Below are 72,089 nucleotides of genomic sequence, written 5' to 3'. Positions count from 1 at the left end.
ATTAGGGCCAAAATGATCCGTTTTGGACCACTTGTGAGAGCCCTGAACGGATCTCACAAACGGAAAGCCAAAAGCCAGTGTGAAAGTAGCCTTTCTTTGGCAGTGGAGTTACCAGGGTCACTGATAACGTAGCTTTCTGGTTTTGTGGCCTAGACAATGTGAATTACCTGTTCTTATTAGTGGTTGGACTGGGCTACTGAGATGGAGCAGAGAAACACAGAGATTAACCTGGAGGTGATCTTGGGCCTTTGGGTTGGAGTCATAAGCCAGGATGTTCACAAAGCCTGAGGAGCAGATGTGGCAGGCGCAGCACTATAAGTGCGTGCAAATGTGCCATCACTCAGTGGGCTCCCACCCCCAGTGAGTTCAGGCACCTCAGGGTCACCACTCCTGGGGCACTTCTGCACCTCGGGCTTTCAAACATCTCAGCCCCTGGCTTAGATCCAACAGAGGCCTTGGTCACCTAGCGATAGAACCTTGAAACCCAAGCCATACATCCTAGGCTTGCTATGCAGTTCTCTGCACTACATCCTAGCATGGCTCTGAATCTAAAAACAGATAAGGTATCAACACAATTTTATTAGAGTAAAAGGTTGTACATACAAAGTAGAATAAATACAAATATAAAATATATAAAATTATAAATACAATATTAAATACATTATAAAATAATTGTATTCCATATTGACAGACACCATAGGGAATTAGCTTTTTTTGACCCTAGTTTTTTTTTATCTCTCAGAAAATAAATGTATAATTCACTTAAAGCAACCTTTATACAATTTAAAACGTCAATGTTGTCATGTTTAAATAATAAAATATTTCTAGATTTCCATATGGCATTTTTAAAACAATTGATAATCATCCATCAAATTTCTTGTTGCTTGCAGGTTGGATATGTAAAAAGCCCATATAAAACATATTCGTAATTAAAATCTTTAAGACCACATATCCACTTAAAAAGAAGTCCAGCCTTCTTCCAAATCTCCTGAGCATAGTGACAGTTCCAAAACAGGTGTAGTACCGTTTCGTCGTCTCCACACCTATTTCTCGGACATCTGGCTCTCGCCACCAGCCCTCGCCTGTGTTGAAACTCTCGCGTCGGGAGGCACTGGTGGGCGATTGCCCAGGACAGATCCTTATGAATGTTTGCCAGAAATTTGCCGTACACGTTTCACCATACCTTTTTGGATCTGTCCTGAGAGAAGTTTGAAACTGTCACTACCTCTTCGTTTCTTCGACACCATACTGACACCTTCCTCTGGTCCCCCAATATGTCAGGCTCTATCTCATGGAGGCGCAAGAGCCTGACTGTTTTCTCCAGGACCGCATAGTGCTTAGGGGGACACAAGAGTACTGGAGTATTTAGAGAAAGCCGGAACCATCTCTTGAAAACCATACCTGCTGCGTATTTTAAAAAATAACTAAAAATGCCATTGGACTTATACATTCTAAAACAGAAACAGAAATACTTAATATAAAAGAAATTAAAAAGATTTGGAACATCCTTACCACCTTTGTCCTTTTTCCTATACATAAAATCACGCTTTAATTTTTCCATAGAGGAGCCCTATAAAAATTTAAAACAAATACGAGTTTATTTTTTTATATACAATGTTGTAGGAGGAAAAACCATTGCGATATAAACATGATAGGAATTAAAACCATTTTGATTATTAACATTTTCCCTTCCATGGTAAGGTCTCTTAGGTTCCACATTAAAATCTTCCTTTCTATTTTATCAATTGCGATGTCCCAACTAGAATATCCATTGTTTGCCTGATTAAAAATAACGCCAAGAATTTTAATCTGATCTTGTTGTATTTTAACGCCTGGTGTTATCGAAGAATCCCAGCTTCCAATATTAAAACAGTCACATTTACTTAAATTTAACTTAAAACCTGATGCCTCACAAAAGAAATTAGTAATCATTAAGCTCCTTCTAAGTGCAGGGGAGTCTTTACATAAAATCGTTACGTCATCCATATAACTTAAAACTTTTAAATGATTACCCCCTCCCCCTGGAATAGGAACCCCTTTCACTATTTTATCACACCTCAACATAGCCAGAAGGGGTTCCATAGCACAAATAAACAGGAGGGGGGACAAAGGACATCCTTGTTTTACGCCAGACGTTTACAGAAATGTGACTAAAACTGGACTTATATAAAAGTTTGATTACATTTTGTATAAAAGCAGGCATACCTAATTTCTCTAAAACTATAAAAAGATACTTATGGGACACCCTATCAAACGCCTTTTCAAAATCTAATGATAAAATACCTCAAGTTTGATTCCTTTCTTTAAAATACCATAAAATATCTCTTAAAACATTTAAAGACTCAGCTATTGATCTTTCAGGTACCCCACAAACCTGGTTTGGGTGTATAATTTAACTTATAAAAGGTTTAAGGCGTAATGCTAAAATTTTAGCTAAAATTTTATAGTCAACATTTAAAAGGGTAATGGGCCTCCAGTTTTTTAATTGATTTTTATCACCTTTTTTATATAACAAAGAAACAATCCCCTTCCTCCAGGACCGGGGGAGTTCCTCTACTGTAAAAGTTTATTTGTATAATAAAAACATATCGTCCTTTAAAATTTCCCAGAAAGCTAGATAAAATTCTATGGGAAGACCGTCTTCTCCCGGAGACTTCCCATTAGAAAAACTTTTAAAAGCATATAAAAGTTCTTCCATAGTAAAATCACGGGATAAAACCTCCTGGTCTAAAAAATCTAGCTTAAAATCAAGAAAATTAACAGCATCATTTAAAAAGGACATATCAATAGTTTTTTCATTAAAAAGGTGCTGATAAAAATTAAAAGCTGAATTTAACATCCCATGTACTGTGCTTTCCCCTTCTAAATTTAAAATTAAATCACGTCTTTTATTAGCTTTTTTAAAAAAGAAACGGGAACATTTTTCATTCTCTTTTAAGTTTTTTACTTGTGAATTAAAGATTATTTGTTTCCCTTTATCTTCAATACATTTATTTATTTCAACTTTCAGACTTGTCATATCAGATTCAACATCCATGCCCACCTCCTTCAATTTCAACAAAACATTCAATCTTTTATTAAGAACATCGTACCATATTTTTTTACCTTTTGCTCTCTTCTTACCTGCTTGGATAAAAAATAACTTAATTTTAGGTTTTATGCCCTCCCACCAGTGCAGCACAGATTCACTGGGGCTCCTTTTCTCCTGCCAGCACTGGTAGGTACGCACAAACTCAGCACTTATTTCGGGATCCTCTAATAATGCAACATTTAGCTTCCATTGACCTCTGTTTACCATCTGTTCTCCTTTTATTTCTGTATGAACTAATAATAATTTATGATCTGAGAAAATATTCCCAAATAACTCACATTTCACAGGGGTAAAATTGTTGGAAGCTAAAATAAAATCTATTCTGGAGCCCACTCTCCCGTTGGACCACGTGATACCTGGGTCCGCTGGTAAGAGTGAACTCCAGCAATCCTTTAAATTAAAATCATCAATAAAATTCTTCAGCAGGTAAGAAGTGCGGTCCTTCCTATTTGCATCACCCCCTTGCCTGGTTTCATTTTCACGTATACAATTGAAGTCGCCTCCCACCAGCAAGGGGGTGGAACCTGTACAAAATAATGGCAAAAGGTTAAAAAGATCTGCCCTTTCCTGTTTATCAGGGGGGGCATAGACATTTAAAATACGACATAAAAGACCCTTAAAACGTAAGTGCAATAAAATGGCTCTGCCAGGTAAAATTTCTGTTACAGATTGAATTTCAGCAAATGGACCCCGAAATAAAACTCCAATACCAACAGACTTATTGCTATTACCACCTGACCACACTGAAGGGCCTAATTTCCAGTCTTTTTTCAAATTTCCATACTCCATCCGATTTGGAATCCCACATTTTTTTTTTTTTTTTTTTTTAAGTTGACTATCCCTTTGCAGGGACGCCATATTTATTAAAAGAATAACAAAACAAGTTTTACAATATTACAAAAAAGAGAAGTATAAATAGTTACAAGAACATGGTAAAAGGAATAAAATCATATATTGGAATTCCATTCACTTAAAAACCATATCCTCTCTGCGGCGGTATTAACTTTTTTATCAATTAAAAAATAAATATACATCTCACTAAAACATAAACCCAGAACATCATCCACAGTTAAAATATCATGCTTAAAAACTAAAATATTTCTGGCTTTCCATAGAGTTTCCTTCACGCAGTTCACCGTCTTCCATGCCACAGCCTTTTCAGAGGCTGTTGGGCATTCCAGGGATCCGTATAAAACCATGTTATATGTAATGTCTCTTAGGCCTGCCATCTTCTTGATCAGCGGAAGCACCCTACTCCAACACTCTCTTGCAAAGCCGCAGGTCCATAGCAGATGTTCAATTGTCTCGTCGTCTTGGCACCTTTCTCTTGGGCAGATGGCAGACCTTACGTATCCCCTGCGGCACTGGAATGCCCGGCATGGAAGGCACTGGTGAACGCAACTCCAGGCAAAGTCCTTCTGGGAATTAAAAAGATAAGAGGCATTAATATTTCTCCATATTGATATACACGTTTCTTCTCTAAAATTTCTTATATCGCACGTCATCTCCTTGCCTCTTAATTCTTTTATTAACTTTTTACTGTTTTTTAATTCTTCAACACTCTTTTCTTTCAAATTAAAATTCAGCACTATTTTTTCTAAGATCTTATAACTTTCTGGTAAATTAAAAGCGTAAGGCACAGATAAAATTGTTTTAAACCACTTAAATCTATGCATAAAATAACCAGTATTAAAACGTAAGAAATAAGACCAATAGTGTTCTTTAAAAAGAGCATTAAAACAGTAACTAAAATACTTTATTGATAAAAACCTGTTAAAATCCGGAAAATCTTTACCACCTTTCTCTTTGATTTTTACTACGTACTCTCTTTTTAGCTTTTCCATTTTGGAGTTCCAGAAGAAGTTAAAACAGTTTTTAGTAATTCTTTTGAGTACATCTGATGGAGGGGGAAACGCCACACTTAGATACAATAAAAGGGGTAAAATAATCATTTTTATAATTAAAATTTTCCCCTCCATCGTAAGTTTCCTCATGCTCCACATGCTTATTTTCTGTTTTACCTTGTTTTCCACCATGCCCCAGCTATTAAAACCGTTATTGGACTCACTGAAGGAGACACCTAAAATGGTAATAGAATTAGACACAGGAACGTCAATATCTCTTAAAACCCCTATCTGGAGACCGCACCTTTTTCCCCCGCCCTTTTCCTCTTTTAACTACCTCTGACCAAGGACCGTCATCAGGGCCAATTATGGAACTAGGAGACCCAGGCTGCCGAGGTTGCCCGGACTCCCCTGAACGTCCAACTTTTTGGGGAGTCACAGTTTTCCTTAGCCTCGCTTCAACCTCGGCTTTCCTCTTATTGGTTCGCCTCTCCAACTCATTTATTGGACCACCCGAGCACTCCTGCTGCACCAATTCCGTTTCGGCCCCTTTACCACTCACACCAGGGGCCTCGGGCTCCTGCCTTACCTCCTCATCCATCGCCTGTTCCTCTCCTTGAGGGCGGGTCTGGTCAGCTGGTTCTTGTGGGGGCACCTTAGGTTGCTCTGTCTTCCTGTGGGGACAAAAACAGTATAAATGACCAACCCTTTGGCAGAAGGTGCACTTTTTCTCATGTGGGCATTCTTTGTTGGAGTGTTGGGTGCTTCCGCAGTTTCTGCACTGTGCCTCACAATTCTCGTTGGTATGGCCATATACCCCACAGGTTCTGCAGAATTTTGGCATCCCCATATAGAAGAGGTCGCCATTAATTTGTCCCAATTTAAAACGGGCAGGTGGTAACTTTATTCCGGAAAAACAGGTGGCGTCTTTGATAAAAGTTACTAAAAATTTCCATTTGGATGTCCAGATGCCACACTCGTTCAGCACTGGCCCCCTATATTGGACCTCTTTGAAATATAGAGATAAAAATGTCTCCAGTTCTCTTTGGTCCACATAAGGGGAGTACATTTTAATCACTACGAGCCTTTTTTCGTCGAAGGCGTGCTCCACAATCCGTATACCCTGAAGCCTGGGATCATCCTTCATTTCCTCAGCTCTTTTTAAGGCATCATGGAAAATTCCGTCCCCCATGAAGGTAACATCGTAAATACCTCTCTTCGGGTAATCCTGGATTGCAAGAATCTCACGTATTTGCACTCGCAACGCATCCTGCAACACGGAGTTCACAATGAAGCGCAACATCTCCGACTTTTTGTCCTGGCGGACACCTCCGGTGACTAGGATCCTCACCGAGTTCTTTAGCCTGGCGTATTCCGGCACGAAGCCGGGATCGTCGTCCATAGTTGCCTCGCAGCAGCAATGCTCTGTTCCGAGGCTGCACCTTCTGGGAAGTATAAAACCACCAGAAGGCCGGGGATCGCAACTCGTTACCCTGGGACTAAGTCCTCTCCCCAATAGCAGCAAGTGGGTGAAGCCCGGGAATAAATTCCCGGACGATCCCACAAGGCCGAGGAGAGGAGTACCCGAGTGCCTTCAACTAGTACCAAGTGCAGAATCAAAAACACATACACTTGATCTTAGCCAAAAGCCGAGAAGCTTTGTAAAAAACATATATCAAAATCCATTGTTTCCAAGTAAGAGAACAAAGCAGTCCTTCGTATAAAAGTCTTTAGAGACCTCACATTCATTGAGGCAATTTTTACTGGAAGAGAAGACATTACAATTAATCAGTCTCTAGCTCGGAAGACTCTGCTTCCTCTATTTTCTGGGAGCTAGAAGCCCCAGAATCTGGACAAACAGAAAACATATGCTCTGAACAGGGGTCAGAAATATGTTGAGACTCTATTGTGTCTCTAAACTCCCCCTCATCTGAATTACGAATTCTCAACTTTCGATGAGATCCAGAACTTTCGTCGTCTCTTGATCTTTTTGTAGAGGAAGAAATATCCATCGCATCTCCTTCTAGTCTTTCTTTCTCCTTGCCGACGCCTTTCTTGTCTTTCTTTGATCTTCCCTTTTCTTGTGACTTCTCTTTAGCTGGAACATTTTTACTTATCGCCCCCGGAGTCCCCTCCACCACCGCGGTAGAAGGGCTAGGCTCCTGGCTTAAGACTGAACGCTGACGATCCGCGCCCGACGTCCTCCTCATCAAGCCCATTTTAGATGGAGTAACAGGCTCAGAGGAATGGTAGGCAACACTTTCAGTTCTCTGGCTCGTCTTAGCCCCCCTCTGTAATCGTGGCGTCCCCGGGAGGGGATCGGAGCTTCTCAAGCTTTCAGCTTGCAAAACGGTAGATTGAGAACACTCCGCCCTGGATCTTAAGGAGAGTCTCCTACCTGCTTGTTTCATGCTCAGTTCCGTTTGTTTGCTGGGATCTTCAAAAAGATCCACCTCAGCATCCCTCGCATCTCTCAACATCTGCTCAGTCAGACCCTCTGTTAACGTCACAGAGGACCGACGGTCCATTCCTTGACCTGACGCATGAAAACCTGGAACCAAGGCCCTGGCTTCTCAAGCACCTCTTTGCCAGTCCCTACAGGTATCTTCAGCAGACCGCCCGATGAAGCCCTAGAAAACCTTGGCTTGGCTTTATTGGTTAACTCGCGTCTGGGGACCCGGGCATTACCAGCAGCGACCATTCCAGCTAAAGGCAGCTGCCCTGGCCCTGGTTGATAAATCCTCTTTGCAGGCTCTCTTATAGGCACCACAGGCACAGGCGCCTTAAGGTGACAATCTTTGTACTTATGACCGGCCTCACCGCAGAGGTCGCAAATGTCACAATTCGAGGATGTGTGCCGCTCACTTCCGCACCTGTTGCAGCATCTCACTTGCGACTCACAATTCTCTTTTGTGTGGCCAAACTTTTGGCAGCTTCGACAGAATCGTGGCATTTGGGAGTAAACAAGGTAGCCCCTGTTTCTCCCTATTGCAAAATTTGAAGGTGGGTGACACAGGCCCCCGATGCCTGCTTCATCATAGTGGAACTTGACAAAATATTTTCTTTTGCCATTCCAAAAGCCTTCTTTGTTCTTCACTTCATGGGAGAAGTGAACTTCTTTACAGTATCGCTTCAAAAATAAGGTAACCTCAATTTCAGGTACAAACGGACTGTACATACAAGCGATAAGGTGTATTGACTCCTCCCCGTAGAGGAGTGCAAAATAGAGACCGTCAAGACGGTCATCGTCCTTGTCCGCAACTTGTAATTCTGCGTAGATGTTGTCGCAGCATGACTTCTTACAAAAGGTGATCGTATAGAAGCCCTTATACTCCTGGTCCCGTAGACACAGGATATCCTCCCTACGGATCTGGAAGTAACCGGACAGGATTTCGGCCACGATGTATTTCAGCGTTTTCCTTGCCCGGAACTTCTCCGCCACCTCGATCCGTATCGACTGCTTCAACTGGGTTTCCCCATCAGCAAATCCATAGGAGAACGGCAGCTTCCTCACCAAAGGCCTAATCCCCGCCGCAAACACAAAAACAAAGGACTCACCCAACGAGACAAGCTCCTGCTCAAGGCCGCAGAAGGGGACCCAAGATGTATCCGACGCCCAGTCTTCGCACCACGCACCAAAATAACAAAAAAAACGCTGCCAGCAAGGCGGTCAAACCTACTGAACAGCGCGATCACTTCCCGTTGCCTGGGGACTAAGCTGTCTTCGCTATAGCAGCAAGGGGGTAGAACACCGGTTATGAACCAGTGCCCTCCCCCAAGGCCGAGAATCCAGGTACCCCAGGCACCACCTGGCCAAGACCCAATGTATCTCTACACTTGATCTTAGCCAAAAGGCCGAGAAACGTACAGATTAAAGTCTTGAAATACGTACAGATTAAAGTCTTGAAATTCCAGCAGCTCCTGCTAGGGGATTTTCCCCACACAAGCTGTGTGTGAGGCTGGCTATGATTGGTCAAAACTATTAGGCTGTGTGAGGCTAGCTAGGATTGGTCAAGACTTCTGCTTAGCAACAACAGTTTAACTCTATGCTTTCTGTTGTGTCTTCTGTGTCATTGAGCTTACCTTACATTATATAACGACTCTTAAAGGCAAATTATCTTTTTCTGCTTCTGTGGACACAAAATATAACTATTATATGACATCCCAACATGAAGTCACTGTAAATAACTCTGCTTTTGTCTTTAACACACAAACATAGGAACTGTATTAAGGTTATTGGCAGGTCTAGCTGTATAAAATATAAGCTATGTTAGCAACCTAGGACAGGTCTTAGCTGGCCAGCTACACTCCCACCAAAATTACCTATAATTCTATGTTCTCAGTAGTAGGACTTAAACATGAATTTGAAGAATTTTCCATCATGTTCTCAACTCTCGAGTGTCTTTCATCCCTCTCAAGTAGAACAACTAACTTTTGTATAGGACGTTCCAACTTGAGTGGAGTAGTGAGACGTTTTCCTTTTTTGTCAAGTTTTGAGTCTACTATTTGTCTCTCCCACCTTGGCTTAAAATTTTCAGGTATGGCTTTATCCCATCCTAACTTCTGTCTCCATAATTCTTGCAGTATTTATCTTGCTTTGAGGATCACTGGGGCCAAGAATCCTAATAGATTATATATAGAAGCCGCTGCGGAAAGAATGGTACGTCTAGTTGCAACTTTCTCTTCAATAGATACTTCAAAGATGAACTTGTTATTCTCTACATTCCTTCCCAATCCAAGTTTGTTCTGAACTGGAAGATGATCATAATAGAAATCTACATTCTTCATTATTGATGCACGTTCAGAGTCACTGATGGATTCCAGTACCTCTCTGTTGTTTGAGATGAATTTATGTAGGCGCGCAGGTTTCCTCTTGCGCATAACTCTTGGCTTTCTTTCACTAGTTTGATTGCAGATTGTGTGGACTCTAGACTTATGAGACCATCATCTACATAAAAGTTTTTCTTCAGAAAATTTGCTGCTGATGGGCAACCCTTTTCATTCTGATTGGCCAGGTACTTCATACCATAATTGGCGTAACCTGGAGATGATGCTGCTCCAAACAAGTGTACTTTCATTCTGTATTCTGCTGGCTCTGAATCTGTATCTTCGTCCTCCCACCGTAGAAACCTCAGGAAGTCTTTATCTTCATTCTTGACATGAAACTGGTTGAACATCTTTTCGGGATATTTTCTGAATCTACAGAGTACTGCAAGCCGTACCCAAGAGATCCTAGTGACAAAACAAACGTGGAAATTGAACACACAGTAACAAAAAATAAGTGAATGTGTGCCATTACGGCCCAGACATTTGACCGGAATTATAAAAATTCCTCTTCTTTTTTAGACCGAAGCCGAGCAAAGAGAGGTGTGTGCGACTGTTCGCTCAAAATATGAAAAAGTGAAGTGCGTGCAAATGTGCCATCACTAAGTAGGCTCCCACCCCCAGTGAGTTCAGGCACCCCAGGGTCACCACTCCTGGGGCACTTCTGCACCTCGGGCTTTCAAACATCTCAGCCCCTGGCTTAGATCCAACAGAGGCCTTGGTCACCTAGCGATAGAAACTTGACACCCAAGCCATACATCCTAGGCTTGCTATGCAGTTCTCTGCTCTACATCCTAGCATGGCTCTGAATCTAAAAACAGATACTACGCTCGATCTTAACCAAAAGGCCGAGAAGCGTACGGATTAAAGTCTTGAAATACAGAATACACAGGGAACACCCACTGAGTCCTGAACCTGCAGCTCCACAGTGGACACCCACTATACTATAGAGCTGCTGTAAAATAGAGAATAAAAACCCACTAAACTCTGAACCTGTTGCCCCATAGAAAACATCTATCATTCTCCAAACATACAAGAAGAAATCAGCCTACCTATGAAAAGATGATCAACAATAAGTCACAATATTGTCAATATGTGTATTTTTTTCTATTCTTCCACAAGCTTCTGAGGCTTTTCAGCAGTTGCTAAAAAGCTTTTAAACAAATAGCAAAAGAGCTAAACAACTAAAGAGACAGAGTTTAGCTCCTCCGACCTCTTCTCCCCCAATCACCATTTATATCATGGAGACGACACACAACACAGACTTTTTATTTGATGAGAGAAGCTTCTTGGAGGAAATTCTTCATAAAGTTCTTGGTATTTCTAAGCAATGTTCCTCAGTGTTCTTCAAAGGAATGTTCTTACTGGGTTAAGGAACATCCTTAAAAGTTGATCAGGACCTAGAAGTATCAAGCCAAGACGAGGATTGTCTTATTATACAGTATTCCCTGATCACACAACAATGTCTGACACAACGCAGTCCTTCATGCTAATCCACAGAAATCATGGTCTTTCAAGTAGATTTGGGTTGATGAAGCTATGCAGATTTCTGTAATTAGCTGTACAAATGTGTGGAGCTATGTAGATTTCTCCAGCTTCCTTAGCAAAGATCAAAATTAGACCCTTGTGTAAGTCTTCCGTGGCAGTGGTGGTGTCCTAGATCATTTCCTGGTTGGGAAGCAGAGAGTCAAGCTGCAGACCCACATTGGCATTGAGTAGGCTTTGAAGTGATCAGAGATTGGTCGCTCTGACTCCCAGGGATCGGCCCTGCACTCAACAGCAGCAGCAATGAGTGATATTTGTTTGTGTGAGGAACATTCCCTCCAAAGGTGTACCAGCAAAGCCAAATAGAAATTTGCATAGCTCCACCCATGACCATTCTCAGCAATATGATCATTCTCTGTGATATGAACTGCCTGAACAATCCATGGCCTCTACAATCAATTCTTCTATTTGGAAAATTAGAAGGCATTTCCTTTGGCTACTTTCACTCTCATGTTTGGTGCGGATCCGTTTGTATTATCTTTAACATAGCCGAAACGGATCCCTCTTGAACACCATTGAAAGTCAATGGAGGACGGATCCGTTTTCTATTGTGTCATAGAAAACCGTTCCGTCCCCATTGACTTACATTGTGTGCTGCAACGGGTCCGTTTGGCTCAGTTTCGTCAGACGGACACCAAAACGCTGCAAGCAGCTTTTTTTTCGTCCGAATCCGAGGCGGAACTGATGCATTCTGAGCGGACCCTTTTCCATTCAGAATGCATTAGGGCCAAACTGATCCATTTTGGACCACTTGTGAGAGCCCTGAACGGATCTCACAAACGGAAAGCCAAAAGCCAGTGTGAAAGTAGCCTTTCTTTGGCAGTGGAGTTACCATGGTCACTGATAACGTAGCTTCCTGGTTTTGTGGCCTAGACAATGTGAATTACCTGTTCTTATTAGTGGTTGGACTGGGCTACTGAGATGGAGCAGAGAAACACAGAGATTAACCTGGAGGTGATCTTGGGCCTTTGGGTTGGAGTCATAAGCCAGGATGTTTACAAAGCCTGAGGTGCAGATGTGGCAGGCGCAGCACTAGGAAGTGCCTTTTGCACTGTGGCATTAGAAGAATTTTGATATCTCTGACTTTTTAGTCTAACCAGACTGTCTATTACTCTGTAATTCCTCTAGCGCCGTTCTATGGAAACAGTAGGTTTAAAGTGCACACCAAATGCTTGAAATAACTTCTTTATTAACTTCAACTTTTCTTCATATAACACTGCCGCCTCCGCAGCAGATAGTCCATGTACGGTACATAACACGTGTTGAAAAGATATCACAAAATGGTGGTATGCATAAGATGGTGGTTCAACTGTTCAATCTTGTTATTCATCATAAACTGGTGGATATATTTCTCTCTTGAGTATCTGTACTCTCACTTTAAGTTATTTAAGCACCTTATGATCTCTCTGAGAGGTATATCTGAGGTCTAACTAATATTTCACTTGCTCTACTTGGTTTGCAGTTTGCTCTATACACTTGCTTATGATCTTGTATGAGCAGTTCGCATTTGTATGCAATTTGGATTGCAATATGGAATTTGAGGTTTGGTGGAACTGTAAGTAAACATACATATAACCAGTTCAGTATACAGTTCTAATCACTATATTAACAGTAGGACCATTATATAACCGTTTTAAATACCTATTTTGGCCTCTTGCTTCAATAAAACACAGCTCTTAGTAGAGTGTGTGTCTGTTCAGCTCCTCTCTCTGGTGAATAATGATTCCAGCAGCTCCTGCTAAAGGATTTTCCCCACACAAGCTGTGTGTGAGGCTGGCTATGATTGGTCAAAACTTCTAGGCTGTGTGAGGCTAGCTAGGATTGGTCAAGACTCCTGCTTAACAACAACAGTTTAACTCTATGCTTTCTGTTGTGTCTTCTGTGTCATTGAGCTTACCTTACATTATATAACGACTCTTAAAGGCAAATTATCTTTTTCTGCTTCTGTGGACACAAAATATAACTATTATATGACATCCCAACCAGAAGTCACTGTAAATAACTCTGCTTTTGTCTTTAACACACAAAAATAGGAACTGTATTAAGGTTATTGGCAGGTCTAGCTGTATAAAATATAAGCTATGTTAGCAACCTAGGACAGGTCTTAGCTGGCCAGCTACACTCCCACAAAAATTACCTATAATTCTATGTTCTCAGTAGTAGGACTTAAACATGAATTTGAGGAATTTTCCATGTTCTCAACTCTCGAGTGTCTTTCATCACTCTCAAGTAGAACAACTAACTTCTGTATAGGACGTTCCAACTTGAGTGGAGTAGTGAGATGTTTTCCATTTTTGTCAAGTTTTGAGTCTCCTATTTGTCTCTCCCACCTTGGCGTCAAATTTTCAGGTATGGCTTTATCCCATCCTAACTTCTGTCTCCATAATTCTTGCAGTATTTATCTTGCTTTGAGGATCACTGGGGCCAAGAATCCTAATGGATTATATATAGAAGCAGCTGCGGAAAGAATGGTACGTCTAGTTGCAACTTTCTCTTCAATAGATACTTCAAAGATGAACTTGTTATTCTCTACATTCCTTCCCAATCCAAGTTTGTTCTGAACTGGAAGATGATCATAATTGAAATCTACATTCTTCATTATTGATGCACGTTCAGAGTCACTGATGGATTCCAGTACCTCTCTGTTGTTTGAGATTAGGGATGAGCGAACTCGAACTGTATAGTTCGGGTTCGTACCGAATTTTGGGGTGTCCGTGACACGGACCCGAACCCGGACATTTTCGTAAAAGTCCGGGTTCGAGTTCGGTGTTCGTCGCTTTCTTGGCGCTTTTGAGACGCTTTCTTGGCGCTTTTTGAAAGGCTGCAAAGCAGCCAATCAACAAGCGTCATACTACTTGCCCCAAGAGGCCGTCACAGCCATGCCTACAATTGGCATGGCTGTGATTGGCCAGAGCACCATGTGGACTAGCCTCTATTTAAGCTGGAGTCACATAGCGCCGCCCGTCACTCTGCTCTGATTAGCGTAGGGAGAGGTTGCGGCTGCGACAGTAGGGCGAGATTAGGCAGATTAACGAATAATCGATCTGCAGCTGTGCATCATTGAGCTGCTGAAATTCAATTGCTCACTGTTTTTAGGCTGCCCAGACCGTTTGTCAGTTACTTTTTTCTGGGGTGATCGGCGGCCATTTTGTGTCTTGTGGTGCGCCAGCACAAGCTGCGACCAAGTTCATTTAACCCTCAATGGTGTGGTTGTTTTTTGGCTAAAGCCTACATCAGGGTGAAGCTGTCACACCAAGTGCATTTAACCAGCAATAGTCTGTTTATTTTTTGGCCATATACTACATCAGGGGCAAGCTGCGCCCGTCACCAAGTGCATTTAACCAGCAATAGTGTGGTTATTTTTTGGCCATATCCCAGTCTAATTCTGTTAGTAAATCCATACCGGTCACCCAGCGCCTAAATACTAGGCCTCAAATTTATATCCCGCTAAATCTGTCGTTACCGCTGTACTGTTGTGGCTGGGCAATTTATTTAGTGTCCGTCAAAGCACATTTTTTGTTCTGGGTTGAAATACAATTCCCAATTTAGCAATTTCCTAATTTAGTGGTTTCTGCTGTATCAGAGCTATTTGAAATCTATCCCTAAAAGGGTATATAATATTCAAGGTGCACATAGGGTCATTCAGAATAACTTCACACACACGCTACTGTGCATTTCCAAGTCTAATTCTGTCAGTAAATCCATACCGGTCACCCAGCGCCTAAATAATAGGCCTCAAATTTATATCCCGCTGAATTTGAATACAATACATTGGGCCAAATAATATTTTTGTTGTTGTGGTGAACGATAACAATGAGGAAAACATCTAGTAAGGGACGCGGACGTGGACATGGTCGTGGTGGTGTTAGTGGACCCTCTGGTGCTGGGAGAGGACGTGGCCGTTCTGCCACAGCCACACGTCCTAGTGTACCAACTACCTCAGGTCCCAGTAGCCGCCAGAATTTACAGCGATATATGGTGGGGCCCAATGCCGTTCTAAGGATGGTAAGGCCTGAGCAGGTACAGGCATTAGTCAATTGGGTGGCCGACAGTGGATCCAGCACGTTCACATTATCTCCCACCCAGTCTTCTGCAGAAAGCGCACAGATGGCGCCTGAAAACCAAGCCCATCAGTCTGTCACATCATCCCCATGCATACCAGGGAAACTGTCTCAGCCTCAAGTTATGCAGCAGTCTCTTATGCTGTTTGAAGACTCCGCTGGCAGGGTTTCCCAAGGGCATCCACCTAGCCCTTCCCCAGCGGTGAAAGATATAGAATGCACTGACGCACAACCACTTATGTTTCCTGATGATGAGGACATGGGAATATCACCTCAGCACGTCTCTGATGATGACGAAACACAGGTGCCAACTGCTGCGTCTTTCTGCAGTGTGCAGACTAAACAGGAGGTCAGGGATCAAGACTGGGTGGAAGACGATGCAGGGGACGATGAGGTCCTAGACCCCACATGGAATGAAGGTCATGCCACTGACTTTCACAGTTCGGAGGAAGAGGCAGTGGTGAGACCGAGCCAACAGCGTAGCAAAAGAGGGAGCAGTGGGCAAAAGCAGAACACCCGCCGCCAAGAGACTCCGCCTGCTACTGCCCGCCGCCATCTGGGACCGAGCACCCCAAAGGCAGCTTCAAGGAGTTCCCTGGCATGGCACTTCTTCAAACAATGTGCTGACGACAAGACCCGAGTGGTTTGCACGCTGTGCCATCAGAGCCTGAAGCAAGGCATTAACGTTCTGAACCTGAGCACAACCTGCGTGACCAGGCACCTGCATGCAAAGCATGAACTGCAGTGGAGTAAACACCTTAAAACCAAGGAAGTCACTCAGGCTCCCCCTGCTACCTCTTCTGCTGCTGCCGCCTCGGCCTCTTCTGCTGCTGCCGCCTCGGCCTCTTCCTCCGCCTCTGGAGGAACGTTGGCACCTGCCGCCCAGCAAACAGGGGATGTACCACCAACACCACCACCACCTCCGTCACCAAGCATCTCAACCATGTCACACGGCAGCGTTCAGCTCTCCATCTCACAAACATTTGAGAGAAAGCGTAAATTCCCACCTAGCCACCCTCGATCCCTGGCCCTGAATGCCAGCATTTCTAAACTACTGGCCTATGAAATGCTGTCATTTAGGCTGGTGGACACAGACAGCTTCAAACAGCTCATGTCGCTTGCTGTCCCACAGTATGTTGTTCCCAGCCGGCACTACTTCTCCAAGAGCCGTGCCTTCCCTGCACAACCAAATATCCGATAAAATCAAGTGTGCACTGCGCAACGCCATCTGTGGCAAGGTCCACCTAACCACAGATACGTGAACCAGTAAGCACGGCCAGGGACGCTATATCTCCCTAACTGCACACTGGGTAAATGTAGTGGCAGCTGGGCCCCAGGCGGAGAGCTGTTTGGCGCACGTCCTTCCGCCGCCAAGGATCGCAGGGCAACATTCTTTGCCTCCTGTTGCCACCTCCTCCTTCTCGGCTTCCTCCTCCTCTTCTTCCACCTGCTCATCCAGTCAGCCACACACCTTCACCACCAACTTCAGCACAGCCCAGGGTAAACGTCAGCAGGCCATTCTGAAACTCATATGTTTGGGGGACAGGCCCCACACCGCACAGGAGTTGTGGCGGGGTATAGAACAACAGACCGACGAGTGGTTGCTGCCGGTGAGCCTCAAGCCCGGCCTGGTGGTGTGCGATAATGGGCAAAATCTCGTTGCAGCTCTGGGACTAGCCAGTTTGACGCACATCCCTTGCTTGGCGCATGTGCTGAATTTGGTGGTGCAGAAGTTCATTCACAACTACCCCGACATGTCAGAGCTGCTGCATAAAGTGCGGGCCGTCTGTTCGCGCTTCCGGCGTTCACATCCTGCTGCTGCTCGCCTGTCTGCGCTACAGCGTAACTTCGGCCTTCCCGCTCACCGCCTCATATGCGACGTGCCCACCAGGTGGAACTCCACCTTGCACATGCTGGACAGACTGTGCAAGCAGCAGGCCATAGTGGAGTTTCAGCTGCAGCACACACGGGTCAGTCGCACTGCGGAACAGCACCACTTCACCACCAATGACTGGGCCTCCATACGAGACCTGTGTGCCCTGTTGCGCTGTTTCGAGTACTCCACCAACATGGCCAGTGGCGATGACGCCGTTATCAGCGTTACAATACCACTTCTATGTCTCCTTGAGAAAACACTTAGGGCGATGATGGAAGAGGAGGTGGCCCAGGAGGAGGAGGAAGAGGGGTCATTTTTAGCACTTTCAGGCCAGTCTCTTCGAAGTGACTCAGAGGGAGGTTTTTGGCAACAGCAGAGGCCAGGTACAAATGTGGCCAGCCAGGGCCCACTACTGGAGGACGAGGAGGACGAGGATGAGGAGGAGGTGGAGGAGGATGAGGAGGATGAAGCATGGTCACAGCGGGGTGGCACCCAACGCAGCTCGGGTCCATCACTGGTGCGTGGCTGGGGGGAAAGGCAGGACGATGACGATACGCCTCCCACAGAGGACAGCTTGTCCTTACCCCTGGGCAGCCTGGCACACATGAGCGACTACATGCTGCAGTGCCTGCGCAACGACAGCAGAGTTGCCCACATTTTAACGTGTGCGGACTACTGGCTTGCCAGCCTGTTGGATCCACGGTACAAAGACAATATGCCCACCTTACTTCCTGCACTGGAGCGTGATAGGAAGATGCGCGAGTACAAGCGCACGTTGGTAGACGCGCTACTGAGAGCATTCCCAAATGTCACAGGGGAACAAGTGGAAGCCCAAGGCCAAGGCAGAGGAGGAGCAAGAGGTCGCCAAGGCAGCTGTGTCACGGCCAGCTCCTCTGAGGGCAGGGTTAGCATGGCAGAGATGTGTAAAAGTTTTGTCAACACGCCACAGCTAACTGCACCACCACCTGATACGCAACGTGTTAGCAGGAGGCAACATTTCACTAACATGGTGGAACAGTACGTGTGCACACCCCTCCACGTACTGACTGATGGTTCGGCCCCATTCAACTACTGGGTCTCTAAATTGTCCACGTGGCCAGAGCTAGCCTTGGAGGTGCTGGCCTGCCCGGCGGCCAGCGTTTTGCCTGAACGTGTATTCAGCACGGCAGGGGGCGTCATTACAGACAAACGCAGCCGCCTGTCTACAGCCAATGTGGACAAGCTGACGTTCATAAAAATGAACCAGGCATGGATCCCACAGGACCTGTCCGTCCCTTGTCCAGATTAGACATTAACTACCTCCCCTTAACCATATATTATTGTACTCCAGGGCACTTCCTCATTCAATCCTATTTTTATTTTCATTTTACCATTATATTGCGAGGCTACCCAATTTTGAATGAACCTCTCCTCTGTCTGGGTGCCGGGGCCTAAATATATGCCAATGGACTGTTCCAATGTTGGGTGACGTGAAGCCTGATTCTCTGCTATGACATGCCGACTGATTCTCTGCTGACATGAAGCCAGATTCTCTGTTACGGGACCTCTCTCCTCTGCCTGGGTGCTGGGCCTAAATATCTGACAATGGACTATTGCACTGGTGGCTGACGTGAAGCCTGATTCTCTGCTATGATATGAAGACTGATTCTCTGCTGACATGAAGCCAGATTGTCTGTTACGGGACCTCTCTCCTCTGCCTGGGTGCTGGGCCCAAATTTATGAAAATGGACTCTTACAGTGGTGGGTGACGTGAAGCCTGATTCTCTGCTATGACATGCAGACTGATTCTCTGCTGACATGAAGCCAGATTCTCTGTTACTGGACCTCTCTCCTCTGCCTGGGTGCCTGGGCCTAAATATATGACAATGGACTGTTGCAGTGGTGGCTGACGTGAAGCCTGATTCTCTGCTATGACATGCAGACTGATTCTCTGCTGACATGAAGCCAGATCCTCTGTTACGGGACCTCTCTCCTCTGCCTGGGTGCTGGGCCTAAATTTATGAAAATGGACTCTTACAGTGGTGGGTGACGTGAAGCCAGATTCTCTGCTATGGGACCTCTCTCTAATTGATTTTGGTTAATTTTTATTTATTTAATTTTTATTTTAATTCATTTCCCTATCTACATTTGTTTGCAGGGGATTTACCTACATGTTGCTGCCTTTTGCAGCCCTCTAGCCCTTTCCTGGGCTGTTTTACAGCCTTTTTAGTGCCGAAAAGTTCGGGTCCCCATTGACTTCAATGGGGTTCGGGTTCGGGACGAAGTTCGGATCGGGTTCGGATCCCGAACCCGAACATTTCCGGGAAGTTCGGCCGAACTTCTCGAACCCGAACATCCAGGTGTTCGCTCAACTCTATTTGAGATGAATTTATGTAGGCGCGCAGGTTTCCTCTTGCGCATAACTCTTGGCTTTCTTTCACTAGTTTGATTGCAGATTCTGTGGACTCTAGACTTATGAGACCATCATCTACATAAAAGTTTTTCTTCAGAAAATTTGCTGCTGATGGGCAACCCTTTTCATTCTGATTGGCCAGGTACTTCATACCATAATTGGCGTAACCTGGAGATGATGCTGCTCCAAACAAGTGTACTTTCATTCTGTATTCTGCTGGCTCTGAATCTGTATCTCCGTCCTCCCACCGTAGAAACCTCAGGAAGTCTCTATCTTCATTCTTGACATGAAACTGGTTGAACATCTTTTCGGGATATTTTCTGAATCTACAGAGTACTGCAAGCCGTACCCAAGAGATCCTAGTGACAAAACAAACGTGGAAATTGAAACACACAGTAAGAAAAAATAAGTGAATGTGTGCCATTACGGCCCAGACATTTGACCGGAATTATGAAAATTCCTCATCTTTTCTAGACCGAAGCCGAGCAAAGAGAGCTGTGTGCGACTGTGCGCTCAAAATGTGAGAAAGTGAAGTGCGTGCAAATATGCCATCACTCAGTGGGCTCCCACCCCCAGTGAGTTCAGGCACCCCAGGGTCACCACTCCTGGGGCACTTCTGCACCTCGGGCTTTCAAACATCTCAGCCCCTGGCTTAGATCCAACAGAGGCCATGGTCACCTAACGATAGAACCTTGAAACCCAAGCCATACATCCTAGGCTTGCTATGCAGTTCTCTGCTCTACATCCTAGCATGGCTCTGAATCTAAAAACAGATACTACGCTCGATCTTAACCAAAAGGCCGAGAAGCGTACGGATTAAAGTCTTGAAATGCGGAATACACAGGGAACACCCACGGAGCCCTGAACCTGCAGCTCCACAGTGGACACCCACTATGCTATAGAACTGCTGTAAAATAGAGAATAAAAACCCACCAAACTCTGAACCTGTAGCCCCATAGAAAACCTCTATCATTCTCCAAACATACAAGAAGAAATCAGCCTACCTACAAAAAGATGATCAACAATAAGTCACAATATTGTCAATACGTGCATTTTTCTATTCTTCCACAAGCTTCTGGGGCTTTTCAGCAGTTGCTAAAAAGCTTTTAAACAAATAGCAAAAGAGCTAAACTTCTAAAGACACAGAGTTTAGCTCCTCCGACCTCTTCTCCCCCAATTACCATTTATATCATGGAGACGACACACAACACAGACTTTTTATTTGATGAGAGAAGCTTCTTGGAGGAAATTCTTCATAAAGTTCTTGGTATTTCTAAGCAATGTTCCTCAGTGTTCTTCAAAGGAATGTTCTTACTGGGTTAAGGAACATCCTTAAAAGTTGATCAGGACCTAGAAGTATCAGGCCAAGACGAGGATTGTCTTATTATACAGTATTCCCTGATCACACAACAATGTCTGACACAACGCAGTCTTTCATGCTAATCCACAGAAATCATGGTCTTTCAAGTAGATTTGGGTTGATGAAGCTATGCAGATTTCTCTAATTAGCTGTACAAATGGGTGGAGCTATGTAGATTTCTCCAGCTTCCTTAGCAAAGATCAAAATTAGACCCTTGTGTAAGTCTTCCGTGGCAGTGGTGGTGTCCTAGATCTTTTCCTGGTTGGGAAGCAGAGAGTCAAGCTGCAGACCCACATTGGCATTGAGTAGGCTTAGAATTGATCAGAGATTGGTCGCTCTGACGCCCAGGGATCGGCCCTGCACTCAACAGCAGCAGCAATGAGTGATATTTGTTTGTGTGAGGAACATTCCCACCAAAGGAGTACCAGCAAAGCCAAATAGAAATTTGCATAGCTCCACCCATGACCATTCTCAGCAATATGATCATTCTCTGTGATATGAACTGCCTGAACAATACATGGCCTCTACAATCAATTCTTCTATTTGGAAAATTAGAAGGCATTTCCTTTGGCTACTTTCACTCTCATGTTTGGTGCGGATCTGTTTGTATTCCCATTGACTTACATTGTGTGCTGGAACGGGTCCGTTGGACTGGGCTACTGAGATGGAGCAGAGAAACACAGAGATTAACCTGGAGGTGATCTTGGGCCTTTGGGTTGGAGTCATAAGCCACGATGTTTACAAAGCCTGAGGTGCAGATGTGGCAGGCGCAGCACTATGAAGTGCCTTTTGCACTGTGGCATTAGAAGAATTTTGATATCTCTGACTTTTTAGTCTAACCAGACTGTCTATTACTCTGTAATTCCTCTAGCGCCGTTCTATGGAAACAGTAGGTTTAAAGAGCACACCAAATGCTTGAAATAACTTCTTTATTAACTTCAACTTTTCTTCATATAACACTGCCGCCTTCGCAGCAGATAGTCCATGTACATAACACATGTTGAAAAGATATCACAAAATGGTGGTATGCATAAGATGGTGGTTCAACTGTTTAATCTTGTCATTCATCATAAACTGGTGGATATATTTCTCTCTTGAGTATCTGTACTCTCACTTTAAGTTATTTAAGCACCTTATGATCTCTCTGAGAGGTATATCTGAGGTCTAAATAATATTTCACATGCTCTACTTGGTTTGCAGTTTGCTCCATACACTTGCTTATGATCTGGTATGAGCAGTTCGCATTTGTATGCAATTTGGATTGCAATATGGAATTTGAATTTGTGGTTTGGTGGAACTGTAAGTAAACATACATATAACCAGTTCAGTATACAGTTCTAATCACTATATTAACAGTAGGACCATTATATAACCGTTTTAAATACCTATTTTGGCCTCTTGCTTCAATAAAACACAGCTCTTAGTAGAGTGTGTGTCTGTTCAGCTCCTCTCTCTGGTGAATAATGATTCCAGCAGCTCCTGCTAGGGGATTTTCCCCACACAAGCTGTGTGTGAGGCTGGCTATGATTGGTCAAAACTTCTAGGCTGTGTGAGGCTAGCTAGGATTGGTCAAGACTCCTGCTTAGCAACAACAGTTTAACTCTATGCTTTCTGTTGTGTCTAGAGTTGAGCGAACACCTGGATGTTCGGGTTCGAGAAGTTCGGCCGAACTTCCCGGAAATGTTCGGGTTCGGGATCCGAACCCGACCCGAACTTCGTCCGAACCCCGAACCCCATTGAAGTCAATGGGGACCCGAACTTTTTGGCACTAAAAAGGCTGTAAAAAAGCCCAGGAAAGAGCTAGAGGGCTGCAAAAGGCAGCAACATGTAGGTAAATCCCCTGCAAACAAATGTGGATAGGGAAATGAATAAAAATAAAAATAAAACAAATAAAAATTAACCAATCTCAATTGGAGAGAGGTCCCATAGCAGAGAATCTGGCTTCACATCACCCACCACTGTAACAGTCCATTGTCAGATATTTAGTCCCAGGCACCCAGGCAGAGGAGAGAGGTCCCTTAACAGAGGTTCTGTCTTCATGTCAGCAGAGAATTAGTCTGCATGTCATAGCAGAGAATCAGGCTTCATGTCAGCCACCACTGCAACAGTCCATTGGCATATATTTAGGCCCAGCACCCAGGCAGAGGAGAGAGGTCCCGTAACAGAGAATCTGGCTTCATGTCAGCAGAGAATCAGTCTGCATGTCATAGCAGAGAATCAGGCTTCACGTCAGCCACCACTGCAACAGTCCATTGGCATATATTTAGGCCCAGCACCCAGCCAGAGGAGAGAGGTCCCGTAACAGACAATCTGGCTTCATGTCAGCAGACAATCAGTCTTCATATCATAGCAGAGAATCAGGCTTCACGTCACCCAACATTGGAACAGTCCATTGGCATATATTTAGGCCCAGCACCCAGGCAGAGGAGAGAGGTCCCGTAACAGAGACTCTGGCTTCATGTCAGCAGAGAATCAGTCTGCATGTCATAGCAGAGAATCAGGCTTCACGTCAGCCACCACTGCAACAGTCCATTGGCATATATTTAGGCCCAGCACCCAGGCAGAGGAGAGAGGTCCCGTAACAGAGACTCTGGCTTCATGTCAGCAGAGAATCAGTCTGCATGTCATAGCAGAGAATCAGGCTTCACGTCACCCAACATTGGTACAGTCCATTGGCATATATTTTGGCCCAGCACCCAGGCAGAGGAGAGAGGTCCCGTAACAGACAATCTGGCTTCATGTCAGCAGAGAATCAGTCTGCATGTCATAGCAGAGAATCAGGCTTCACGTCACCCACCACTGTAACAGTCCATTGGCATATATTTAGGCCCCGGCACCCAGAGAGAGGAGAGAGGTCCCGTAACAGAGAATCTGGCTTCATGTCACCAGAGAATCAGTCTGCATGTCATAGCAGAGAATCAGACTTCACGTCAGCCACCACTGCAACAGTCCATTGTCAGATATTTAGGCCCAGCACCCAGGCAGAGGAGAGAGGTCCCGTAACAGAGAATCTGGCTTCATGTCAGCAGAGAATCAGTTTGCATGTCATAGCAGAGAATCAGGCTTCACGTCACCCACCACTGCAACAGTCCATTGGCATATATTTAGGCCCAGCACCCAGGCAGAGGAGAGAGGTCCCGTAACAGAGACTCTGGCTTCATGTCAGCAGAGAATCAGTCTGCATGTCATAGCAGAGAATCAGGCTTCACGTCAGCCACCACTGCAACAGTCCATTGGAATATATTTAGGCCCAGCACGCAGGCAGAGGAGAGAGGTCCCGTAACAGAGGATCTGGCTTCATGTCAGCAGAGAATCAGTCTGCATGTCATAGCAGAGAATGAGGCTTCACGTCAGCCACCACTGCAACAGTCCATTGGCATATATTTAGGCCCAGCACCCAGGCAGAGGAGAGAGGTCCCGTAACAGAGACTCTGGCTTCATGTCAGCAGAGAATCAGTCTTCATGTCATAGCAGAAAATCAGGCTTCACGTCAGCCACCACTGCAACAGTCCATTGGCATATATTTAGGCCCAGCACCCAGGCAGAGGAGAGAGGTCCCGTAACAGAGAATCTGTCTTCATGTCAGCAGAGAATCAGTCTGCATGTCATAGCAGAGAATAAGGCTTCACGTCAGCCACCACTGCAACAGTCCATTGTCAGATATTTAGGCCCAGCACCCAGGCAGAGGAGAGAGGTCCCGTAACAGAGAATCTGGCTTCATGTCAGCAGAGAATCAGTCTTCATATCATAGCAGAGAATCAGGCTTCACGTCACCTACCACGGGAACAGTCCATTGTCATAAATTTAGGCCCCGGCACCCAGGCAGAGGAGAGAGGTCCCGTAACAGAGAATCTGGCTTCATGTCAGCAGAGAATCAGTCTGCATGTCATAGCAGAGAATCAGGCTTCACGTCACCCACCACTGCAACAGTCCATTATCAGATATTTAGGCCCAGCACACAGGCAGAGGAGAGAGGTCCCGTAACAGAGGATCTGGCTTCATGTCAGCAGAGAATTAGTCTGCATGTCATAGCAGAGAATCAGGCTTCACGTCACCCAACATTGGAACAGTCCATTGTCATATATTTAGGCCCCGGCACCCAGACAGAGGAGAGGTTCATTCAACTTTGGGTAGCCTCGCAATATAATGGTAAAATGAAAATAAAAATAGGATTGAATGAGGAAGTGCCCTGGAGTACAATAATATATGGTTAAGGGGAGGTAGTTAATGTCTAATCTGCACAAGGGATGGACAGGTCCTGTGGGATCCATGCCTGGTTCATTTTTATGAACGTCAGCTTGTCCACATTGGCTGTAGACAGGCGGCTGCGTTTGTCTGTAATGACACCCCCTGCCGTGCTGAATACACGTTCAGACAAAACGCTGGCCGCCGGGCAGGCCAGCACCTCCAAGGCATAAAAGGCTAGCTCTGGCCACGTGGAAAATTTAGAGACCCAGAAGTTGAATGGGGCCGAACCATCAGTCAGTACGTGGAGGGGTGTGCACACGTACTGTTCCACCATGTTAGTGAAATGTTGCCTCCTGCTAACACGTTGCGTATCAGGTGGTGGTGCAGTTAGCTGTGGCGTGTTGACAAAACTTTTCCACATCTCTGCCATGCTAACCCTGCCCTCAGAGGAGCTGGCCGTGACACAGCTGCCTTGGCGACCTCTTGCTCCTCCTCTGCCTTGGCCTTGGGCTTCCACTTGTTTCCCTGTGACATTTGGGAATGCTCTCAGTAGCGCGTCTACCAACGTGCGCTTGTACTCGCGCATCTTCCTATCACGCTCCAGTGCAGGAAGTAAGGTGGGTACATTGTCTTTGTACCGTGGATCCAGCAGGGTGGCAACCCAGTAGTCTGCACACGTTAAAATGTGGGCAACTCTGCTGTCGTTGCGCAGGCACTGCAGCATGTAGTCGCTCATGTGTGCCAGGCTGCCCAGGGGTAAGGACAAGCTGTCCTCTGTGGGAGGCGTATCGTCATCGTCCTGCCTTTCCCCCCAGCCATGCACCAGTGATGGGCCCGAGCTGCGTTGGGTGCCACCCCGCTGTGACCATGCTTCATCCTCCTCCTCCTCCACCTCCTCCTCATCCTCGTCCTCCTCGTCCTCCAGTAGTGGGCCCTGGCTGGCCACATTTATACCTGGCCTCTGCTGTTGCAAAAAACCTCCCTCTGAGTCACTTCGAAAAATACTGGCCTGAAAGTGCTAAAAATGACCCCTCTTCCTCCTCCTCCTCCTGGGCCACCTCCTCTTCCATCATCGCCCTAAGTGTTTTCTCAAGGAGACATAGAAGTGGTATTGTAACGCTGATAACGGCGTCATCGCCACTGGCCATGTTGGTGGAGTACTCGAAACAGCGCAACAGGGCACACAGGTCTCGCATGGAGGCCCAGTCATTGGTGGTGAAGTGGTGCTGTTCTGTAGTGCGACTGACCCGTGCGTGCTGCAGCTGAAACTCCACTATGGCCTGCTGCTGCTCGCACAGTCTGTCCAGCATGTGCAAGGTGGAGTTCCACCTGGTGGGCACGTCGCATATGAGGTGGTGAGCGGGAAGGCCGAAGTTACGCTGTAGCGCAGACAGGCGAGCAGCAGCAGGATGTGAACGCCGGAAGCGCGAACAGACGGCCCGCACTTTATGCAGCAGCTCTGACATGTCGGGGTAGTTGTGAATGAACTTCTGCACCACCAAATTCAGCACATGCGCCAAGCAAGGGATGTGCGTCAAATTGGCTAGTCCCAGAGCTGCAACGAGATTTCGCCCATTATCGCACACCACCAGGCCGGGCTTGAGGCTCACCGGCAGCAACCACTCGTCGGTATGTTGTTCTATACCCCGCCACAACTCCTGTGCGGTGTGGGGCCTGTCCCCCAAACATATGAGTTTCAGAATGGCCTGCTGACGTTTACCCCGGGCTGTGCTGAAGTTGGTGGTGAAGGTGTGTGGCTGACTAGATGAGCAGGTGGAAGAAGAGGAGGAGGAAGCCGAGAAGGAGGAGGTGGCAACAGGAGGCAAAGAATGTTGCCCTGCGATCCTTGGCGGCGAAGGACGTGCGCCAAACAGCTCTCCGCCTGGGGCCCAGCTGCCACTACATTTACCCAGTGTGCAGTTAGGGAGATATAGCGTCCCTGGCCGTGCTTACTGGTCCACGTATCTGTGGTTAGGTGGACCTTGCCACAGATGGCGTTGCGCAGTGCACACTTGATTTTATCGGATACTTGGTTGTGCAGGGAAGGCACGGCTCTCTTGGAGAAGTAGTGCCGGCTAGGAACAACATACTGGGGGACAGCAAGCGACATGAGCTGTTTGAAGCTGTCTGTGTCCACCAGCCTGAATGACAGCATTTCATAGGCCAGTAGTTTAGAAATGCTGGCATTCAGGGCCAGGGATCGAGGGTGGCTAGGTGGGAATTTACGCTTTCTCTCAAATGTTTGTGAGATGGAGAGCTGAACGCTGCCGTGTGACATGGTTGAGATGCTTGGTGATGGAGGTGGTGGTGTTGGTGGTACATCCTCTGTTTGCTGGGCGGCAGGTGCCAACGTTCCTCCAGAGGCGGAGGAAGAGGCCGATGTGGCAGCAGCAGAAGAGGCCGGGGCGGCAGCAGCAGAAGAGGCCGAGGCGGCGGCAGCAGAAGAGGTAGCAGGGGGAGCCTGATTGACTTCCTTGGTTTTAAGGTGTTTACTCCACTGCAGTTCATGCTTTGCATGCAGGTGCCTGGTCATGCAGGTTGTGCTAAGGTTCAGAAAGTTAATGCCTCGCTTCAGGCTCTGATGGCACAGCGTGCAAACCACTCGGGTCTTGTCGTCAGCACATTGTTTGAAAAAGTGCCATGCCAGGGAACTCCTTGAAGCTGCCTTTGGGGTGCTCGGTCCCAGATGGCGGCGGTCAGTAGCAGGCGGAGTCTCTTGGCGGCGGGTGTTCTGCTTTTTTTTTTTTTTTTAAACTCGTTTTATTGAAAAAGAGTAACAAGGCACTTACATGGTACAGACATATGCATACAAAGTATTTTGCATGCAGCATACAGTGACAAGCACATCAATTATTTCTGACATAGGTACATTAGATTACAGTATTCCAAAATGATTTGCACTAAGTTCGTCATATAGGACACGCATACATTCTCGATAAAGAGTGCAATCTATGAGACTCAGGAGGAGCGCGTACCATTCACTAGCATAACATTTCAAGAATCCACAGAGACTGCAGAACCAGGTGAGGTAGTCAGGTTTGAGTCACACCACAAACCCCACACTTTTTGAAATTTCTCAGGACATTTTCTGTTCACATAAAGTACTTTTTCAAAAGGTATGACCTGGTTTTCTAGTTTCTTCCATATGCCTACTGTAGGGAATTCCTCTGCCATCCACTTAATGGCAATCTGTCACGGACGGTGTACAGGAAACAAGGCAAAGCAACATGTATAAACGACTCGCTGGATCCAAAAACTAAGGAACCAAGGGAGACCCCTGCAGAAGACCTGGCACTTTCCCTGGCTGCTCAGCCTATGCAAAGATCCGAATGGTGGAGGTTTGCATATCCACGAACCTTGACTATAAAGCCCTGAGCACCCTACAATAGTGAGGGGACATGACCACCGGCTCCCTACACAAGATACGGAGGGAGTCAGGGTCACCTGGGATCCAGCAAACAGAAAATAACAGATAAAGGTACAACACTTAGCTTTGAAGCAAACAGGAGGACAGAGTCAGCGTGCACACACACTCCAGGAAGTAGTATAAGCCGCCCAGAAAAGCCTTCTGGGGAAGAATTTAAAGGGAAGCAATTAGTCCAACACATGACAGCTGAGAGAGGCTAACGAGAGGAGGAGCTGAATACCACAACACAGAAACTCAAGGAGGAGGTTCTGAAAGGCCTCTGTCAGAGCTTCTCAGCTGTCTGGTTGTGACAGTACCCCTCCCTCTACGAGTGGACTCCGGACACTCAGAACCCACCTTCTCAGGATGGGACCTATGGAAAGCCCTGATGAGACGAGAGGCCTTAATGTCCGTCACTGGGACCCACATCCTCTCCTCAGGACCATACCCCTCCCACTGAACAAGGTACTGAAGAGAACCGTGGACAAGACGAGAATCCACAATCCTAGAGACCTGAAATTCAAGATTCCCATCAACCATAATCGGAGGAGGAGGCAAAGGCGAGGGTACAATGGGTTGAACATAAGGTTTCAATAAGGACTTATGAAAAACATTATGGATCTTCCAAGTCTGAGGAAGATCAAGACGGTATGCAACAGGATTGATGACAGACAGGATTTTGTAAGGCCCAATAAACCTAGGACCCAACTTCCAGGAGGGAACCTTCAATTTGATATTCTTGGTAGACAACCACACCAGATCACCAACATTCAGGTCCGGACCAAGCACACGTCTCTTATCTGCCACACGCTTATATCTCTCACTCATGCTCTTTAGATTATCTTGAATCTTTTGCCAAATAGATGACAAAGACGAGGAGAATCTGTCCTCATCAGGTAAACCAGAAGACCCCTCTCCCGAGAAAGTCCCAAACTGTGGATGAAACCCATATGCACCAAAAAATGGTGACTTATCAGAGGACTCCTGACGACGGTTATTTAAAGCAAACTCAGCAAGGGACAAAAAAGAACACCAATCCTCTTGATTCTCCGCCACAAAACAACGCAGATATGTCTCCAGATTCTGATTGACGCGCTCTGTCTGGCCATTCGACTGCGGGTGGAAAGCAGAAGAGAATGACAACCGAACCCCCAAGCGAGAACAGAAAGCCTTCCAGAATCTGGAAACAAACTGCGTGCCCCTATCAGAGACTATGTCTGAAGGAATACCGTGCAATTTGACAATGTGATCAACAAATGCCTGCGCCAGCGTCTTAGCATTGGGCAAACCAGGAAAAGGGATGAAATGCACCATTTTGCTAAAACGGTCCACCACCACCAGAATCACAGTCTTCCCCGAGGAACGAGGCAGGTCCGTTATGAAGTCCATGGACAGATGTGTCCAAGGACGGGAAGGAATGGGTAAGGGAAGGAGAGGACCTGATGGCCGTGAATGAGGGACTTTGGCACGAGCGCAAGTCTCGCAGGCTGCCACAAAACCCTCAACTGACTTACGAAGCGCAGGCCACCAGAATCTCAGAGCGATGAGATCCAGTGTGGCTCTTACCCCCGGGTGCCCAGCAAGGACCGTATCGTGGTGTTCTTTAAAAATCTTGTGTCTTAAAGCGAGAGGCACAAACAACCTCCCAGGAGGACAAAGATCAGGAGCCTCTGACTGGGCTGCCTGCTCCTCTGCCTCCAATTCAGGAAAAAGAGCAGAGACCACCACACCTTCAGCCAAAATGGGACCCAGGTCTTCAAAATTCCCGCCTCCCGGAAAACAACGTGACAGGGCATCTGCCTTCACATTCTTAACTCCAGGGCGGAACGTGACAACAAAATTAAACCTAGAAAAGAACAACGACCATCTGGCCTGTCTCGGGTTCAGACGCTTGGCTGACTCCAAGTAGGCCAGATTTTTATGGTCAGTAAATACGGTAATAGGGTGTCTGGCTCCCTCTAGCCAATGGCGCCATTCCTCAAAAGCCAACTTGATGGCCAACAATTCCCTATCTCCCACATCGTAATTTCTCTCTGCGGAGGAGAGTTTTCTTGAGAAAAAGGCACACGGTCGCCATTTGGCAGGAGAGGAACCCTGAGACAAGACCGCCCCCACACCCACCTCAGAAGCATCAACCTCAACTATGAAGGGTAAAGAAACATCAGGTTGCACCAAGATGGGAGCGGAAGCAAAACTCTCCTTGATATCAGAAAAAGCCTTACGCGCCTCTACTGACCAAGAAGAAAAATCTACCCCCTTTCTGGTCATATCAGTGAGTGGTTTAACAATAGAAGAATAATTCAAAATGAACTTCCTGTAATAATTGGCAAAGCCCAAAAAACGCATCAGCGCCTTTTGATTCTCAGGAAGCTCCCACTCAAGCACAGCGCGGACCTTCTCGGGGTCCATGCGAAAACCAGAAGCGGAGAGAAGAAACCCCAGAAATTGAATTTCTGGAACCGCAAACACACATTTTTCCAGTTTCGCATATAATTTATTCTCCCGCAGGATGAGCAAGACCTGACGTAAATGTTCCTTATGAGTTTTGAAATCGGGAGAAAAAATCAAAATGTCATCCAAATACACCAATACAAATTTTCCCATCAAATGATAAAAAATGCTGTTCACGAAATGCTGAAAAACGGCTGGGGCATTCATCAAACCAAAAGGCATAACCAAATTTTCAAAATGGCCCTCAGGGGTATTGAAGGCCGTCTTCCATTCGTCTCCTTCTCTGACCCTGACCAGGTTGTATACCCCTCTTAAATCTAATTTGGAAAAGACTTTAGCCCCAACAACCTGGTTAAACAGGTCCGGGATCAGAGGAAGCGGATAAGGGTCACGAATTGTGATACTGTTCAGCTCCCTGAAATCCAGACAAGGTCTTAAAGAACCATCTTTTTTCTTAACAAAGAAAAAACCAGCGGCAACAGGTGACTTCGAGGGTCGTATGTGTCCTTTTCTCAGACTCTCAGAGATATAAGCACGCATAGCGATCCTCTCAGGTTGGGAAAGATTGTATAAATGAGATTTAGGCAGCTTGGCGTCTGGGATGAGATTAATAGGGCAATCGTACTCCCTGTGCGGGGGCAAATCCTGAACTCCACTCTCAGAGAAGACATCCAAAAATTCAGAGAGAAAAGATGGTACAGTCTTAGTAGCAACCTCAGAAACAGATGTCGTGAGGCAATTCTCTCTGCAAAAGTCACTCCAACCATTTATTTGCCTCGCTTGCCAATCAATGGTGGGGTTATGTTTAGTGAGCCAGGGCAGCCCCAACACCAGAGGGGTGGGAAAACCGCTAAGGACGAAACATGACACATCCTCAACATGAGCATCACTCACAATTAAACGGATATTGTGAACTATGCCCTTTAATGATTTTTGAGAAAGTGGAGCGGAATCGATAGCAAAAACAGGAATATCCTTTCCCAAAGTGTGCACCTGGAAACCATGAGTTATCGCAAATTGATTATCAATGAGATTAACCACTGCTCCACTATCCACAAAAATCTCACAAAAAATGTTCTTGCTCTCTAGCGCCACCCTAGCCGGCAGGACAAAACGGGAACTACAAGCAAATGGAAAACCTTCAATTTCCGCCTCAACCCTGCCAATAGTAACAGACGGAACATTTTTAAAAGATTTTTTCCTGTTTGTTTCTTTATTACTCCCAGAAAACTGCCTGAATCTCCTAGAGGGACAAATATTTGCCAAATGATTTATACCTCCACAACAAAAACAAACCCTCCCATGCGAGCTGAATCTTCTATTGTCAGAAGCAATCAACCCCAGCTGCATGGGCTCCTGCTCAGAAGGGGCTGACGGCGACTGAGACCCCTGCGCACAGAACGGGACCGCTGCACTGTCCTGGGACTGCGTATGACAGGAAGGAGATATCTCTCCTCTCTCTCTAAGACGCCTGTCAATACGAACGGCCTGAGACATAGCAGAGTCCAAAGAAATAGGCCTCTCATGAAAGGCAAATGCATCTTTCAATCCCTCTGAAAGACCATGGCAAAATTGACTTCGGAGCGCAGCATCATTCCAACCAGTATCAACTGCCCATCTCCGAAATTCTGAGCAGTATATTTCTGCGGATTGTTTACCCTGGCATAACAGACGTAGTTTAGACTCAGCCAGAGCAATACGATCCGGATCATCATATATCTGACCCAGGGCTAAAAAGAATTCATCCACTGAACGGCGAGGCCGTGCCCCCTCCGGCAGCGAAAAGGCCCAGGACTGAGCGTTACCTCTGAGCAGCGATATAATGATCCCCACCCTCCGTTCCTCATCACCAGAGGAGTGGGGAAGAAGGCGATAATGGAGTTTGCAAGCCTCTCTAAAACGCACAAAATTCTCACTACCCCCGGAGAACGTATCCGGGAGCGAGATCTTAGGCTCAGAACAAACTCCATGAACGCAAGCTGAACCGGTCACTTGAAGCTGAGAAAAAGTCTTACGGAGATCAGCTACCTCCAATGAAAGACCCTGGAAGCGTTCAGCCAAAAGTGAAACCGGATCCATGCTTGAGACGGTTATGGCGGCTTATAATGTCACGGACGGTGTACAGGAAACAAGGCAAAGCAACATGTATAAACGACTCGCTGGATCCAAAAACTAAGGAACCAAGGGAGACCCCTGCAGAAGACCTGGCACTTTCCCTGGCTGCTCAGCCTATGCAAAGATCCGAATGGTGGAGGTTTGCATATCCACGAACCTTGACTATAAAGCCCTGAGCACCCTACAATAGTGAGGGGACACGACCACCGGCTCGCTACACAAGATACGGAGGGAGTCAGGGTCACCTGGGATCCAGCAAACAGAAAATAACAGATAAAGGTACAACACTTATCTTTGAAGCAAACAGGAGGACAGAGTCAGCGTGCACACACACTCCAGGAAGTAGTATAAGTAGAAGTAGTATAAGCCGCCCAGAAAAGCCTTCTGGGGAAGAATTTAAAGGGAAGCAATTAGTCCAACACATGACAGCTGAGAGAGGCTAACGAGAGGAGGAGCTGAATACCACAACACAGAAACTCAAGGAGGAGGTTCTGAAAGGCCTCTGTCAGAGCTTCTCAGCTGTCTGGTTCTGACACAATCACTTTGCGGGCCATAAAAAGGGATTCGCTCAGGAGTATCTTCTTATAGTGAGTCCACCCATCAATATCCAAAATACCCAGTAGACAAACCTTGGGACATAGAGGTATAGGGCCCATTCCTAGGGATGATAAAATTGCAAGCACATCACGCCAGTATGATCTGATATGGCCACATTCCCACATCATATGCCAGAAGTCGGCATTACTGTGAGCACATCTAAGGCAGTCCGGCTGAGACATCCTCCCCATCTTATGCAGCCTGGTAGGAGTCAAGTAACTACGGTGCAGCATAAACAATTGGATGAGCCTATTATTAACCGAGGGTGACAAATGAATCACAGCCTCCAGTGCATCCGACCATTCTTCTGCAGTAAGATGGGGAATGTTCCCTTTCCATCTAGTCTCAGCCAGTATGGGCTGTGAGGCCATCCTTAAACCCAGCAGGTAAGTATACAAAGCTGAGATTATGCCCTTTGGCCCCTGCGATTTTATGACTCCGATCAAAGGATAGGAGGAGATGACCCTGTTCCGGTCCCGAAATTGGTCTTGTAAGGCGTGTCTGATCTGCAGATATCTAAAGAATTGAGTACGCTCGAACCCAAATTTCTCCTGAATTTGGGAGAAGGAATAGAGAATGCCATCCTTATACAAGTCTCTCAGCGCAGTTATACCTGCAGATACCCAAGTGTGAGTGCCCTCTATAGACTGCAAGTGCGGGAATAATGAATTATCCCATAAGGGGATATCATCTGGCCAATCCTGATATTGACGCAATTTGGCATCCCTCCAGACCTGCTGTGCCAACCTATGGATCTGTAGCAGTTTCCCAGATACAGACTCAGCTCCCTCCAGCACCGGCCATAGATTCGACTGTTCCAAATAGTATTGTAAGTAATATTCCATGTTCAGTAGAGGCCTCCCATCTACCCAATTAGCCAAAAATCTCATCTGGCCTGCAAGAAAGTATAAATGGAAGTCTGGCAGCGCTGCACCACCCTTTAATTTAGAGCGCTGCAAAGTGTTTAAGGCGAGTTTATGTCTAGCCCTGCCCCAAATGAACTGACCCATTAGTGAGTGAAGACGATCAAAAAAACTCTGAGGTATCGGAGTACAAGCATGTTCCAGTAGGTATAGCCCCTTAGGTAGAAGGATCATCTTTATCAAGTTGATTCTTCCCATGATCGATATAGGAAGTGTTCTCCAAATTTTGAATTTACCCGAGAAGACAGATTCTAACGGGGCAATATTTTTAGTGTAGGCCTCCCTCGGCTCTCTAGTAATATAAACCCCCAAATATTTAAAATGGTCCACTATCTTAAGGTTATGACAGACATCGGGCCAGTCAGAGTTCCAAAGTGGCATTAGTGCTGACTTGGACCAATTGATGAGCAGCCCGGAAAACTTCCCAAACAATTCTTTAGTTTAATAGCGATCGCCGGTGGTAGAGAGATATCCAGTCTATCGAGGAATAGTATGAGGTCATCCGCATACAGGCCTACTCTGTCTTCCCTTCCGCCCATACTAACTCCAGAATATATTAGATCTTGGCGAATCCGAATGGCCAGGTGTTCAATGGCAATGGCAAACAAGAGGGGGGAGAGAGGACATCCCTGCCTCGTGCCTCTCTGTAAGTTAAAGTAAGCTGAAGTCGTACCATTCACTAGGATGTTAGCTCTAGGGCTTCTATATAGTATCCGGATCCACTGCAGGAACCTAGGCCCAAAGCCGAACCTTCCCATGACTCTCATCAAAAACGGCCACTCCAGTGAGTCAAAGGCCTTAGCCGTATCTAGTGAGGCCAGGGCCCAATGTCTGTCATGATGGGTACCAATCTGGGCTATAACTTGAGTCCTACGAATATTACCAGAGGTCGAGCGTCCAGGCATAAACCCCGTTTGGTCACTGTGTATAATACTAGTAATTATTTTGTTCAACCTATTGGCGAAGATCTTTGTCAGAATCTTGTAATCTAGGTTTAACAAAGAAATCGGCCGATAGGATGCACAATCTAAAGGGTCCTTATCCGGCTTCAGGAGTACCACTATGGTTGCTTCGTAAAGGGAGTCTGGTAATCTACCCAGTCGCCAGGCTTCCTGAAACATCGCTTTAAGTTGAGGTACTATCTTATCTGCATACTTGGAGTATATTTCTAAGGGCAGGCCGTCCGGGCCAGGGGCTTTCCCATTCGCCAGATCGCTAATAGCCTCCTGAATCTCTTCTACAGTTATATCTTCCTCTAACCTATTGCTGTCTGCCAGTGATAAACTCGGGTGCTCCACTTCATTCAGATAGTGCTCAAGGTCTACTTCCGAGTATTCCACCCTGGTGAGATATAAGCTCTGATAAAAATCAGCGAAGCATGATAAAATATCTGGCACAGAATCCCTAATCTCACTGTCCGGGGTACGTATCCTCAAAACTGGCGGAGCTGAGGAATTCTTATGGACAATATGCGCCAGTACTCGCCCTGCCTTATCTCCCATCTCAAAAGCCTGTTGTTTGTAAAAGAACACTTTACGATTGCTTTTTTCCTGCAGGTGAACCAAATACATCCTGCCTTTCTGCATCCAATCCTGCCGATTTGCTTCAGATGGCTCTAACACAAACCTTGCCTCAGCCTCCCTAACACATGCATTGAGAGAGTCCTCTTTCTTCCTAGTGTCCCTCTTAATAAAGGAGATGGATGACTTAAGACACCCTCTAAGATAAGCCTTTAGCGTATCCCACAACAACAGGGGGTTAGTGTCTGCGTCCTGCACCTCCAGAAACATTTGCAATTGATCAGGGATCCTATCCTGTTCTTTCAGGAGAGTAAGCCAAAATGGGTGTATTCTTGTCCTAGCATTGGAGCTACATCCCTGTGTGTAATTGAACCTCGCTATCAATGGCGCATGATCTGAAACACTCTGAGGGCCATGCGTGATATCTGCAAGCTCCAGGTATATTTCAGGGGAGCCAAACATGTAGTCAATTCTAGACATTGCTCCTGAAGAGGGAGTTAAACAGGAGTACTCAGTGGAGTCCGGGTGTTTTTCCCTCCACAAGTCCAACCATCCCATCTCCCCGATCCATGCCGCTAATAAGCTGGGTGGACTAGGAGTCGGGGGTGCAGGATTAGCATGGAACCGGTCTGTCTGTGGGTTCATAATCATGTTCAAATCCCCTATGCACAGCAACCTAGCATGCGGATATTGGGCTGCAAAAGTGGCTGCGGTTTGAAGGACTGACATATTTGCAGGAGGGGGACAGTAAATGTTCAGAATCAGAAACGGGACATTATTCACATGTGCATGCACAAATATATACCTGCCATCCGTGTCAGTCTCAACTGCGTGTGGTTCCCATCTAATGGAGCGGTTAATTACTAGCGACACTCCCTTAGAGTGAGAAGTACCAAACGAGTGGCCAGACCACTGGACCCATGGTTTCTGTAACCTCCCCGCAGTTTCGGCTGTGAGATGGGTCTCCTGCAAGCTAAGTATGTGCGGGTTATATCTACGGACATGAGCAAAGACAGATATTCTTTTACCCGGATCCCCCAATCCCCTCACATTCCATGACATTAACACTATGTCAGCCATTGGACCCATATCATTGATCTATGCATAAGGCCATTCTCCCTCCGAATCCTCCAGCTTCTGCATCCCCCATCCTTCCCAGTACATATACGCTGCTGTCTGCATGCATTGTTATACCATATAGTGCCAAAACATAATACAAACATTGAAATCTGAACCAATTATGCTGTGAATTAACATGAAGACATATAGCACAATGCCAAAAATCAGGCAAGAATGCCTCAGTGGCTACGTAGTCAGGGACCAGCATATTACCAGGTGTAAAAAGAATATGCCGGTATCCGACCAGCTCCCTTAGCACGATACACGTCGTGCCTGCAGCAAATCTTCTGTGTACATTATAAACGGCAAAACTCACGCCAAGTACAGAGCATCAAACAGGCGCCCGGTGCAAGTGAAAACGCCGCGCTGGTATCGCCACCAACGCGGATCATCTGCCAGGGTCCGGACAAAAATGAAAGCCGGATTGCTGACTCAGTAATATATTTCAAGGAGGTGGCGGCAATCTCCGCGATTTTCTTGTGGCCCACTCATCCGCTTCTCTGGGATCCGTGAAGAAATGAGATCTCTCTCCATCCACCACTCTCAGCCTGGCGGGATAGGCCATGGAATACGGTAAGTTCAGGTCCCTGAGTCTCTTTTTCACGGCCACAAAAGTCGCCCGTTTCTTCTGAAGCTCGGCGGAGAAATCAGGGAACAAGGACACCTTGGCGTTTTCATGCATGACGGTCTGCATCTTTCTTGCTTGGGTGGGGATTATGTCGCGGTCTTTCCAGTTTAACATCCGGGCTAGGAGCGGCCTGGGCGGTGCCCCTGGAGGTGGCGGTCGGCCTGGGACTCTATGAGCCCGCTCCACTGCATACGCCATAGAGAAAGACGCCTCAGGAAAAGTCGACCTAAACCAGGCCTCCAGGAAAGTTGCAGGATCGCGTCCCTCTGTTCTTTCAGGTAGGCCCAGGATGCGCACGTTATTTCTCCTAGCCCTGTTCTCCAAATCATCGCATTTCTGCTGCCATAAGGAGACGGAACCTTCCAGGGCCTGTAGTTTAGCAGGTATGGGGCAAGTGAGGTCCTCCAGCTCAGAGATCCTCTCCTCCGTCCCCCGCACTCTTTCTCTGAGTTGCTGCACATCATGCCTGAGCAGGCCGACATCCACACGTACCTCCTCTATCTTGGTGGTGAGGGATGTTTGGCAGGCTAGTATCGCCGACATCAGCTGCTCATGAGCCTCCTTCAGGGAGAGATCAGCCGCCTCCGGTTCCTCAGCAGCCGCTTGTTGTGCCGCCTGGCCGCGGGTATGCTGCGTGCGTGGTGAGCGCGTGGTGAGCTGGCTGCCGCAGCAGCGCCATTATGATTTTCTTGGCGCGCAAACTCTTTCAGCCTGTCAGCGGCAGCCTGGGCTTTGCTGGGTCCCATCTCCAGTTGCTATGAAGGAGCAATCAACCGTATGCCTCTGGATTAGGTTAAACGGCTGCAGTGGCACTCAGGATGGCTCAGGATGATTATTGGGAGCTGGAGCTCAGATTAGGTGCGACCGTCCATGCCGGCTGCTAGCCACGCCCCCGGGTGTTCTGCTTTTGCCCACTGCTCCCTCTTTTGCTACGCTGTTGGCTCGGTCTCACCACTGCCTCTTCCTCCGAACTGTGAAAGTCAGTGGCACGACCTTCATTCCATGTGGGGTCTAGGACCTCATCGTCCCCTGCATCGTCTTCCACACAGTCTTCCTCCCTGACCTCCTGTTCAGTCTGCACACTGCAGAAAGACGCAGCAGTTGGCACCTGTGTTTCGTCATCATCAGAGACATGCTGAGGTGGTATTCCCATGTCCTCATCATCAGGAAACATAAGTGGTTGTGCGTCAGTGCATTCTATGTCTTTCACCGCTGGGGAAGGGCTAGGTGGATGCCCTTGGGAAACCCTGCCAGTGGAGTCTTCAAACAGCATAAGAGACTGCTGCATAACTTGAGGCTGAGACAGTTTCCCTGGTATGCATGGGGGGGATGTGACAGACTGATGGGGTTGGTTTTCAGGCGCCATCTGTGCGCTTTCTGCAGAAGACTGGGTGGGAGATAATGTGAACGTGCTGGATCCACTGTCGGCCACCCAATTGACTAATGCCTGTACCTGCTCAGGCCTTACCATCCTTAGAACGGCATTGGGCCCCACCAAATATCGCTGTAAATTATGGCGGCTACTGGGACCTGAGGTAGTTGGTACACTAGGACGTGTGGATGTGGCAGAACGGCCACGTCCTCTCCCAGCACCAGAGGGTCCACTAACACCACCACGACCATGTCCACGTCCACGTCCGCGTCCCTTACTAGATGTTTTCCTCATTGTTATGGTTCACCACAACAACAAAAATATTATTTGGCCCAATGTATTGAATTCAAATTCAGGCCTTTTTTTACAGACACCTAACACTATCTGGCTATCTATTTAGGTACCGTATTACACTAATACAGGCACAGCAGTAACCACAGATTTAGCTGACTATAAATTTGAGGCCTAGTATTTAGGCGCTGGGTGACCGGTATGGATTTACTGACATAATTAGACTTGGAAATGCACAGTAGCGGGTGTGTGTGAAGTTATTCTGAATGACCCAATGTGCACCTTGAATATTAAATACCCTTTTAGGGATAGATTTCAAATAGCTCTGATACAGCAGAAACCACTAAATGAGGAAATTGCTAAATTGGGAATTGTATTTCAACCCAGAACAAAAAATGTGCTTTGACGGACACTAAATAACTTGACCAGCCACACCAGTAACGACAGATTTAGCTGGATATAAACTTGAGGCCTAGTATTTAGGCGCTGGGTGACAGGTATACGTTTACTGACAGAATTAGACTGGGATATGGCCAAAAAATAACCACACTATTGCTGGTTAAATGCACTTGGTGTGACAGCTTGACCAACCACACTATTGAGGGTTAAATGCACTTGGTGTGACAGCTTGACCAACCACACTACTGAGGGTTAAATGCACTTGGTGACAGGCGCAGCTTGCCCCTGATGTAGTATATGGCCAAAAAATAAACAGACTATTGCTGGTTAAATGCACTTGGTGTGACAGCTTCACCCTGATGTAGGCTTTAGCCAAAAAACAACCACACCATTGAGGGTTAAATGCACTTGGTCGCAGCTTGTGCTGGCGCACCACAAGACACAAAATGGCCGCCGATCACCCCAGAAAAAAGTGACTGACAAACGGTCTGGGCAGCCTAAAAACAGTGAGCAATTGAGTATCAGCAGCTCAATGATCCACAGCTGCAGATCGATCAATTAATCAAGTCTTTTGGAGGAGTTAATCAGCCTAATCTCGCCCTACTGTCGCAGCCGCAACCTCTCCCTACGCTAATCAGAGCAGAGTGACGGGCGGCGCTATGTGACTCCAGCTTAAATAGAGGCTGGGTCACATGGTGCTCTGGCCAATCACAGCCATGCCAATAGTAGGCATGGCTGTGATGGCCTCTTGGGGCAAGTAGTATGACGCTTGTTGATTGGCTGCTTTGCAGCCTTTCAAAAAGCGCCAAGAAAGCGACGAACACCGAACCCGAGCCCAGACTTTTACGAAAATGTCCGGGTTCGGGTCCGTGTCACAGACACCCCAAAATTCGGTACGAACCCGAACTATACAGTTCGAGTTCGCTCATCCCTAGTTGTGTCTTCTGTGTCATTGAGCTTACCTTACATTATATAACGACTCTTAAAGGCAAATTATCTTTTTCTGCTACTGTGGACACAAAATATAACTATTATATGACATCCCAACATGAAGTCACTGTAAATAACTCTGCTTTTGTCTTTAACACACAAACATAGGAACTGTATTAAGGTTATTGGCAGGTCTAGCTGTATAAAATATAAGCTATGTTAGCAACCTAGGACAGGTCTTAGCTGGACAGCTACACTCCCACCAAAATTACCTATAATTCTATGTTCTCAGTAGTAGGACTTAAACATGAATTTGAGGAATTTTCCATCATGTTCTCAACTCTCAAGTGTCTTTCATCACTCTCAAGTAGAACAACTAACTTCTGTATAGGACGTTCCAACTTGAGTGGAGTAGTGAGACGTTTTCCATTTTGGTCAAGTTTTGAGTCTCCTATTTGTCTCTCCCACCTTGGCGTCAAATTTTCAGGTATGGGTTTATCCCATCCTAACTTCTGTCTCCATAATTCTTGCAGTATTTATCTTGCTTTGAGGATCACTGGGGCCAAGAATCCTAATAGATTATATATAGAAGCCGCTGCGGAAAGAATGGTACGTCTAGTTGCAACTTTCTCTTCAATAGATACTTCAAAGATGAACTTGTTATTCTCTACATTCCTTCCCAATCCAAGTTTGTTCTGAACTGGAAGATGATCATAATTGAAATCTACATTCTTCATTATTGATGCACGTTCAGAGTCACTGATGGATTCCAGTACCTCTCTGTTGTTTGAGATGAATTTATGAAGGCGCAGGTTTCCTCTTGCGCATAACTCTTGGCTTTCTTTCACTAGTTTGATTGCAGATTCTGTGGACTCTAGACTTATGAGACCATCATCTACATAAAAGTTTTTCTTCAGAAAATTTGCTGCTGATGGGCAACCCTTTTCATTCTGATTGGCCAGGTACTTCATACCATAATTGGCGTAACCTGGAGATGATGCTGCTCCAAACAAGTGTACTTTCATTCTGTATTCTGCTGGCTCTGAATCTGTATCTCCGTCCTCCCACCGTAGAAACCTCAGGAAGTCTCTATCTTCATTCTTGACATGAAACTGGTTGAACATCTTTTCGGGATATTTTCTGAATCTACAGAGTACTGCAAGCCGTACCCAAGAGATCCTAGTGACAAAACAAACGTGGAAATTGAACACACAGTAACAAAAAATAAGTGAATGTGTGCCATTACGGCCCAGACATTTGACCGGAATTATAAAAATTCCTCATCTTTTCTAGACCGAAGCCGAGCAAAGAGAGGTGTGTGCGACTGTGCGCTCAAAATGTGAGAAAGTGAAGTGCGTGCAAATGTGCCATCACTAAGTAGGCTCCCACCCCCAGTGAGTTCAGGCACCCCAGGGTCACCACTCCTGGGGCACTTCTGCACCTCGGGCTTTCAAACATCTCAGCCCCTGGCTTAGATCCAACAGAGGCCTTGAAACCCAAGCCATACATCCTAGGCTTGCTATGCAGTTCTCTGCTCTACATCCTAGCATGGCTCTGAATCTAAAAACAGATACTACGCTCGATCTTAACCAAAAGGCCAAGAAGCGTACGGATTAAATTCTTGAAATACAGAATACACAGGGAACACCCACTGAGTCCTGAACCTGCAGCTCCACAGTGGACACCCACTATGCTATAGAGCTGCTGTAAAATAGAGAATAAAAACCCACCAAACTCTAAACCTGTAGCCCCATAGAAAACATCTAACATTCTCCAAACATACAAGAAGAAATCAGCCTACCTACAAAAAGATGATCAAAAATAAGTCACAATATTGTCAATATGTGTATTTTTCTATTCTTCCACAAGCTTCTGGGGCTTTTCAGCAGTTGCTAAAAAGCTTTTAAACAAATAGCAAAAGAGCTAAACTACTAAAGACACAGAGTTAAGCTCCTCCGACCTCATCTCCCCCAATCACCATTTATATCATGGAGACGACACACAACACAGACTTTTTATTTGATGAGAGAAGCTTCTTGGAGGAAATTCTTCATAAAGTTCTTGGTATTTCTAAGCAATGTTCCTCAGTGTTCTTCAAAGGAATGTTCTTACTGGGTTAAGGAACATCCTTAAAAGTTGATCAGGACCTAGAAGTATCAGGCCAAGACGAGGATTGTCTTATTATACAGTATTCCCTGATCACACAACAATGTCTGACACAACGCAGTCCTTCATGCTAATCCACAGAAATCATGGTCTTTCAAGTAGATTTGGGTTGATGAAGCTATGCAGATTTCTCTAATTAGCTGTACAAATGGGTGGAGCTATGTAGATTTCTCCAGCTTCCTTAGCAAAGATCAAAATTAGACCCTTGTGTAAGTCTTCCGTGGCAGTGGTGGTGTCCTAGATCTTTTCCTGGTTGGGAAGCAGAGAGTCAAGCTGCAGACCTACATTGGCATTGAGTAGGCTTAGAAGTGATCAGAGATTGGTCGCTCTGACTCCCAGGGATTGGCCCTGCACTCAACAGCAGCAGCAATGAGTGATATTTGTTTGTGTGAGGAACATTCCCTCCAAAGGAGCACCAGCAAAGCCAAATAGAAATTTGCATAGCTCCACCCATGACCATTCTCAGCTATATGATCATTCTCTGTGATATGAACTGCCTGAACAATCCATGGCCTCTACAATCAATTCTTCTATTTGGAAAATTAGAAGGCATTTCTTTTGGCTACTTTCACTCTCATGTTTGGTGCGGATCCGTTTGTATTATCTTTAACATAGCCTAAACCGATCCCTCTTGAACACCATTGAAAGTCAATGGAGGACGGATCCGTTTTCTATTGTGCCAGATTGTGTCATAGAAAACCGTTCCGTCCCCGTTGACTTACATTGTGTGCTGGAACGGGTCCGTTTGGCTCAGTTTCGTCAGACGGACACCAAAACGCTGCAAGCAGCTTTTTTTTCGTCCGAATCCGAGGCGGAACTGATGCATTCTGAGAGGACCCTTTTCCATTCAGAATGCATTAGGGCCAAACTGATCCGTTTTGGACCACTTGTGAGAGCCCTGAACGGATCTCACAAACGGAAAGCCAAAAGCCAGTGTGAAAGTAGCCTTTCTTTGGCAGTGGAGTTACCAGGGTCACTGATAACGTAGCTTCCTGGTTTTGTGGCCTAGACAATGTGAACTACCTGTTCTTATTAGTGGTTGGACTGGGCTACTGAAATGGAGCAGAGAAACACAGAGATTAACCTGGAGGTGATCTTGGGCCTTTGGGTTGGAGTCATAAGCCACGATGTTTACAAAGCCTGAGGTGCAGATGTGGCAGGCGCAGCACTATGAAGTGCCTTTTGCACTGTGGCATTAGAAGAATTTTGATATCTCTGACTTTTTAGTCTAACCAGACTGTCTATTACTCTGTAATTCCTCTAGCGCCGTCCTATGGAAACAGTAGGTTTAAAGAGCACACCAAATGCTTGAAATAACTTCTTTATTAACTTCAACTTTTCTTCATATAACACTGCCGCCTTTGCAGCAGATAGTCCATGTACATAACACATGTTGAAAAGATATCACAAAATGGTGGTATGCATAAGATGGTGGTTCAACTGTTCAATCTTGTCATTCATCATAAACTGGTGGATATATTTCTATCTTGAGTATCTGTACTCTCACTTTAAGTTATTTAAGCACCTTATGATCTCTCTGAGAGGTATATCTGAGGTCTAACTAATATTTCACTTGCTCTATTTGGTTTGCAGTTTGCTCTATACACTTGCTTATGATCTGGTATGAGCAGTTCGCATTAGTATGCAATTTGGATTGCAATATGGAATTTAAATTTGTGGTTTGGTGGAACTGTAAGTAAACATACATATAACCAGTTCAGTATACAGTTCTAATCACTATATTAACAGTAGGACCATTATATAACCGTTTTAAATACCTATTTTGGCCATTTGCTTCAATAAAACACAGCTCTTAGTAGAGTGTGTGTCTGTTCAGCTCCTCTCTCTGGTGAATAATGATTCCAGCAGCTCCTGCTAGGGGATTTTCCCCACACAAGCTGTGTGTGAGGCTGGCTATGATTGGTCAAAACTTCTAGGCTGTGTGAGGCTAGCTAGGATTGGTCAAGACTCCTGCTTAGCAACAACAGTTTAACTCTATGCTTTCTGTTGTGTCTTCTGTGTCATTGAGCTTACCTTACATTATATAACGACTCTTAAAGGCAAATTATCTTTGTCTGCTTCTGTGGACACAAAATATAACTATTATATGACATCCCAACATGAAGTCACTGTAAATAACTCTGCTTTTGTCTTTAACACACAAACATAGGAACTGTATCAAGGTTATTGGCAGGTCTAGCTGTATAAAATATAAGCTATGTTAGCAACCTCGGACAGGTCTTAGCTGGCCAGCTACACTCCCATCAAAATTACCTATAATTCTATGTTCTCAGTAGTAGGACTTAAACATGAATTTGAGGAATTTTCCATCATGTTCTCAACTCTCGAGTGTCTTTCATCACTCTCAAGTAGAACAACTAACTTCTGTATAGGACGTTCCAACTTGAGTGGAGTAGTGAGACGTTTTCCATTTTGGTCAAGTTTTGAGTCTCCTATTTGTCTCTCCCACCTTGGCGTCAAATTTTCAGGTATGGGTTTATCCCATCCTAACTTCTGTCTCCATAATTCTTGCAGTATTTATCTTGCTTTGAGGATCACTGGGGCCAAGAATCCTAATAGATTATATATAGAAGCCGCTGCGGAAAGAATGGTACGTCTAGTTGCAACTTTCTCTTCAATAGATACTTCAAAGATGAACTTGTTATTCTCTACATTCCTTCCCAATCCAAGTTTGTTCTGAACTGGAAGATGATCATAATTGAAATCTACATTCTTCATTATTGATGCACGTTCAGAGTCACTGATGGATTCCAGTACCTCTCTGTTGTTTGAGATGAATTTATGAAAGCGCAGGTTTCCTCTTGCGCATAACTCTTGGCTTTCTTTCACTAGTTTGATTGCAGATTCTGTGGACTCTAGACTTATGAGACCATCATCTACATAAAAGTTTTTCTTCAGAAAATTTGCTGCTGATGGGCAACCCTTTTCATTCTGATTGGCCAGGTACTTCATACCAGAATTGGCGTAACCTGGAGATGATGCTGCTCCAAACAAGTGTACTTTCATTCTGTATTCTGCTGGCTCTGAATCTGTATCTCCGTCCTCCCACCGTAGAAACCTCAGGAAGTCTCTATCTTCATTCTTGACATGAAACTGGTTGAACATCTTTTCGGGATATTTTCTGAATCTACAGAGTACTGCAAGCCGTACCCAAGAGATCCTAGTGACAAAACAAACGTGGAAATTGAACACACAGTAACAAAAAATAAGTGAATGTGTGCCATTACGGCCCAGACATTTGACCGGAATTATAAAAATTCCTCATCTTTTCTAGACCGAAGCCGAGCAAAGAGAGGTGTGTGCGACTGTGCGCTCAAAATGTGAGAAAGTGAAGTGCGTGCAAATGTGCCATCACTAAGTAGGCTCCCACCCCCAGTGAGTTCAGGCACCCCAGGGTCACCACTCCTGGGGCACTTCTGCACCTCGGGCTTTCAAACATCTCAGCCCCTGGCTTAGATCCAACAGAGGCCTTGGTCACCTAGCGATAGAACCTTGAAACCCAAGCCATACATCCTAGGCTTGCTATGCAGTTCTCTGCTCTACATCCTAGCATGGCTCTGAATCTAAAAACAGATACTACGCTCGATCTTAACCAAAAGGCCGAGAAGCGTACGGATTAAAGTCTTGAAATACAGAATACACAGGGAACACCTACTGAGTCCTGAACCTGCAGCTCCACAGTGGACACCCACTATGCTATAGAGCTGCTGTAAAATAGAGAATAAAATCCCACCAAACTCTGAACCTGTAGCCCCATAGAAAACATGCGTCATTTTTGACGTAAATTTGTTTTCCCTTAGTCCTAACAGCAGCACAAGTAGGTATTTGCCCCTGTGAAGCTGGTCAGGACAGGCGGAATTTTTAATGAACAAAAATTTCTGCCTAAGTATCCTAATTAGTAATTAACTAATTAAGCCCCTACCCCATATAACCCGGCCCCAACTGGACGGGGTTGCTTTATAACAAGTAAATGACAATAAATCATACAAGGGAGGGAAATTTGTGTGCTGCTGTTAGGACTAAGGGAAAACAAATTTACGTCAAAATTGACGCTTCCCTTTCGTCCTAACCAGCAGCACAAGTGGGGAAGTAGCAAGAACCTCACCCAAATTGGGAGGGCTCCCTATTCCCCTCTCAGGAGAGGGCGGCACTTAAAACGGATTGTCCAAAGGCCATTCCCGCCGCCTGTCTAGTCTCTAGACGATAATGCGAGATGAAGGTGTTCAGAGAACTCCAAGAAGCGGCTGCACAAATCTGATCTAAGGGGATCAGTTTCTTCTCTGCATAAGAGGTGGATACAGCCCTGGTAGAATGGGCGGAGACAAAGGAGGGGCGTCAAATCTTGGGACAGAAAGGCCAGACGGATTGCTTCTTTAATCCACCTGCTCAGAGTGGGTTTGGAGGCCTTCAGACCCCTGTTCTTCCCTGCATAGGTCAGAAGGAGGTTTTCCGATCTTCTAAATTCGCTTGTATGTCCAGATATATTCTAAGACCTCTTGAGATGTCCGATGTACGGAGCCTCTCCTCCTCGGGAGAAGCCGCAGCCGGTGAAAAAGTGGGCAGACATATCGTCTGATTGATATTAGAAAAAGTAGGAACCTTTGGTAAAAAGGTTGGCAAAAACTTTAACAGGACCTTGTCCTGAAGGATCTTTAAATAGGGCTCAGAAGCCCCCAGAGCCTGAAGTTCCCCAACTCTCTTAGCTGATGTGATAGCTAGTAAGAATGTGATCTTTAGGGATAGGAACCTCAAGTCCACCTCATTCAAAGGGGGGGGGGGGGACACATAACCCTTTCAGAACCACCGTTAAGTCCCACTGTGGGATTGGTCTCAGGATTCTGGGTTTAAGCCTCTCGGCTCCCTTCAGGAACCTCTTGATTAGGGGGTTCTGAGAAATCGGTCTGCTAAGGCATGCCGATAAGCCAGAGACGTGAGCTCTGATAGTAGATGGGCTTAGACCCTTGTCTAGACCATCCTGGAGGAATTGTAGAATAGCGGAGAGAGGAGGGTCTGAGGCAACTACCTCTCTGTTATTACACCATTGCAGGAATATTCTGTAGATTCTAGAATACTTCTTGCTTGTAGATTCCGCTCTGGAGTGAGAAATTGTTCTCAGGACCTCCACAGATAACCCTCTAGCTTCTAGAAGGGACCTGTCAATCTCCAGGCTGTCAGATTGAGCCTCCTAAGATCTAGACAGGGACCTGTGTCCTGATACACAGGGTCCTGTATTAGGGGAAGTCTCCAATAATTTCCCTGACTCATCTTCATGAGCTGGGTGTACCAAGACCTCTTTGGCCAGAATGGCATGATGGCAATCACTGAGGTCGGGTCTTGCTTGATCTTCATCAATACCCTCGGTATCATGGAAATTGGAGGGAAAATGTATGCCAGCCTGAACCTCCACGTTATGGACAGAGCGTCTATCGCTACCGGGTTGTCCTCCCTGTAAAGGGAACAGAATCTGCTCACCTTGGCGTTCAGTCGGGTAGCCATCAAGTCGATTTCCGGGGCTGGACAATCATAGAGAAGATACTCTTGTTCAGGGACCATTCCCCTGGAACTGGTAGACCCCGACTCAGGCGATCTGCCACTATATTGAGATCGCCCTTGATATGGACTGCCATTAGGTGGGATAGGTTGATCTCTGCCCAAGAGAGAATGGAACCCACCTCCCTCAGGAGGGTTAGGGATTTCGTCCCTCCCTGTCTGTTTAGGTAGGCGACCACAGTAGTGTTGTCTGTCCGGACTCTCACCGCCTGACCGCGGATGAGAGGAGCAAAATGAAGGAGGGCTAGTTTCACCGCTCTTAGCTCTCTCCAGTTGGATGAGAGGATTTTCTCCTGAGGATTCCAAGTACCTCATACTCGGTTGTCCTCCAGATGGGCCCCCCAGCCCAGCAGAGAAGCGTCCGTGGTCAAAGTGACCCAACGAGGTTGGATCAGAGACCTCCCATCCTTTAGGTTCTTCCACCACTTGAGCGAAGAACGGACTTCTACCGACAGGGAGTGCATTCTGTCTAGGTCTTTGGGCTTGCGACTCCAAGCTGCTAAGACCTCCTCCTGAAGAGGGCGTAGGTGCCATAAGGCCCAAGGAACTGCCTCTGCAGATGCTGACATGTGGCCTAACATCCTCATAAGAACCCTTATGGAGACTCGTCTGGGCGGTATAAGAGACTGTGCGGCTTTTATTACTCTGTCCCTCCTCTGTGGGGACAGGTATAGGGTCATCAGTTGTGAATCGATCACGAACCCCAAGAACGTTCTCGTGGTTGACGGGACTAAGTGTGACTTGTCCCAATTTATCAACCAACCCAGACCTTGGAGAATCTGGAGAGCTTGTTGAAGCTGACTCTGCAGGACGTCTGCGTTTGCAGCTTTTAAAAGCCAATCGTCCAAGTACAGTACGACCTCTAGCCCAAGAAGTCTTAAATGGGCGACCACAGGAGCCACTACCTTTGTGAAGGTGTGCGGAGCTGAGTATATGCCGAAGGGCAATACAGCAAACTGGTAGTGCTTCACTACCCCTTGCAAGGCCACAGCAACTCTGAGATATTTCCTGTGTGCTGGGCAGATGGGAACATGAAGGTAAGCATCCTTCAGGTCTATAGTTACCATCATATCTCCTGGGTTCAGGATGTTTAAGACAGAGCGAATGGTTTCCATCCGGAAACGCTTCTTCCTGATGAAGCGATTTAAGTAACGTAAATCGATGATCATCCGCCAGCCTCCTGATGGTTTTGGTACCAGAAAGATGGGGGAATAAACCCCCCACCGCCATTCGTGAGGAGGAACCTCCTCTAATGCTCCTTTCTGTATATACTGGAGAACCGCGTCTTCCAGGATTAATTGTTTGTCGGGTGCTAAAGTCCTTGTTAGGACGAACTTGTCCCGAGGAAGGGAAATTAAATCTATTGTGTACCCTGACGCTATCACCTGTAGCACCCAAGGGTCTGGAATTTTTTGCATCCAAAAACTTTTGAATAGACTCAAACGTCCACTGACTGGGGAACTGAAAACTGGTCCTTCCTCTGGGACACCGGGGGGAGGGGGAGGGGGATTGACGGGCTGTGGAGAGTCATAGATCAGCCCTGCGGTTTCCACGACCGCGACCCCTACCTCTCTTACTATTTTCAGAACGCCTCTGGGTTCTGTCTCCCCCCTGAAATCTTCCTCCTCCTCCTCTACCCCTTCCTCGACCCCGAAAGGACTGCTGGGGGAGGGATTTACCCTTCTTGTCCGCTAAGTTCTCAATGAGAGAATCTAATTCAGAACCGAACAATCTACCTGGTTCATAGGGAAGGGAGCAAAGGTTAAACTTGGACGTGTTGTCCGCCGCCCATGGTTTTAACCAGAGTGGGCGCCTACTGGCTGAGGAAAGCGCCATAGACTTGGCCGCTAATTTTAATTGTTGTTGGGAGGAATCTGTTAGGAAGTCAATCCCCAGGAGGAGAGTTTTGAATTGGTCCAGGATGTCGTCCCGGGCAACCCCAGAATCCAAGTCTGATTGGATTCTGAGAGTGCGTGCACGGATGAACTCTGATACCTCAGAGCACGCTATAGCAACTGAGGCAGAGGCGGAGGCAGCCGAGTAGTTGCGTCTAAGCGTGCACTCTGCTCGTCTGTCTAGGGGTTCCTTTAGGTTGCTGCCGTCGTCTGAGGGGACTAAAGTTCTTTTGGAGAGCTTTGATATTGCCATATTCACCTTTGGAGGTGGAACCCAAACTAAAGAATCCGCATCCTGTAGAGGGAACATTAGTTTAAACCTCTTTGTTAATACTGGACCCTTCTCCGGGTGTTTCCACTTGGTTGCCATTAATTTCTTTAAAGCCTCGTCCACTTTAAAGGCCCTTGGCCCCCTAGAGGTGGACTGTGGAGCTTCCCCTTGCTCAACATCATGGTCCCTCGACCTGATGGAGCGTAACAGTCTTTGAGTCTTTTTGGCCGGAAAGAGGAAGGCCGAACTCTCTTCCTCAGAGGAAGAATTGTCCTCAATGGAGACGACGTCGTCAGACATGGGTACAGGACCAGGAGAAGCCTGTCTGGGCCTCTTGTTAGAGACTGCTCCCTTAATCTCGGCAATGGACGTATCCATGAACTGTTTCATCCATGAAAACATATCCACCACCAGTTGGTTCTGGGTCCGCTGGTCTGGGACGGCAGCCTGGGCATCGATGGAATTCGTACGAATCCGACAATGGGGTGCTGCAGCTGGAGCAGGCAAGATGTTTCTGCTTCTGCCTAAGACACAGACAACAGAATAAGAATTTGGACCCAAAATGGTACAAAAAAAGGAGAGCAGTACCTTACCGTGAGGTGGCGATGCCATCTTAGAAGAAAGCAAGGTGACTTCAAGAAAAACTTCCTGAGCGCAGGAGTAGCCAACAGCAGAAGTCAGTTGAGCTCAGAAAACTGAGAGCAACATTGACCTGCCTCACACAGGTGCCTTAAATAGCACAAGGGGGAGGAGTTTATAATCACTCCCCCACCCAGGGGGTGGATTTCCAGGTTAAAGTGAACAATTTTAATAAAAATAATCTAACCTCCCTAATTCCCCCCATTGGGAGCCCCAGAAAAACTGAGGGCACGAACTTAAGGTATTTTTACACAGGGAAGCGCTGAACACAGCGCTGGAGGTCGGAGCTGCGGACCGGAAGTGACGTCAATGAAGCACTTCCGGTACTCGCGAGACGCCGGAGGAGCGAAGCGACTGCTTCAGCGGCACACGAGGAGGGAGGCAGGAAGCCAAACCGCCGCCATCTCCCCCCTGCATCTGATATGACTGACACAGATGGGGAAACCCAGGACCACAGATGTGAACACCGCCAGCGCTAAGCGAGGAGCCACAGCAGGCATTGCACGCTTCCACCGAGGTAGGAGAGGGCAGGCTCAGGATACCTAGAAAAAACAAAGGGCAGAATTAAAGATTATAATAACCATCTTAATTCTATGGCTAATTATGGGAGACTCCAGTAAGGAGTCTAGCCTGTCCTGGAGTCCACAGGACAATAAAAAAGCAACCCCGTCCAGTTGGGGCCGGGTTATATGGGGTAGGGGCTTAATTAGTTAATTACTAATTAGGATACTTAGGCAGAAATTTTTGTTCATTAAAAATTCCGCCTGTCCCGACCAGCTTCACAGGGGCAAACACCCACTTGTGCTGCTGGTTAGGACAGAAGGGAACTATCATTCTCCAAACATACAAGAAGAAACCAGCCTACCTATAAAAAGATGATCAACAATAAGTCACAATATTGTCAATATGTGCATTTTTCTATTCTTCCACAAGCTTCTGGGGCTTTTCAGCAGTTGCTAAAAAGCTTTTAAACAAATAGCAAAAGAGCTAAACAACTAAAGACACAGAGTTTAGCTCCTCCGACCTCTTCTCCCCCAATCACCATTTATATCATGGAGACGACACACAACACAGACTTTTTATTTGATGAGAGAAGCTTCTTGGAGGAAATTCTTCATAAAGTTCTTGATATTTCTAAGCAATGTTCCTCAGTGTTCTTCAAAGGAATGTTCTTACTGGGTTAAGGAACAATCTTAAAAGTTGATCAGGACCTAGAAGTATCAGGCCAAGACAAGGATTGTCTTATTATGCAGTATTCCCTGATCACACAACAATGTCTGACACAACGCAGTCCTTCATGCTAATCCACAGAAATCATGGTCTTTCAAGTAGATTTGGGTTGATGAAGCTATGCAGATTTCTCTAATTAGCTGTACAAATGGGTGGAGCTATGTAGATTTCTCCAGCTTCTTTAGCAAAGGTCAAAATTAGACCCTTGTGTAAGTCTTCTGTGGCAGTGGTGGTGTCCTAGATCTTTTCCTGGTTGGGAAGCAGAGAGTCAAGCTGCAGACCCACATTGGCATTGAGTAGGCTTAGAAGTGATCAGAGATTGGTCGCTCTGACTCCCAGGGATTGGCCCTGCACTCAACAGCAGCAGCAATGAGTGATATTTGTTTGTGTGAGGAACATTCCCTTCAAAGGAGTACCAGCAAAGCCAAATAGAAATTTGCATAGCTCCACCCATGACCATTCTCAGCAATATGATCATTCTCTGTGATATGAACTGCCTGAACAATCCATGGCCTCTACAATCAATTCTTCTATTTGGAAAATTAGAAGGCATTTCCTTTGGCTACTTTCACTCTCATGTTTGGTGCGGATCCGTTTGTATTATCTTTAACATAGCGGAAACGGATCCCTCTTGAACACCATTGAAAGTCAATGGAGGACGGATCCGTTTTCGATTGTGCCAGATTGTGTCATAGAAAACCGTTCCGTCCCCATTGACTTACATTGTGTGCTGGAACGGGTCCGTTGGACTGGGCTACTGAGATGGAGCAGAGAAACACAGAGATTAACCTGGAGGTGATCTTGGGCCTTTGGGTTGGAGTCATAAGCCACGATGTTTACAAAGCCTGAGGTGCAGATGTGGCAGACGCAGCACTATGAAGTGCCTTTTGCACTGTGGCATTAGAAGAATTTTGATATCTCAGACTTTTTAGTCTAACCAGACTGTCTATTACTCTGTAATTCCTCTAGCGCCGTTCTATGGAAACAGTAGGTTTAAAGAGCACACCAAATGCTTGAAATAACTTCTTTATTAACTTCAACTTTTCTTCATATAACACTGCCGCCTTCGCAGCAGATAGTCCATGTACATAACACGTGTTGAAAAGATATCACAAAATGGTGGTATGCATAAGATGGTGGTTCAACTGTTCAATCTTGTCATTCATCATAAACTGGTGGATATATTTGTCTCTTGAGTATCTGTACTCTCACTTTAAGTTATTTAAGCACCTTATGATCTCTCTGAGAGGTATATCTGAGGTCTAACTAATATTTCACATGCTCTACTTGGTTTGCAGTTTGATCTATACACTTGCTTATGATCTGGTATGAGCAGTTCGCATTTGTATGCAATTTGGATTGCAATATGGAATTTGAATTTGTGGTTTGGTGGAACTGTAAGAAAAACATACATATAACCAGTTCAGTATACAGTTCTAATCACTATATTAACAGTAGGACCATTATATAACCGTTTTAAATACCTATTTTGGCCACTTGCTTCAATAAAACACAGCTCTTAGTAGAGTGTGTGTCTGTTCAGCTCCTCTCTCTGGTGAATAATGATTCCAGCAGCTCCTGCTAGGGGATTTTCCCCACACAAGCTGTGTGTGAGGCTGGCTATGATTGGTCAAAACTTCTAGGCTGTGTGAGGCTAGCTAGGATTGGTCAAGACTCCTGCTTAGCAACAACAGTTTAACTCTATGCTTTCTGTTGTGTCTTCTGTGTCATTGAGCTTACCTTACATTATATAACGACTCTTAAAGGCACATTATCTTTTTCTGCTTCTGTGGACACAAAATATAACTATTATATGACATCCCAACATGAAGTCACTGCAAATAACTCTGATTTTGTCTTTAACACACAAACATAGGAACTGTATTAAGGTTATTGGCAGGTCTAGCTGTATAAAATATAAGCTATGTTAGCAACCTAGGACAGTTCTTAGCTGGCCAGCTACACTCCCACCAAAATGACCTATAATTCTATGTTCTCAGTAGTAGGACTTAAACATGAATTTGAGGAATTTTCCATCATGTTCTCAACTCTCGAGTGTCTTTCATCACTCTCAAGTAGAACAACTAACTTCTGTATAGGATGTTCCAACTTGAGTGGAGTAGTGAGACGTTTTCCTTTTTTGTCAAGTTTTGAGTCTCCTATTTGTCTCTCCCACCTTGGCGTCAAATTTTCAGGTATGGGTTTATCCCATCCTAACTTCTGTCTCCATAATTCTTGCAGTATTTATCTTGCTTTGAGGATCACTGGGGCCAAGAATCCTAATAGATTATATATAGAAGCCGCTGCGGAAAGAATGGTACGTCTAGTTGCAACTTTCTCTTCAATAGATACTTCAAAGACGAACTTGTTATTCTCTACATTCCTTCCCAATCCAAGTTTGTTCTGAACTGGAAGATGATCATAATTGAAATCTACATTCTTCATTATTGATGCACGTTCAGAGTCACTGATGGATTCCAGTACCTCTCTGTTGTTTGAGATGAATTTATGAAGGCGCAGGTTTCCTCTTGCGCATAACTCTTGGCTTTCTTTCACTAGTTTGATTGCAGATTCTGTGGACTCTAGACTTATGAGACCATCATCTACATAAAAGTTTTTCTTAAGAAAATTTGCTGCTGATGGGCAACCGTTTTCATTCTGATTGGCCAGGTACTTCATACCATAATTGGCGTAACCTGTAGATGATGCTGCTTCAAACAAGTGTACTTTCATTCTGTATTCTGCTGGCTCTGAATCTGTATCTCCGTCCTCCCACTGTAGAAACCTCAGGAAGTCTCTATCTTCATTCTTGACATGAAACTGGTTGAACATCTTTTCAGGATATTTTCTGAATCTACAGAGTACTGCAAGCCGTACCCAAGAGATCCTAGTGACAAAACAAACGTGGAAATTGAACACACAGTAACAAAAAATAAGTGAATGTGTGCCATTACGGCCCAGACATTTGACCGGAATTATAAAAATTCCTCATCTTTTCTAGACCGAAGCCGAGCAAAGAGAGGTGTGTGCGACTGTGCGCTCAAAATGTGAGAAAGTGAAGTGCGTGCTAATGTGCCATCACTCAGTGGGCTCCCACCCCCAGTGAGTTCAGGCACCCCAGGGTCACCACTCCTGGGGCACTTCTGCACCTCGGGCTTTCAAACATCTCAGCCCCTGGCTTAGATCCAACAGAGGCCTTGGTCACCTAGCGATAGAACCTTGAAACCCAAGCCATACATCCTAGGCTTGCTATGCAGTTCTCTGCTCTACATCCTAGCATGGCTCTGAATCTAAAAACAGATACTACGCTCGATCTTAACCAAAAGGCCGAGAAGCGTACGGATTAAAGTCTTGAAATACAGAATACACAGGGAACACCCACCGAGTCCTGAACCTGCAGCTCCACAGTGGACACCCACTATACTATAGAGCTGCTGTAAAATAGAGAATAAAAACCCACCAAACTCTGAACCTTTAGCCCCATAGAAAGCATCTATCATTCTCCTAACATACAAGAAGAAATCAGCCTACCTACAAAAAGATGATCAACAATGAGTCACAATATTGTCAATATGTGCATTTTTCTATTCTTCTACAAGCTTCTGGGGCTTTTCAGCAGTTGCTAAAAAGCTTTTAAACAAATAGCAAAAGAGCTAAACTACTAAAGACACAGAGTTTAGCTCCTCCGACCTTTTCCCTTTCGTCCTAACCAGCAGCACAAGTGGGGTATTTGCTCCTGTGAAGCTGGTCAGGACAGGCGGAATTTTTAATGAACAAAAATTTCTGCCTAAGTATCCTAATTAGTAATTAACTAATTAAGCCCCTACCCCATATATCCCGGCCCCAACTGGACGGGGTTGCTTTTTTATTGTCCTGTGGACTCCAGGACAGGCTAGACTCCTTACTGGAGTCTCCCATTGTTAACCATAAAATTATAATATGGTTATTATATTCTTTAACTCTGCCTTTTTCTTTTTCCTAGGTATCCTGAACCTGCCCCCTCCTACCTTGGGAGCGTGCCTCCGGTGGATCACCATCTGTGTTAGATGTCCTGGCTGCCGCAGGGGTCTGAAGGCAGTATCAGATGCAGGGGGGAGATGGTGGCAGTTTGGCTCCCTGCCTCCCTCCTCGTGTGCCGCTGAAGCAGTCGCTTCGCTCCGCCGGCATCTCGCGAGTACCGGAAGTGCGTCACTGTCGTCACTTCCGGTCCGCGGCTCCGGCTTCCAGCGCTGTGTTTAGCGCTTTCAATGATTCAAAGTACACTTTAAGTTCGTGCCTCAGTTTGCTGGGGCACCTAAAGGGGAAAATTAGGAAGGTTATTGTATATTTATTAAAATTGTACCTTTTAACCGGGAATCCACCCCCTGGGTGGGGGAGTGACGGTAAGCTCCTCCCCCTTGTGCTATTTAAGGCACCTGTGTGAGGCAGGTCAATGTTGCTCTCAGTTTTCTGAGCTCAACTGACTTCTGCTGTTGATTACTCCTGCGCCCAGGAAGTTTTTCTTTGAAGTCACCTTGCTTGCTTCTAAGATGGCATTGCCACCTCACGGTAAGGTACTGCTCCCCTTTTTTGTACCAATTTGGGTCCAAAATCTTATTCTGTGCTCTGTGTCCTAGGTAAATCTACCCAGAAGCAGAAACATCTCGCCTGCTCCACCTGCAGCACCCCATTGCCGGATTCGTACGAATTCCATCAATGTCCAGGCTGCCGTCCCAGACCAGCGGACCCAGAACCAACGATGCTGGATATGTTTTCATGGATGAAACAGTTCATGGATACGTCTATTGCCGAGATTAAGGGAGCAGTCTCCAACAAGAGGCCCAGACAGGCTTCTCCTGGTCCTGTTCCCATGTCTGAAGACGTCGTCTCCATTGAGGACAATTCTTCCTCTGAGGAAGAGAGTTCAGCCTTCCTCTTTCCGGCCGAAAAAACTCAAAGACTGTTGCGCTCCATCAGGTCGAGGGACCATGATGTTGAGCAAGGGGAAGCTCCACAGTCCACCTCTAGGGGGCCAAGGGCCTTTAAAGTGGACGAGTCTTTAAAGAAATTAATGGCAACCGAGTGGAAACACCCGGAGAAGGGGCCAGTGTTAACAAAGAGATTTAAACTAATGTTCCCTCTTCAGGATGCGGATTCCTTAGTTTGGGTTCCACCTCCAAAGGTGGATATGGCCATATCAAAGCTCTCCAAGAGAACCCTAGTGCCCTCAGACGACGGCAGCAACCTAAAGGACCCCCTAGATAGACGAGCAGAGTGCACGCTTAGACGCAACTACTCAGCTGCCTCCGCCTCTGCCTCAGTTGCTATAGCGTGCTCTGAGGTATCAGAATTCATCCGTGCACGCACTCTCAGAATCCAATCAGACTTGGATTCTGGGGTTGCCCGGGACGACATCCTGGACCAATTGAAGACCCTCTTACTGGGGATCGATTTCCTAACAGATTCCTCCCAACAACAGTTAAAATTAGCGGCCAAGTCGATGGCGCTTTCCTCAGCCAGTAGGCGCCCACTCTGGTTAAAACCATGGGCGGCGGACAACACGTCCAAATTTAACCTTTGCTCCCTTCCCTATGAACCAGGTAGATTATTCGGTTCTGAGTTAGATTCTCTCATGGAGAACCTAGCGGACAAGAAGGGTAAATCCCTCCCCCAGCAGTCCTTTCGGGGTCGAGGAAGGGGTAGAGGAGGAGGAAGATTTCAGGGGGGAGACAGAACCCAGAGGCGTTCTGAAAATAGTAAGAGAGGTAGGGGTCGCGGTCGTGGAAACCGCAGGCCTGATCTATGACTCTCCACAGGCCGTCAACCCCCCTCCCCTCCCCCCTGGTGTCCCAGAGGAAGGAACAGTTTTCAGTTCCCCAGTCGGTGGACGTTTGAGTCTATTCAAAAATTTTTGGATGCAAAAAATTCCAGAACCTTGGGTGCTACAGGTGATAGCGTCAGGGTACACAATAGATTTAATTTCCCTTCCTCGGGACAAGTTCGTCCTAACAAGGACCTTAGCACCCGGCAAACAGTTAATCCTGGAAGACTCAGTCCTCCAGTATATACAGAAAGGAGCATTAGAGGAGGTTCCTCCTCGCGAATGGCGGCAGGGGGTTTATTCCCCCTTCTTTCTGGTGCCAAAACCATCAGGAGACTGTCGGATGATCATCGATTTACGTTACTTAAATCGCTTCATCAGGAAGAAGCGTTTCCGGATGGAAACCATTCGCTCTGTCTTAAACATCCTGAACCCAGGAGATATGATGGTAACCATAGACCTGAAGGACGCTTACCTTCATGTTTCCATCTGCCCAGCACACAGGAAATATCTCAGAGTTGCTGTGGCCTTGCAAGGGGTAGTAAAGCACTACCAGTTTGCTGTATTGCCCTTCGGCATATCCTCAGCTCCGCACACCTTTACAAAGGTAGTGGCTCCCATGGTCGCCCATTTAAGGCTTCTTGGGCTAGAGGTCGTACCGTACTTGGACGATTGGCTTTTAAAAGCCGCAAACGCAGACGTCCTGCAGAGTCAGCTTCAACAAGCTCTCCAGATTCTCCAGGGTCTGGGTTGGTTGATAAATTGGGACAAGTCGCACTTAGTCCCGTCAACCACGAGAACGTTCTTGGGCTTTGTGATCAATTCACAACTGATGACCCTATACCTGTCCCCTCAGAGGAGGGACAGAGTAATAAAAGCCGCACAGTCTCTTATACTACCCAGACGAGTCTCCATAAGGGTTCTTATGAGGATGTTAGGCCACATGTCAGCATCTGCAGAGGCAGTTCCTTGGGCCTTATGGCACTTACGCCCTCTTCAGGAGGAGGTCTTAGCAGCTTGGAGTCGCAAGCCCAAAGACCTAGACAGAATGCACTCCCTGTCGGTAGAAGTCCGTTCTTCGCTCAAGCGGTGGAAGAACCTAAAGGATGGGAGGTCTCTGATCCAACCTCGTTGGGTCACTTTGACCACGGACGCTTCTCTGCTGGGCTGGGGGGCCCATCTGGAGGACAATCCAGTACAAGGTACTTGGAATCCCCAGGAGAAAATCCTCTCATCCAACTGGAGAGAGCTGAGAGCGGTCAAACTAGCCCTTCTTCATTTTGCTCCTCTCATCTGCGGTCAGGCGGTGAGAGTCCTAACAGACAACACTACTGTGGTCGCTTACCTAAACAGACAGGGAGGGACGAAGTCCCTAACCCTCCTGAGGGAGGTGGGTTCTATTCTCTCTTGGGCAGAGATCAACCTATCCCAACTAATGGCAGTCCATATCAAAGGGGATCTCAATGTACTGGCAGATCGCCTGAGTCGGGGTCTACCAGTTCCAGGGGAATGGTCCCTGAACAAGAACATCTTCTCTATGATTGTCCAGCGGTGGGGCACCCCGGAAATCGACCTGATGGCTACCCAATTGAACGCCAAGGTGAGCAGGTTCTGTTCCCTTTACAGGGAGGACAACCCGGTAGCGATAGACGCTCTGTCCATAACGTGGAGGTTCAGGCTGGCATACATCTTCCCTCCAATTTCCATGATACCGAGGGTATTGATGAAGATCAAGCAAGACCAGACCTCGGTGATTGCCGTCATGCCATTCTGGCCAAAGAGGTCTTGGTTCACCCAGCTCATGAAGATGAGTCAGGGCAATTATTGGAGACTTCCCCTAATACAGGACCTTGTGTATCAGGACACAGGTCCCTGTCTAGATCTGAGGAGGCTCAATCTGACAGCCTGGAGATTGACAGGTCCCTTCTAGAAGCTAGAGGGTTATCTGTGGAGGTCCTGAGAACAATTTCTCACTCCAGAGCGGAATCTACAAGCAGGAAGTATTCTAGAATCTACAGAATATTCATGCAATGGTGTAATAACAGAGAGGTAGTTGCCTCAGACCCTCCTCTCTCCGCTATTCTACAATTCCTCCAGGATGGTCTAGACAAGGGTCTAAGCCCATCTACTCTCAGAGCTCACGTCTCTGCCTTATCGGCATGCCTTAGCAGACCGATTTCTCAGGACCCCCTAATCAAGAGGTTCCTGAAGGGAGCCGAAAGACTTAAACACAGAGTCCTGAGACCAATCCCACAGTGGGACTTAACGGTGGTTCTAAAAGGGTTATGTGTTCCCCCTTTTGAGCCTTTGAATGAAGTGGACTTGAGGTTCCTATCCCTATAGATCACATTCTTACTAGCTATCACATCAGCTAAGAGAGTTGGGGAACTTCAGGCTCTGGTGGCTTCTGAGCCCTATTTAAAAATCCTTAAGGACAAGGTCCTGTTAAGGTTTTTACCAACCTTTTTACCAAAGGTTCCTACTTTTTCTAATATTAATCAGACGATATGTCTGCCCACCTTTTCACCGGCTGCAACTTCTCCCGAGGAGTAAAGGCTCTGTACATTGGACATCTCAAGAGGTCTTAGAATATATTTGGACAGAACAAGCGAATTTAGAAGATCGGAAAACCTCCTTCTGACCTATGCAGGGAAAAACAGGGGTCTGAAGGCCTCAAAACCCACTCTGAGCAGGTGGATTAAAGAGGCAATCCGTCTGGCCTTTCTGTCCCAAGATTTGACGCCTCCTTCTTTCGTCTCCGCCCATTCTACCAGGGCTGTATCCACCTCTTATGCGGAGAAGAAACTGATCCCCCCCAGATTTGTGCAGCCGCTTCTTGGAGTTCTCTGAACATCTTCATTTCGCATTACCGTCTAGAGTCTAGACAGACGGAGGGAATAGCCTTTGGACAATCCGTTTTAAGTGCCGCCATCTCCTGAGAGGGGAGTAGGGAGCCCTCCCAATTTGGGTGAGGTTCTTGCTACTTCCCCACTTGTGCTGCTGGTTAGGACGAAAGGGAAGCGTCAATTTTGACATAAATTTGTTTTCCCTTAGTCCTAACAGCAGCACACAAATTTCCCTCCCCTTGTATGATTTATTGTCATTTACTTGTTATAAAGCAACCCCGTCCAGTTGGGGCCGGGATATATGGGGTAGGAGCTTAATTAGTTAATTACGAATTAGGATACTTAGGCAGAAATTTTTGTTCATTAAAAATTCCACCTGTCCTGACCAGCTTCACAGGAGCAAATACCCCAAATGTGCTGCTGTTAGGACTAAGAGAAAACAAATTTACGTCAAAATTGACGCTTCTCCCCCAATCACCATTTATATCATGGAGACAACACACAACACAGACTTTTTATTTGATGAGAGAAGCTTCTTAAATCACAGAAAAAATGCACCACACGGATATGCCACTGACTATACTGGCTAGTCATAAATGCAGATATTAAAAGCTGAGACTTTTGCCAATATATTCCTGTCAGGAAGATATCGGAGCCCCAAGCACCACGTCACGGTTCTCAGCATGGCAAGGGGTCCTACCACTACGCTACCTATGGTGTGAACAAGGTCTGAGGGTGATGTAATCCAGCTCACAGCCAGGCTTCCACACAACCGCCTAGCAGGACAACTAGTGCAATGCGAACAAAGCCAGACTGTAAGCCACACCCATATCAGACTATGTAATGGAGGCTACCAGGTGCAAAGAGTGTTTGAATGCCAGGTGAAGGCACATACACTACATATAAAACAAGACAAAAACACAGAAATATAGTGGCAAATCTGGGGGAGCTGCTCAACCCCTAACACTGTAGCGTGTTTTTCATTGGGGGAGCAGCCCCACCGCATGTGGACCGCAGCAAACGACTATCCCCAGCAAAAAAATATTTTGCATACGGTGCCATGCTGAGAACCGTGACGTGGTGCTTGGGGCTCCGATATCTTCCTGACAGGAATATATTGGCAAAAGTCTCAGCTTTTAATATCTGCATTTATGACTAGCCAGTATAGTCAGTGGCATATCCGTGTGGTGCATTTTTTCTGTGATTTATGATTATATTTTCATCCGCACAATGCTCCGTTTTGTGTAGGATGCCTTTGTGGTGCATGTGGACCGCGCCGACATCCTCCACCGTATGCAAAATATTTTTTGCTGGGGATAGTCGTTTGCTGCGGTCCACATGCGGTGGGGCTGCTCCCCCAATGAAAAACACGCTACAGTTTTAGGGGTTGAGCAGCTCCCCCAGATTTGCCACTATATTTCTGTGTTTTTGTCTTGTTTTATATGTAGTGTATGTGCCTTCACCTGGCATTCAAACACTCTTTGCACCTGGTAGCCTCCATTACATAGTCTGATATGGGTGTGGCTTACAGTCTGGCTTTGTTTGCATTGCACTAGTTGTCCTGCTAGGCGGTTGTGTGGAAGCTTGGCTGTGAGCTGGATTACATCACCCTCAGACCTTGTTCACACCATAGGTAGCGTAGTGGTAGGACCCCTTGCCATGCTGAGAACCGTGACGTGGTGCTTGGGGCTCCGATATCTTCCTGACAGGAATATATTGGCAAAAGTCTCAGCTTTTAATATCTGCATTTATGACTAGCCAGTATAGTCAGTGGCATATCCGTGTGGTGCATTTTTTCTGTGATTTATGATTATATTTTCATCCGCACAATGCTCCGTTTTGTGTAGGATGCCTTTGTGGTGCATGTGGACCGCGCCGACATCCTCCACCGTATGCAAAATATTTTTTGCTGGGGATAGTCGTTTGCTGCGGTCCACATGCGGTGGGGCTGCTCCCCCAATGAAAAACACGCTACAGTGTTAGGGGTTGAGCAGCTCCCCCAGATTTGCCACTATATTTCTGTGTTTTTGAGAGAAGCTTCTTGGAGGAAATTCTTCATAAAGTTCTTGGTATTTCTAAGCAATGTTCCTCAGTGTTCTTCAAAGGAATGTTCTTACTGGGTTAAGGAACATCCTTAAAAGTTGATTAGGACCTAGAAGTATCAGGCCAAGACAAGGATTGTCTTATTATACAGTATTCCCTGATCACACAACAATGTCTGACACAACGCAGTCCTTCATGCTAATCCACAGAAATCATGGTCTTTCAAGTAGATTTGGGTTGATGAAGCTATGCAGATTTCTCTAATTAGCTGTACAAATGGGTGGAGCTATGTAGATTTCTCCAGCTTCCTTAGCAAAGGTCAAAATTAGACCCTTGTGTAAGTCTTCCGTGGCAGTGGTGGTGTCCTAGATATTTTCCTGGTTGGGAAGCAGAGAGTCAAGCTGCAGACCCACATTGGCATTGAGTAGGCTTAGAAGTGATCAGAGATTGGTCGCTCTGACTCCCAGGGATCGGCCCTGCACTCAACAGCAGCAGCAATGAGTGATATTTGTTTGTGTGAGGAACATTCCCTCCAAAGGAGTACCAGCAAAGCCAAATAGAAATTTGCATAGCTCCACCCATGACCATTCTCAGCAATATGATCATTCTCTGTGATATGAACTGCCTGAACAATCCATGGCCTCTACAATCAATTCTTCTATTTGGAAAATTAGAAGGCATTTCCTTTGGCTACTTTCACTCTCATGTTTGGTGCGGATCCGTTTGTATTATCTTTAACATAGCCGAAACGGATCCCTCTTGAACACCATTGAAAGTCAATGGAGGACGGATCCGTTTTCGGTTGTGCCAGATTGTGTCATAGAAAACCGTTCCGTCCCCATTGACTTACATTGTGTGCTGGAACGGGTCCGTTGGACTGGGCTACTGAGATGGAGCAGAGAAACACAGAGATTAACCTGGAGGTGATCTTGGGCCTTTGGGTTGGAGTCATAAGCCACGATGTTTACAAAGCCTGAGGTGCAGATGTGGCAGGCGCAGCACTATGAAGTGCCTTTTGCACTGTGGCATTAGAAGAATTTTGATATCTCTGACTTTTTAGTCTAACCAGACTGTCTATTACTCTGTAATTCCTCTAGCGCCGTTCTATGGAAACAGTAGGTTTAAAGAGCACACCAAATGCTTGAAATAACTTCTTTATTAACTTCAACTTTTCTTCATATAACACTGCCGCCTTCGCAGCAGATAGTCCATGTACATAACACATGTTGAAAAGATATCACAAAATGGTGGTATGCATAAGATGGTGGTTCAACTGTTTAATCTTGTCATTCATCATAAACTGGTGGATATATTTCTCTCTTGAGTATCTATACACTTGCTTATGATCTGGTATGAGCAGTTCGCATTTGTATGCAATTTGGATTGCAATATGGAATTTGAATTTGTGGTTTGGTGGAACTGTAAGTAAACATACATATAACCAGTTCAGTATACAGTTCTAATCACTATATTAACAGTAGGACCATTATATAACCGTTTTAAATACCTATTTTGGCCTCTTGCTTCAATAAAACACAGCTCTTAGTAGAGTGTGTGTCTGTTCAGCTCCTCTCTCTGGTGAATAATGATTCCAGCAGCTCCTGATAGGGGATTTTCCCCACACAAGCTGTGTGTGAGGCTGGCTATGATTGGTCAAAACTTCTAGGCTGTGTGAGGCTAGCTAGGATTGGTCAAGACTTCTGCTTAGCAACAACAGTTTAACTCTATGCTTTCTGTTGTGTCTTCTGTGTCATTGAGCTTGTGTCTTCTGTGTCATTAAGCTTTCCTTACATTATATAACGACTCTTAAAGGCAAATTATCTTTTTCTGCTTCTGTGGACACAAAATATAACTATTATATGACATCCCAACATAAAGTCACTGTAAATAACTCTGCTTTTGTCTTTAACACACAAACATAGGAACTGTATTAAGGTTATTGGCAGGTCTAGCTGTATAAAATATAAGCTATGTTAGCAACCTAGGACAGGTCTTAGCTGGCCAGCTACACTCCCACCAAAATTACCTATAATTCTATGTTCTCAGTAGTAGGACTTAAACATGAATTTGAGGAATTTTCCATCATGTTCTCAACTCTCGAGTGTCTTTCATCACTCTCAAGTAGAACAACTAACTTCTGTATAGGACGTTCCAACTTGAGTGGAGTAGTGAGACGTTTTCCTTTTTTGTCAAGTTTTGAGTCTCCTATTTGTCTCTCCCACCTTGGCGTCAAATTTTCAGGTATGGCTTTATCCCATTTTAACTTCTGTCTCCATAATTCTTGCAGTATTTATCTTGCTTTGAGGATCACTGGGGCCAAGAATCCTAATAGATTATATATAGAAGCCGCTGCGGAAAGAATGGTACGTCTAGTTGCAACTTTCTCTTCAATAGATACTTCAAAGATGAACTTGTTATTCTCTACATTCCTTCCCAATCCAAGTTTGTTCTGAACTGGAAGATGATCATAATTGAAATCTACATTCTTCATTATTGATGCACGTTCAGAGTCACTGATGGATTCCAGTACCTCTCTGTTGTTTGAGATGAATTTATGTAGGCGCGCAGGTTTCCTCTTGCGCATAACTCTTGGCTTTCTTTCACTAGTTTGATTGCAGATTCTGTGGACTCTAGACTTATGAGACCATCATCTACATAAAAGATTTTCTTAAGAAAATTTGCTGCTGATGGGCAAACCTTTTCATTCTGATTGGCCAGGTACTTCATACCATAATTGGCGTAACCTGGAGATGATGCTGCTCCAAACAAGTGTACTTTCATGCTGTATTCTGCTGGCTCTGAATCTGTATCTCCGTCCTCCGACCGTAGAAACCTCAGGAAGTCTCTATCTTCATTCTTGACATGAAACTGGTTGAACATCTTTTCGGGATATTTTCTGAATCTACAGAGTACTGCAAGCCGTACCCAAGAGATCCTAGTGACAAAACAAACGTGGAAATTGAACACACAGTAACAAAAAATAAGTGAATGTGTGCCATTACGGCCCAGACATTTGACCGGAATTATAAAAATTCCTCATCTTTTCTAGACCGAAGTCGAGCAAAGAGAGGTGTGTGCGACTGTGCGCTCAAAATGTGAGAAAGTGAAGTGCGTGCAAATGTGCCATCACTCAGTGGGCTCCCACCCCCAGTGAGTTCAGGCACCCCAGGGTCACCACTCCTGGGGCACTTCTGCACATCGGGCTTTCAAACATCTCAGCCCCTGGCTTAGATCCAACAGAGGCCTTGGTCACCTAGCGATAGAACCTTGAAACCCAAGCCATACATCCTAGGCTTGCTATGCAGTTCTCTGCTCTACATCCTAGCATGGCTCTGAATCTAAAAACAGATACTACGCTCGAACTTAACCAAAAGGCCGAGAAGCGTACGGATTACAGTCTTGAAATACAGAATACACAGGGAACACCCACTGAGTCCTGAACCTGCAGCTCCACAGTGGACACCCACTATGCTATAGAGCTGCTGTAAAATAGAGAATAAAAACCCACCAAACTCTGAACCTGTAGCCCCGTAGAAAACATCTATCATTCTCCAAACTTACAAGAAAAAATCAGCCTACCTACAAAAAGATGATCAACAATAAGTCGCAATATTGTCAATATGTGCATTTTTCTATTCTTCCACAAGCTTCTGGGGCTTTTCAGCAGTTGCTAAAAAAGCTTTTAAACAAATAGCAAAAGAGCTAAACTTCTAAAGACACAGAGTTTAGCTCCTCCGACCTCTTCTCCCCCAATCACCATTTATATCATGGAGACGTCACACAACACAGACTTTTTATTTGATGAGAGAAGCTTCTTGGAGGAAATTCTTCATAAAGTTCTTGGTATTTCTAAGCAATGTTCCTCAGTGTTCTTCAAAGGAATGTTCTTACTGGGTTAAGGAACATCCTTAAAGGGATTCTGTCACCTCCCCTAACCCAAAAAACGATTTTAAAGCAGCCATGAAGCACAGCTTACCTTGATTAGGCTGTGCTCTTTTATGTTGTAATCCGTCCAGCAGTTTCTGCAAAAAACGACTTTTATTGATATGCAAATGAGTCCTGAATGTGCCCAGAGGGGCGTTTTGTTCCTCTTAGAGAGCCCAGCCCAGCCCAGCCTGCCACAGCCTCTCCTCCCTCTCCTCCTGCTGACAGAGGGAAGAGCGAGCATCGGACGTCACTGGGCTCGGCGCATGCCCAGTGACGAGGATGAAGCTCCTGCCCTCAGTCTCCTGCTGATCGCACAGGCGCAGCCCTCAGTGGGTACTGCGCCTGTGCGAGAGTTCGTTCGGCGTGAGGGAGGGGGAGGAGAGGCTGTGGCAGGCTGGGGGCGGTTAGACAGTGCAAGGAAGGCGGGCTGGGCACTGTAAGAGGGGCGGTACTGGGCTCTCTAAGAGGAACAAAACGCCCCTCTGGGCACCTTCAGGACACATTTGCATATCAATAAAAGTCGTTTTTTGCAGAAACTGCTGGACGGATTACAACATAAAAGAGCACAGCCTATTCCAGGTAAGCTGTGCTTCATGGCTGCTTTAAAATCGTTTTTTGGGTTAGGGGAGGTGACAGAAATCCTTTAAAAGTTGATTAGGACCTAGAAGTATCAGGCCAAGACAAGGATTGTCTTATTATACAGTATTCCCTGATCACACAACAATGTCTGACACAACGCAGTCCTTCATGCTAATCCACAGAAATCATGGTCTTTCAAGTAGATTTGGGTTGATGAAGCTATGCAGATTTCTCTAATTAGCTGTACAAATGGGTGGAGCTATGTAGATTTCTCCAGCTTCCTTAGCAAAGGTCAAAATTAGACCCTTGTGTAAGTCTTCCGTGGCAGTGGTGGTGTCCTAGATCTTTTCCTGGTTGGGAAGCAGAGAGTCAAGCTGCAGACCCACATTGGCATTGAGTAGGCTTAGAAGTGATCAGAGATTGGTCGCTCTGACTCCCAGGGATCGGCCCTGCACTCAACAGCAGCAGCAATGAGTGATATTTGTTTGTGTGAGGAACATTCCCTCCAAAGGAGTACCAGCAAAGCCAAATAGAAATTTGCATAGCTCCACCCATGACCATTCTCAGCAATATGATCATTCTCTGTGATATGAACTGCCTGAACAATCCATGGCCTCTACAATCAATTCTTCTATTTGGAAAATTAGAAGGCATTTCCTTTGGCTACTTTCACTCTCATGTTTGGTGCGGATCCGTTTGTATTATCTTTAACATAGCCGAAACGGATCCCTCTTGAACACCATTGAAAGTCAATGGAGGACGGATCCGTTTTTGGTTGTGCCAGATTGTGTCATAGAAAACCGTTCCGTCCCCATTGACTTACATTGTGTGCTGGAACGGGTCCGTTGGACTGGGCTACTGAGAGGGAGCAGAGAAACACAGAGATTAACCTGGAGGTGATCTTGGGCCTTTGGGTTGGAGTCATAAGCCACGATGTTTACAAAGCCTGAGGTGCAGATGTGGCAGGCGCAGCACTATGAAGTGCCTTTTGCACTGTGGCATTAGAAGAATTTTGATATCTCTGACTTTTTAGTCTAACCAGACTGTCTATTACTCTGTAATTCCTCTAGTGCCGTTCTATGGAAACAGTAGGTTTAAAGAGCACACCAAATGCTTGAAATAACTTCTTTATTAACTTCAACTTTTCTTCATATAACACTGCCGCCTTCGCAGCAGATAGTCCATGTACATAACACATGTTGAAAAGATATCACAAAATGGTGGTATGCATAAGATGGTGGTTCAACTGTTTAATCTTGTCATTCATCTTAAACTGGTGGATATATTTCTCTCTTGAGTATCTATACACTTGCTTATGATCTGGTATGAGCAGTTTGCATTTGTATGCAATTTGGATTGCAATATGGAATTTGAATTTGTGGTTTGGTGGAACTGTAAGTAAACATACATATAACCAGTTCAGTATACAGTTCTAATCACTATATTAACAGTAGGACCATTATATAACCGTTTTAAATACCTATTTTGGCCTCTTGCTTCAATAAAACACAGCTCTTAGTAGAGTGTGTGTCTGTTCAGCGCCTCTCTCTGGTGAATAATGATTCCAGCAGCTCCTGCTAGGGGATTTTCCCCACACAAGCTGTGTGTGAGGCTGGCTATGATTGGTCAAAACTTCTAGGCTGTGTGAGGCTAGCTAGGATTGGTCAAGACTTCTGCTTAGCAACAACAGTTTAACTCTATGCTTTCTGTTGTGTCTTCTGTGTCATTGAGCTTTCCTTACATTATATAACGACTCTTAAAGGCAAATTATCTTTTTCTGCTTCTGTGGACACAAAATATAACTATTATATGACATCCCAACATGAAGTCACTGTAAATAACTCTGCTTTTGTCTTTAACACACAAACATAGGAACTGTATTAAGGTTATTGGCAGGTCTAGCTGTATAAAATATAAGCTATGTTAGCAACCTAGGACAGGTCTTAGCTGGCCAGCTACACTCCCACCAAAATTACCTATAATTCTATGTTCTCAGTAGTAGGACTTAAACATGAATTTGAGGAATTTTTCATCATGTTCTCAACTCTCGAGTGTCTTTCATCACTCTCAAGTAGAACAACTAACTTCTGTATAGGACGTTCCAACTTGAGTGGAGTAGTGAGACGTTTTCCATTTTTGTCAAGTTTTGAGTCTCCTATTTGTCTCTCCCACCTTGGCGTCAAATTTTCAGGTATGGGTTTATCCCATCCTAACTTCTGTCTCCATAATTCTTGCAGTATTTATCTAGCTTTGAGGATCACTGGGGCCAAGAATCCTAATAGATTATATATAGAAGCCGCTGCGGAAAGAATGGTACGTCTAGTTGCAACATTCTCTTCAATAGATACTTCAAAGATGAACTTGTTATTCTCTACATTCCTTCCCAATCCAAGTTTGTTCTGAACTGGAAGATGATCATAATTGAAATCTACATTCTTCATTATTGATGCACGTTCAGAGTCACTGATGGATTCCAGTACCTCTCTGTTGTTTGAGATGAATTTATGTAGGCGCACAGGTTTCCTCTTGCGCATAACTCTTGGCTTTCTTTCACTAGTTTGATTGCAGATTCTGTGGACTCTAGACTTATGAGACCTTCATCTACATAAAAGATTTTCTTAAGAAAATTTGCTGCTGATGGGCAAACCTTTTCATTCTGATTGGCCAGGTACTTCATACCATAATTGGCGTAACCTGGAGATGATGCTGCTCCAAACAAGTGTACTTTCATTCTGTATTCTGCTGGCTCTGAATCTGTATCTCCGTCCTCCGACCGTAGAAACCTCAGGAAGTCTCTATCTTCATTCTTGACATGAAACTGGTTGAACATCTTTTCGGGATATTTTCTGAATCTACAGAGTACTGCAAGCCGTACCCAAGAGATCCTAGTGACAAAACAAACGTGGAAATTGAACACACAGTAACAAAAAATAAGTGAATGTGTGCCATTACGGCCCAGACATTTGACCGGAATTATAAAAATTCCTCATCTTTTCTAGACCGAAGCCGAGCAAAGAGAGGTGTGTGCGACTGTGCGCTCAAAATGTGAGAAAGTGAAGTGCGTGCAAATGTGCCATCACTCAGTGGGCTCCCACCCCCAGTGAGTTCAGGCACCCCAGGGTCACCACTCCTGGGGCACTTCTGCACATCGGGCTTTCAAACATCTCAGCCCCTGGCTTAGATCCAACAGAGGCCTTGGTCACCTAGCGATAGAACCTTGAAACCCAAGCCATACATCCTAGGCTTGCTATGCAGTTCTCTGCTCTACATCCTAGCACGTCTCTGAATCTAAAAACAGATACTACGCTCGATCTTAACCAAAAGGCCGAGAAGTGTACGATTTAAAGTCTTGAAATACAGAATACACAGGGAACACCCACTGAGTCCTGAACCTGCAGCTCCACAGTGGACACCCACTATGCTATAGAGCTGCTGTAAAATAGAGAATAAAAACCCACCAAACTCTGAACCTGTAGCCCCATAGAAAACATCTATCATTCTCCAAACATACAAGAAGAAATCAGCCTACCTACAAAAAGATGATCAACAATAAGTCACAATATTGTCAATATGTGCATTTTTCTATTCTTCCACAAGCTTCTGGGGCTTTTCAGCAGTTGCTAAAAAGCTTTTAAACAAATAGCAAAAGAGCTAAACTTCTAAAGACACAGAGTTTAGCTCCTCCGACCTCTTCTCCCCCAATCACCATTTATATCATGGAGACGACACACAACACAGACTTTTTATTTGATGAGAGAAGCTTCTTGGAGGAAATTCTTCATAAAGTTCTTGGTATTTCTAAGCAATGTCCCTCAGTGTTCTTCAAAGGAATGTTCTTACTAGGTTAAGGAACATCCTTAACCCCTTCAAGACACAGCCTTATTTCACCTTAAGGACCAGGTCATTTTTTGCAAATCTGACCAGTGTCACTTTAAGTGCTGATAACGTTAAAACGCTTTGACTTATCCAGGCCGTTCTGAGATTGTTTTTTCGTCACATATTGTACTTCATGACACTGGAAAAATTAAGTCCCAAAATTAATTTTTTTTGCATAAAAAAATACCAAATTTACCCCAAATTTGGAAAAATTTGAAAATTTCTAAGTTTCAGTTTCTCTACTTCTGTAATACATAGTAATACCCCCCAAAATTGTGATGACTTTACATTCCCCATATGTGTACTTCATGTTT

General features: G+C 45.6%; 3 non-coding genes across 3 annotated transcripts; all 3 read right to left on the bottom strand.

Moving 5' to 3' along the window:
* Window positions 1-42,805: 42,805 nt before the first annotated feature.
* On the bottom strand, window positions 42,806-42,866 carry LOC122942923. The gene has a single exon (XR_006390761.1). It is a non-coding gene; the product is annotated as a U7 small nuclear RNA (small nuclear RNA).
* Window positions 42,867-56,307: 13,441 nt separating this feature from the next.
* LOC122942922 lies at window positions 56,308-56,368 on the bottom strand. The gene has a single exon (XR_006390760.1). It is a non-coding gene; the product is annotated as a U7 small nuclear RNA (small nuclear RNA).
* Window positions 56,369-67,044: 10,676 nt separating this feature from the next.
* LOC122942919 lies at window positions 67,045-67,106 on the bottom strand. The gene has a single exon (XR_006390757.1). It is a non-coding gene; the product is annotated as a U7 small nuclear RNA (small nuclear RNA).
* Window positions 67,107-72,089: the final 4,983 nt, after the last annotated feature.

The sequence above is a fragment of the Bufo gargarizans genome, chromosome 6 (genome assembly GCF_014858855.1).
Source record: "Bufo gargarizans isolate SCDJY-AF-19 chromosome 6, ASM1485885v1, whole genome shotgun sequence".
Classification (NCBI taxonomy): Eukaryota; Metazoa; Chordata; class Amphibia; order Anura; family Bufonidae; genus Bufo; species Bufo gargarizans.
This window is presented reverse-complemented; position numbering and strand designations above follow the sequence as displayed.